General features: G+C 36.7%; 2 protein-coding genes across 3 annotated transcripts; one reads left to right on the top strand and one right to left on the bottom strand.

Moving 5' to 3' along the window:
* Nucleotides 1-11,916: 11,916 nt before the first annotated feature.
* On the bottom strand, nucleotides 11,917-25,146 carry LOC140169998 (coatomer subunit delta-like). The gene is given in 11 exon segments (XM_072193311.1): nucleotides 11,917-12,789; nucleotides 13,344-13,548; nucleotides 14,543-14,654; nucleotides 15,191-15,268; nucleotides 15,271-15,337; nucleotides 15,802-15,967; nucleotides 16,774-16,935; nucleotides 19,509-19,717; nucleotides 20,182-20,361; nucleotides 21,040-21,303; nucleotides 25,033-25,146. Coding segments are annotated over 11 exon segments (1,536 nt in total). The 5' UTR covers nucleotides 25,036-25,146; the 3' UTR covers nucleotides 11,917-12,699.
* A 461-nt stretch (nucleotides 25,147-25,607) lies between these two features.
* On the top strand, nucleotides 25,608-56,027 carry LOC140169997 (porphobilinogen deaminase-like). 2 transcript variants are annotated; one of them, XM_072193309.1, is made up of 10 exons: nucleotides 25,608-25,678; nucleotides 33,532-33,614; nucleotides 35,042-35,114; nucleotides 36,261-36,444; nucleotides 36,754-36,840; nucleotides 37,429-37,504; nucleotides 43,875-43,988; nucleotides 50,905-51,117; nucleotides 51,815-51,910; nucleotides 53,841-56,027. In XM_072193309.1, the coding sequence occupies exons 2-10, from the start codon at nucleotides 33,573-33,575 to the stop codon at nucleotides 54,027-54,029; spliced, it is 1,074 nt and encodes a 357-aa protein (XP_072049410.1). In that variant the 5' UTR covers nucleotides 25,608-25,678; nucleotides 33,532-33,572; the 3' UTR covers nucleotides 54,030-56,027. The 2 variants fall into 2 exon arrangements, with proteins under 2 accessions (XP_072049410.1, XP_072049411.1); XM_072193310.1 differs by having other exon boundaries at nucleotides 25,638-25,781.
* Nucleotides 56,028-62,820: the final 6,793 nt, after the last annotated feature.

Here is a 62,820-nt window from a genome sequence, read left to right as displayed (position 1 = left end):
ACCGACAAATTTGTGAATATGTGTGTATATTCTTATTGTGTAAGAGATCTATCCAAGTCATGCTTGACAATTGTATGTATCTTAGCATTGGACTATTCCAGTTGCATACATACACCCCCTGGAAGATATGACCTTAAACTCCTACACAGGGGTGTAGATTTCAGGTTCACACTCCTTGTGTGGAAGATTAAGGTCGTCCTTCATTTGGTTGTGTATAGATTTCAACTGTAATAGCCCATTTTAGTGGCATGGCAATATAGGGTGGCACTGCACAAAGTGGGTAGAATTTTGAATTTTAAGAGTTTTATCCACTTGAAATACTGCCCTCTGTCCCTCATTTCATGTATTTTCCATACATCGAGAAGGCTAATTATTAGATATATGCATGTCATATTAACTGCCTTACATATCCCCACTGCCAATGACAGAATTATCTGCTTCTAAGAACTATTTTGATTGGCTACAAAGAAGGCTATATCATGTATTGAGCCAATCAGAGATATGGTAAGAATAGCCAGTAGGGCTGAAGGGGATAAAGCTTAAAATTGCTCCATTTTGATTGGTCACTTATATGATAATATCATGTAATTAACCAATCAGAGGCTTGGTACAAAAGGCATTAGTGTTCATGGGGATATAACTTGTGCATGTCTGTGATATGGAGAGAGCCACAAATATTTATTTTTATTAACAGAGTGATCAAATAGTTCTTTTGAGAGCAAAATCTTTTGAGGTTTACCTATTGTTTTGTACAACAAGTATTACCCATGGAAAGGGTGATGTTTATTTTTTGAAAGGGAAAACAGCAGTTTATTTTCACCATTAAGGGCTGGGGTATCAACCTTTGGACAGTATTTATTTTGGGACATTCGAGCACATCAGACATATCGAATTGCATTCTGAATCTGAAGAATGTCATTCTGATATCAAATAATTTTGATTTTTGAAATTACATAATTTAATACACATTTTATGGCAAATCATTAAAATTGATATTTTTGATATTTAACAGTACTTGAAGTAAACTTTATAAATCTGATGATTTATACTTAAAGTGTATGTAGGTAGGATGAAAAGCCGACGATCAATTGAAAATTTTGACCTTTCATTATTGAAGATATGGATTTTTTTCCCAAAACACCAAAAAAAATTAGGTCTTTTTTCGGAAAAAATCCATATCTTCAATATGAAAGGTCAAAATTTTCAATTGACCGTCGGCTTTTCCTCCCTGCTACATACACTTTAAGAATATATCATTAGATTTATATAATTACTTTGGACTGTTATATATCAAAAATTTGAAAAATATCAAATTTTTATAATTTGTCATAAAATTTGTATTATATTGTGATTTTTAAAAATGAAAATTATTTGATATCAAAAGACATGCTTCAGTATTCAGAATGCAATTCGATAGGTCTGAGGTGCTCTCATGTCCCACAAAAAATACTGTCGAAACGCAATAAACGCTCATTTTGGATCCCTTAAGGTTACATTAAATAGGAAAACAGAGTGATGTACACGTTGTATTATGAGGTTCTGTATTTGAACAGACTTATGCTCTAATTACTGTACTAATGTAAACGCCTACCAAAAAGTAATTACTCCCCTTTATTACAATATAAAACTCAAAATCTATGCATCAAATTTTAAAACTCATAACAAAAAAAACCCCAGGTTAATTCTGCAAATTTTGATACCTCATTTGTCTGGATAGCTCAAAGTTTGTAGCCATGGTGACTCCTTGAATGAAAAATAGATGCATTTTCAAAAGTTGCACTAAAAAGCTACTCAAGTCAGTGTACCATTACATTCAAGGATGACCTGTGGTGACCAGTGGCAACCAGACACTTCTAGCAACAAAAGCAACATTTTCAATGGGTTTCGGTGTAACTTTTGAATGGGGGTCTAGCTTTTTCATTCAAAGGGTCACCATGGCAACAAATTTTGAGCTATTAAAACAAATGAGGCATCAAAATTTGCAAAACAAATCTGGGTTTCCATTTGCTATGTCAATTTTAAATTTTGATGCATAGATTTTGAGTTATTATCTCATGATAAAGGGGGTAATTACTTTTTGGTAGATGTAATAATAAAAGCCAGAAATACAGAAACAAGCTTACATCTTGCAATCAAATTCCCTCCAGTCAGTGATTGGTTAGTATCACGTAACTAACGAGGGCATCACTCTAGTTACGCAATGCATATGCTGGAGTATGAGTACACATAGTTATTGTACCTTCTCATGCATAAAATCCTCTAGCCGAGTACACCCAGTAGACTAGTAAGTATGCCCCATCATATTAATTTTGAGAGTTTTATAAATGTACATGAACGAGTGGTAAGCTTAGATTTGTGGGATACAGTCCTGACCCCTCCCCAGAAAAAAATATCCCCAAAATGCAAGTATACAAGTTGTATTTCATCAGTGCACAAACTTTTAATTATTGATGGAAAATGTAATATCCATCAAATATGTAACTTTATTTATTTATTTGTAGTCATGTATGGTCAAACTTTCTATTATTTAAATCTGTGTGTTGGATACATCTATATGCTTAATCACAGTTGAGTTGCAAACAGTGGCATACCGACCCAAGGGCGACTTAGCTCAAAATACCATAATATATTTGTCTAAATTTATGATGTCTATCTTCCTTTCTGGACCTGTTCTTGGTCAGAATTAACCCCATTTGGACCTGTTTTAGCATTAAAATGATTAAAAACTACAGATTTTTCATGCATCTAGCCAGGGAAGTTCCCATGGCTCAATATACCGTGTTGAAATTACCCAAATTTGGGATGTCCATCTTCCTGTTTGGCCAGAATTAACCTCATTTTTGAGTTTTGACTCCTTTTAGCATGCAATTTTTCACACACATCAGTCCTGGTAAATTCAAATTTGGTTACGAGATGATTTTGCAACTTTGCTCCCTCCCTGGAAATTTTGTGAGGTATACCACTAGTTACAAGATGTTTAGAGATGAACTAAAATGTTTTCTGTCTTGGGGTCTAAAATGAATGATTGTTGATATAGCTATGTGTGCTCAATGCCTTAACTTCAACTCACTAAATATGGACAGGTCTATTACTATATGTGACACAATCTGATCCATGGAGGCCAAAGGAGGCATTTATGAAAATTGAGTTACTATAACTATTACCTTATACAAACATTAGGCTATCATAAACTAAAAACACCAAAGGTCTAGCAAAGTTTTGTGATGTCTATTTTTTGTATTTCATTGTTTTTTTCTCCATATTTTTGCCTTTATCTTAATTTCAAATGTGTTGCCTTTGACCCCCCATGGACCAGATCATGTCACATATATGTGACACGATCTGGTCCATGGGGGCCAAAGGAGGCATTTTTGACAATTGAGTTACTGTAATTAATATATTATACAATGTATACATACAATAGGCTATCATTTACTGAAAACACCAAAGGTCTAGTATATTTGGTTCTAAAGTTATGAAGTTTTTTGATGTCTATTTTCTTATGTATTTTACTGTTTTTTACTCCATATTTTTACCGTTATCTCAGTTTCAAATTTGCCGACTTTGGCCCCCATGGACCAGATTGTGTCACATATAATCTCTAATAGAATAACGTAAGTCATTCACATAAAACTTCATAAATTTGAACATAAAATACAAGTCTATTTAATGCCTTCTCTTATTATATTGGAAATGAATAATTGATGTGATATTTTGTTAAATTTAAGGGGTACTACACCCCTTGATAAATTTATGACTATTTTTGCAGTTTTCTCAAAAACTAATAAAACTCTGGTAACAAAAATTATACATATTATATGGGCAAGGTATCCAGTTACTACACTGGAATTTCAGTTACTCAAGACAAGTAGTTATTGATTTATTGATCAAATATTGGTTTTCCCTCATTTTTGACTAACTCCACAACTGTTGTCTGTGCTGAAATAAATTTTTCAGTGCAGTAGTTGTAGTCCTTGGCCCTATAATATACCTATCTAATTTGTCACCAATGCGCTATATTTTTTGAGAAAAATGCAAAAATGGCTCAAAATTGGCCAGGGGTGTAGTACCCCCTTAAGTCCAGTTTGATACCTAAAATTGGCCATTCCATTTGCAATCTACACATCCCCTATGGAAGACTTTAGCTTCTTAGTCTTTTACACAGGGAGTATGTATTTCATATTGAGTTACCTGAATGGGCGACTACATTTGAAGTCTGCATCCCCTGTGCGAAAGATTAAGGCAAGTAGTGTATCTCCGGATTAATTTCACTATGCACCCAACAAACGTAGACTAAAAATGTGTTGTTTGCGCTGTACGCAAACCTTAATAATGCTTGAGCATCAAGACACAACTATCCTGCCAAAAAACACTGGAGGTACACTATTTGCGCTCCGTAAGCAACAAACCAAAATGGTGGAGTTCCCATAGCATTACACACAAAGTAATTGAGTTGATACTCTTTGGATATAATCTCTTTTATCAAGACTGTAATGGAAGCTTAGTATATAATAATTAAAGAACGTTTCAGTGAGGTGGTCCAATTTCTTATGGTCCAAGAGCATGCTTGTACTGTAGGTCAACATCTCATTGAATCAAGTTGACATGAAGATTTCCCAGGGAAGATTTAGTCAATTTGTTACCAGAAATTTTGCTAAAGCCCTTTCCTTTGGAGTTTGGATATGTGTATCTGCAAAGAAAAATATAGAACTTCCTAGCTCATTTGTGATATGTGTTAAGTTTATTGATCATGGTTTTATTTTCATTGAATGGCGTTTCTTTGTCCATTATGATAAGTTGTTTTTTAAATTTGTCATAGCCTTTTTATAGATTTCTGCTAATTAAAGAAAAACATACATTTTACAATACATTTGTTTTAGATCTAATGGTTGTGTTATTTGTACAAATATAAATCTAATTAATATTTTTTTGTCATAAAAATAAACATTTTTGTACCAACTAATAATAGTAAGTTCTGTTTTTGACAAGAAAGTAATTAATCAAAACTACCGTTTTTATTTTTAAATTTGATATGCTATCTACCAAACCAAGAGAGATGAATAAAACAGATCCACTTTTTAACAATATTTTTTCTTTGCTTGTGCAAGATTGTATTATTTTGCTTTGTGTAGAAACCAATGAAGTAAAGTAGACAGATGACCTGATTTGTCAAAATAAACTGAGCTCAAAAAGAAACTTATAATTTTTCACAAGGTCATATCTTGAAATCCTGTCCATCAAATTGAACCAAAATTACACACAGATTTACTTCAATACTCTACTCTTAACACATGTCAGTAACCAAGCAGTTATCCAACTGACATAACAGCAAAATGCACTGACATGGGACAGCTTCCTGGACCACATTCACAGCCTAGCCCTGTTTCATGAAAAAAGTGTATGAAAAGCAGAAAGCAGCACCGTTTTATCATCTGTGCAAGGATCTTATGTGCATTCTCACAGATTTTTTGTCCTGGGTGCCAAATGTTGGGCTGTGAAAGTGAAGGAAGTCCAGGAAGCTGTCCCATGACAGTGCATTTTGCTGTTGTGTCAGTTGGACAACTGCTTGGTTACTGACATGTGTTTTGAGTAGAGTATTAAGGTAATTTTGGTTCATTTTGATTGACAGTATTTTAAGATATGACCTTGTGATTCACAAGTTTCTTTTTGAGCTCAGTTTAGGTTTACGACTAAGAAACCATAAACTGGGGAGTGGAGACTGCAAACTTTGCATAGCGGCGTTGGATCACCCTCTTGACGGCATTTGTTTTTGAACACATTTTTAAAACAGTGGAGCGCACTGCTGCCGCAACGATGGGGTATTAGGCCACAGGCGCCGATAGTAAGTCACGCTATGGTGCACAACCAATTTCGCACAGGAATATTTTCATTAGTCCAACCTAATAAAATACATTTTTACATGTTGGTCTTTTTGGAAAACATTTTACCCACCCAGTAAATTCAACTTGCCCATTGCCCAAAAATGCCCACCCAGTTAATTATTTTGCCCACAAAAAATTGGGCACAATTATAATAATTATCATAAAATTATTAGCATGCATCTCTTGAAATCAACTTGCTTTTTGAAAGTGATGTTTATTTATCTAAAATCTTTTATGAAACTTCATGTATATATTCAATACAAAAGGTCAAAATTGTTAAATGATGGTAAGCTTTTTCGCCCATACATTTTAAGTACATTAGATTTATAAAGTTTACTTCAAGGACTGTTAAGTATCAAAAATAATAATTCGCCATGAAATTTGTTTCATATCATAAATTCAAAATTATACGATTTCAGGACATTTTTCATATTCAGAATGCAATTTGGCTGCTCTGAGGTCCCACAAAAATCTGTGCAAAGGTGATTGACCAAGCCCTTTTGAAATACTTTTTTACTTTCATACATTTTGAAGATTTTTCTTTATTTTGTTTTCAACCAATTCTTTATTGGGGGGTGCTCTCTTGCATTATTTTTCATGTTCCTCGTATTGTTCATACTTTTTATTAAGTCGCACTCGGCCATTTCGAGATACGGCGAGTCAAAGTTGGGAAAGGGTGAAAAACCTTGCAGATTTTGTATTTTATCATTTTTTGATAAAATATGTTTACTTTGACCTACCATTGAAAACAAAATATTCTTTTACGTCTCAAGTACCGGTACCCAAATCTAGCATTTTCTGAGCCAAACCAAGTCCTTAACATGTCATTTTACAACTTTCTTTATGTGTCGCTTCCCCCCTTCCCATTGAAAGACTGTAGAATGAGGACCACTTGTCTCAGAAACGTAATTTTGGTATCAAATGAAAGCTGAATACCTACACTAAATGATGGCATCAAATACTTGAAACTTATGTCTGGTTTTGTGGGCGTAGGTCACATATCATTATAGCATCCTCTACAAGTATATTTTGATATATTTTGGGGGCGATCTGGTATCGGGGTGAAATGTCTTAAAATGTATCCTGATTTAATTCCTTGGCGGCCCACAATTCCTAGGGCCATGGTAAACACAAATCAATGTTTTCATGATTTCTTCGGAAATCACCAATTTGGAGCATCAAATTTCAGGATGGTATAATGAGAAAAATATGTCCTATTTTATAGTTCCATCAACAAAACTCGTCAACAGTGAAAGAAATTGGGGGGGGATCATCCGGGGATGAGGCTGTCGATTGGCTAACGGACCTTTAACATTTTTATACGTCAAGGGTCGAGAACCAGAAAGCCGTAACTCACAAATGAAACCTTTGCGAGTAAAGGCTTTCTGGTCATCATTGCCCCTCAACCCCCGAAATATTTTCACTTAATTCTACCAACAAGTTCTTTGCATGCTTTTATAACATTTTTGGTAATTTTGTAAAACAATTGACAAATGCGCACCGCAAAACAAACATGCAGCAGCTTTGAGACACTTTTCTTTGCCCAGTTCATTGTGCCAATTACTAATTGCTCTAGATATGTACAAATTTTAAAGACCCATTCACTGATCCCAGTGTAAAGTGTAAAAAAAATAAAATTGTTTATAAATTGCTTAAAAGTGAAACATTTGGGAAAAAGAAGAAAACAGCAGTATTGACGAAGTTGAAGCCCCATTCAAATATATGTATAACTAATTCATATAATGTCAGTATATAAATTACAGATTCACGTAAATGCCTTGTTTTAAATACAGCAGGCTATGTTAGCACATCTATGATAATGACAAAGGTACCAAAATATGAATTTTGACGATTTTTAGCATCATCCGGATGATCAAATCACTGAATGGGCAAAGTCCAAAACTAGAAATTCTGTTCTGGGTATGACATATTTGAGGATAATGTGTGTGTGTGTGTGTGGGGGGGGGGGTAAGTAACCCATCGCATCAAAACAGCCATTGTCTAAAGTCTGCTTTTCAAGATAATGAAAATACAATTATATGATAACAATTCCAGACATTCTTTGTTGCATAAAATCACTAATTTACATCCAACATCAACATCCGATATCAATGAAAAATTATCTTAACCAGAGCCAACATCAATATTAAAATATAAATAACGTAGCTCTAAAATTTCAGCTTAAAATGTTATTTTTTTGGAAACGACTGTTTTGATGTGATGGGTGCTAAATGCTACTTGTTTATACATGAATGGCTACACAAAATAAAAACAAGGAGACAAGATTGAATGTGTCATCTTTCCTTTACTTTCTTGATGGTTGTTGTAGACACAGTGCATGTATACAACACTGTTATATATACACAATAATTTGGTCGTATACATGGCATTTATTTGTGTCATTAATTTACTATATAAAATTTATTCATTACGAAGACAATTATTGGACTACAGAAGCTGAAAAAGAAAAAAAATAATATCAATAAAATATGATGGACACTTCAGCTACTATAACCTTTATCCTAACCGAGAAAGATTTTAAGTTCCTTCCTCTAAGGCTGCGATCACATAGAAGTATACTATTCGGGTATACGGTGCAAGTTTTGCAGGTGCACGTGTATAGCTTAAATCGAGCAAGGTAATTTCATAGTACCGGATCACATAAGAGGGCACTATTCGAAAGGCCGTTTACAGTATAGTATAGTGTGAATCGTGCATGTTCGATTTTAGTGCAGCGTATACCGTCCTAATTTTAAAACTAAACCATATGTGGGTAACTTTTTTTTAATAGATGCACTATCTAATTCTGCACATTATGACACCTCATTGAATGCAATGTGACCTCAAGAAGTAAAGTTACAAGCATTTGATTAGACGAAGGTTCGGTTTTAAAATAAGCAAATTCACCTACATGTATACTCGCCTGATCGAATAGCGTATACCGTATACTTCTATGTGATAGCAGCCTAACAGGGCCTTTGCCAAATAGCAGAGCCACTCTCTATAGTCCAATTGGCATCCTTGCCGCAGTGAAGTCGGTACTTTATCGCAGTTACTTAGCGTGCGCCTCTGATCATAATGTGTAAACACCAGCATACAATTTAATACTGCGCCCACTTGAGCCTGCACGGACATCACTGCCTCAAGGCAGCAGCTAAATGGACTTTAGCAACTTACATTTGAGCACATTGTGAATGACACCACTAATGTGTTAATCTACACTAGCTTCCAGAGAAGAATGGCACTATATCGTCAGCTGAGTTCAAGAAGGTAATAAGGGCATAGTATAACAAAGCACTTGAGACCTTGCACTCAGTTGATCATACTGACTTTTCAGTTATCATTTTGTGATGCTGGAAAATCTTGGTGAAATAGCCAGCCAACCTTCATGTTAATGCTGGTTGCATTGCAAGAAAAAATAAAATCTTTTTTACCATGGTGACAAAAACAAGATAACTACAAAAGAGAAATTGTTATGTGCTAATTCAAAGTTGCATGTGCTTCACTTTTGGTATAACTGAATTCAAATCAGCAGGTTAAATAAATAAGACCAGGTGTTCACCTTCCAGACCACCTAAACCATTTTATTGCAACTCATAAAGTTACTGTATCATTAACTTGACTTAAAAGTTAGTCTTTACTCATTAACTGCACTGCTGAATTCAACATAATTATATCTATTCGCCAGCGAAGTGGTTATGTAACTCCCTGGTAACTGGATCACACACCTTTTGGTATTGGTAGTACATGTCATAGACTTTGTGTTGCGATAATTTCGATTGTGGTGTAGAACTCAAAAGCATGATCCAGTTGACATGGTGATAATCGGATTACACGTAACACTTTGCTGGTGAATAGTTAACCAATTATCTCTTGAATGTCAGGAATCATACAATTATAGATTATATTTGACAACCTGCTCATTCTTATAGCCAAGGATAATTTTATCATCCATAGCACTGGCAAGTTGCAATGCAACCTGTGAGTTTCTTTGGAATAGACAATGTATGATCTAAGGTTACTGTTTGAAATCCTGGTTATGATAGAATACATTGTCATGCATGTATGGCTTGCACTTACGATACACCAATATAATATGGAGTACAACATAGCGTCATCACTTCCTGTCAGTAATCTCAATACTAGTAAGTTTATGAGAAAGAATGAGAAATAGGAACTAAACAAACAGCAGTTAAACTCGACACAATGCTTTATATTTGAACCCATAAAACAAGCATTTTTTTTTATTTGCCACCCCATCCAAATAAAGAAATTCATATTCATGTATGTTATTAACAATAAACCTTGCTATTAACAATACTTTGGTTGCCCCAGGTTGTAATGTCCAAATGTGCTCCCTACACACAATCAAATGTTTGAAATACTGTGATACAAGTCTCATATCACATAGTTAAAATTCTGTCTCTCCCATCATATTTTGCCACCAGTTTTACTGGTGAAGTTTATAACCTGTTATTTACAGTAATTTTACAACATAATTATTATTCTAATAATTATTAGCCGATGTCTATCAGCATGCAGTATGGTGTGTTACTGACAATTTAACAGACAGATTTTCTCTGCAAAATATACAGCCACACTCATTTATCAAGTGACCAACTGTGTTTACTTTAAGTTCAAAAACAGCATAAACATGCATTAAAAACTATCACAGCTGGAGGAGCAAGACTGCATTTGGATGGCAAAAAAATAACTAGTCCACGACTCCACGGTAGGATATAAATAAAAATGTTTGTCGGTAACTTGGTAACTTTTGAAGTGCCAGTAACACACCTTAATACAAGTACTGATGTTCACCCAAATAATATTACAAAACAAAGACAGAAAATCAAATAACCTTTGCCAAATTCATACACTCACAATCACACAAAATATTATGAAATCATAACTGCTACAAACATAAGGAATCTGATGCAATACTGAATTACTGATAGTGACCCAATCTCTTTGGATGGGGTCCAAGGACAGTGCTACCAAAAGTTCATGGCTTTTAAAGATTATGAAGCACCCAGAACCACTCTGGAAGTTAATGTTACATTCTAAGTTTGTCATTCTTAATCATGATTTCTTAATCAGGAATATTATGAATGTATGAATTTGAAAAAGAAAATGAAAAAAAAAACATGTATTAGCCCTTTCTGCCATGGTCTAGTCTAATAGATCTGATATAGTACTGGCTCAGTGTCGTCTGATACCCTCTGAGCTGAGGGCGCTGCAGCACGATTGGACTGAGGCATTTACTTTGGCTGTAACAACTCATTCCATTTGATTACAGTTTGTGATATGTTTCACTGGGAATTTTACCCTTATTTTTATCCTGGCTCAAGGAATTTTACCCTCATTTCTTTCCTGGCTCTGGGAATTTTACCCTCATTTTCTTCCTGGCTCAAAAAACCCAACATAATAATAGATAGACATAGCAAAATATAAACTTTCTTCTTTTTATCTGTAGACAGCACTTCATAATACCACAAAAGAATTTGCTTTAACTTCACAAAAACTTCATCATCATCATCATACCATCTCCAAATCATCTCATTGGACAATATAAATAAATAAACTGAAACGTTGCATAAGCTGCAAATAATCTCAATTTATGCAATAAAACATGCCGGATTCACTTTCGACGTCTGCTATGTCAAAATGGGTTATTCCAGTTGAAATCCATACACCCCTATGGAATACATGGCTTTAATCTTCCACACAGGGAGTGATACCCCCTATGGAATACATGGCTTTAATCTTCCACACAGGGAGTGTAAATTTCAAATGGGATTACCTGAATGCAATGGGTGACTCCATATGGATTTCAACTGGAATAGCCCAATGCCTAAATTCTGTCTCTTTGCAACTATTACTCAGTTTTTCAATACATGTTGAAGATTGTGACATTCTTTCCCAATAAATCTTGATATTCATGCAATAGTCTTCAATACATCTTTCATACTGCAAATGTATTGATATTATGTGTCGAGTGTTGGTAGCAGACACCAAAGATTAAGAATGTTCTAAAATTATTCAGATAAAGTGTGAGTTCTGCTGACCAGTTTTTATCTATTTTGGTCTTTCATGGCAAAATGTCTGGATTGCATAACTTTCCCAAAGATCGGGGCAGGATTCACAATGTCACACATCTTCTTTGCATTTAGTATGCTGCCCAAAACATATCCTTCCATATTTGCTTGTGTAAACCAATAATTTTGCATGATTGGATAAATTGCTATCTGAACCAACAATGGCAGTATCAGTTGATGCATATCATGATAATAGTCCAGCATATGCACCATGTACTGAAAAATAACTTCTAACTCTCGCATGTGCAAAAGTGTTTCCTTGTTCCATATACAAGTGTATAGTTACCAGAGACCAAATGGGCTTTTCAATTTGAAATCCACATTTGGTTTAAGTCTTCCACAGAGGGAGTATGGGTTTCAAATGAAATGGACAATTTGGTAACTTACATTTGAAATACTTGCTCAGTTGTGGAAGATATAGGTAAAACCATAAATACTAGGGGAATATGGGTTTCAAAATAACTAACCCTTGCCAACTCCATTTGAAAAACATCCTTCCTCTGTGGAAGACTTTTCATAAATCTTTCACAGGGGTATGGGAAATTTTAAATGGAATAGTCAATTTGTGCCAAACATAGCTCCATTTACGTCCTCCATTTTGATCCCAGCAGCTTTGACTTGAAGATGGTATACGACTCTCCGCTGGAATGTGCCCTCGTACACAAGATAATCATATTAATAAAGTCTTTATGTTTTTGTGCAATGTGCATGAGATGACGTGGTTATACAATCTCGTATTTTTCAACAAGCAATGCTACATCTAATGTGTGCTTCACAGGCTGTTCCCCATCTACGCTGAGTACATCTGTGACCTGTAATTTAAATAAATAAAAAAAGAAATATAATATCATTAGAGCCTCTCTATAAACAAAGAATATGTTTGAGAATACTAAAGTTTCTGGCAGAGAAGAACGGCAGTTGTTTACATTTTGAGAGCGTGCAAACACGGAAAGTGTAAACACGGAAGTGGGGTTCTGATTGGCCGATTCAATCGTCTGATAATCATAACAACAAACTGATGATCATTTGCTTGGCAGATTATGTGTCAAAACGTTGGTCGGCGCGGAGCAGCGGTCTTGAAGGGAAAGCGTATGTTGCTCATTAACAGGGTGCTCACCTCAATCACCTCAATCAAAGCAAGGGACTGCCGTTCTTCTTTAAAACCAAGATACATTGACACATCTGACTTGGTTCTGGTACATCCTTCATGTAAAGAATAACCAAAATAGTACAGTTTCCCGTTTTGATTTCCTTGTTCTCCTTCCCGACCAAACATGATTGTAAAATTGCCTATCTGTATTTGTTGCAACAGATTATGCTCATAGCATTACAGTAAACACTGGCATTATCATGTAAACCGACTTACCTGAATATCGCAATAAGATTTACGAGAAATGAAGTTGACAGTAACTGGGAAGAAATCGTCTGGATGTCCAGCCACGCTAAATTCCATGCTTCCATTTTTGTTGCTGGCATCGATTACTGGCAAGGTCCACTCCAGCAGGCTGTGTCGGTGGTCATGATGGTAGCTGCCGTCTGCTTCGGATACTTTAGGTGCACCTACACCGGATCTGTACATGCAAGCAAAGGGTAAGACTTCAAAATAACGCTAAATGTTAGGGTTTATATACGGCATCTACTACTCTTTTTCACAGAAGTTGTATAACTATGGAGTGTAATGCTAGTGGAAGGCACATAAAGAGAAAATCTATACCACAAATGTGATGCGATCAAGCTAAATGAGTCTGATGGCGATCAAAATCAAAATTCAATTTCACGACATGAGCCATTCCCACAGCTTCATTTTGCTGAAAACCCCATCATAATTGAATACCCAAGTGGAAGGGCCCAACTCCACTATTTTACAGAAATGAGTTAGACCTAGCATGTTATTGCCAGTAGACTGTTCTTCCTTGTGTGTGAAAGAAGGGCCCAAATCCACTCTCTAGTCTTCCCAGTACATTTAATCATTGTTTTCATAGAAGAAAGGCCTAACTCCATGGACCCACAAATATTAGGTTAAAATGGAGTTTTGCTTATCCATGAAATCTGCTTTTCACTACAATAAACTTTCTTGTTAACATATTGCATGCTTCTACTTGTGCAATTAATAGATAATTAACAAATTTATGTAGCTTTTATAACACATCTGCTTACAGAACTAGCACTTGTAGTGTATTTGTGGAAGAAGGGCCCAACTCTGGCTCATATTAAGACCTGTACCGTTGCCATGGAAACATATATTCACATGTATGTAATAATATGTGTTTATGTATTAAAGGTCCCCTGATGATGAAAATATTATGTCTCTAAAACTTTTCCAAATATTAAGTTTTGTCTTAATCTCAAAAACAGTTTTGATGGAGTTGGGCCTTTTTTCCTCTCGGGTATTCAACTAGACTTGGAGTTACAAAGATATGGTACTGTTCAGAACAGTAATTACAAATGAAGTTGAATGCTATCATTGGCTATATCTCAAAATCAACATCCCTCCTATGGCAGCCAGGCAAAACCTTCCATTAATATATATGGAGAAAAGGGAAATATAGAAATTGATGTACTTACGGCACAGGGATGGTAATGGTGACATCTTGTAATTCCATGTCGTCTTGAAGGAGTTCATATTCAATGTTAACATCGCATCCACCTTGATTGTTTTCTGACGGCCAACAATTTACTGTACACAGGAAAAGAAAAATAGGCTAATATTAGTCAAAAGTACTACTCAAGATAGTGGTGCAAAATTTTTCAAAACTTTCTGGGGTTTCAAGGTTGATTTAAGTAATCTGGCATCTATCGACTATGGACTACAGAAAACTTCAATTATACCCCACTAAAATTTCAAAACGAGAGTTACAGGATGATTACAGGAGTAATCATTTTGATTACAAAATCTGTTTCAAGGTGGCTCCTTGAAAATGCAGTTTCCTTGCAGTTTGACCCTATCCAAACTTATTAGTTTACAAGATGACCCTAAATGCAAGTTTCTTGGTTTTAGGCGCTACATAAGTTTCAGGGATTGACAGACAACACTGGACAAATTTTGGAAGGGATGATTACAGAAAGATCAAACATCAAATCAACGGATCCGCACACATCCCGAGTGGCTACACCAACTGTATATGGCTTCATGTTTGTCCAGGAGGTTTACAATTCTTTAGGCACTTCTGTATGTATTAAAGTCTTTATGAAAATGACCAAAGAATGACTTACTTGATAATGGCATGAGACTGTCATCTTGTGTTCTTAGTCTCCATTTCAACACACCCACATCATTATTAATTGGAAACGCTTGGTTGGGTTCTTCATACCGATAAACGATTCACTGCTGAACAAGGCCTTGTCTACGTTAGGATGTGTCTGTTAAATAAAATATACAAGTTGATCATTCTGTCACCTATATCACATAGTCATGCATGATAGTGTAGCATCGAGAACAATAATGTATATTCATAGCCGGTGCCTGTGGATTAGTGCTGAATTACATTGGTTCCCGTTTGTCGTCTATCACATTTTGGAGGATCACATCATGGAATACATTTGTTGAGGCATGCAGTTAACGTGCAATAACGTAATGGTTATTTGTGCTCAATTGTCGTCAGCCTTTATTGTATTACTGGGACGTCATTGCACGCGACAATTTCGGCGCCCGGGAATTTTGAATATCGCGTGTTGAGAGACGGATGTTTTTATTCGTTTTTATGGTCACTATGAGATTGTTTTAAATAAAACCATGTGATACGTGCTTGATAATTATTTTTCTTACATATAAGGCATAATGTTGTGATTGCCGGAGCCTCCCTTTAACATCCCAGGCTACTCACTTGTAATTGTGCTCCTTTATCATCACTATTAGCTACGCCTAATTTGATGCGTCCAAACTTATCGTCTGATATTCTAAGTGTCAGCATACCAAGTAAGTCCAGACTCTGAAGTCCACCATCGCGACCTGCGGTCAATGTCAGTTTTTCCTCTGCTCGAATGTGTACACTGTGGAGGTGAAATCAGAAAGACAATAAACATTCAAAAATGTTTCAATTAATTCTGAAAAGACCTGCCTGAGCATGGACTTGTGCGTGTCCAATTTGACTAAGCATCACAATAACCAGGTTCTAAAATAACATAATTACAAAACCAGTGGCGGCACCATGGGGGGGGGGGCATGGGAGAGACCCCAGTCAGAACTCTTTCCCCCCTGTTGCCTCCCAGTAAAAACCCAAAACCATGAAAATTTCCACTTTTTGCAGCAATTTTGACAATTCCCCCCCCCCCCCCCATTCACTTTGCCCCCTCAATGTCCCCCGCCGTCACTGTACAAAACCCAAGCTGATTTACAATAGTGTGTTGGCACACTTTACGGAAATCGCTGATCACTATGGCACAAGACACACCATATTAAACAGGATGCTCAAGAAAACCTGCACTATCTAAATACTGTGACCAAATAGAGCACAGTAAGTAGAGTGCATAATAGCCTGGGTCCAGGGTGTGCTTTAGGCTCCCTGAAGCTCCTGGATTTGAGCTTTTCTGAGCTCTTTAGAAAGCCTCTATTACCTATAAGTTTAAATCTACCAAACGAAAAAATAAACAAACACAGTTTTGGGTGTTGCGCAAATAAACACAATTCCTGCAAAAACCGGAAAAGTGACATATCTAATTTTTACCATTCAGCATCATTCAGGAATGTTACATCAGCTTCAGAGACAGTAAAGAGTTACTCGCAATCTCAGCGAAACAATTAATTGTGGCAATCAATCAAGTTACCCACCGACCAAGATTCTACACCTTGCACATACCTTTCTGTTCTACTAGCAGGTGTGGTGGTCTTGGACACACTAGCAGACTGTCTTGATTTGGTTGACTGGCTGATTACATCCTGGCCCTCTGTGCGCAGTTTGTCCACAAAGGAGTCCACATCTTTGGCTTTGCTTCCAAGTTTCATGCCCTTTCCAGTTGACCTGTCAAGATAAAATCATAAAAAATAAAAGATTAGAAAAAACAACTACAAAGTTGAAGGGCTACAATATGAAAATCATGAAGGTGCTTTCCAGACATCTAGCTGAATCCAACATTTTTTTTTTATAAAACATAATTATTTCATGAAGGCAGGCCTAGAAGTTCATGACAAAGACAGATTTTTTGCAGGAGAATTTTGCGAGAATCCTTGATTCGCACAAATTTAGGATTACTGTGATTTACATATCTACCTCCTGCTGCCTACAATATTCCCTCTATCAGTCACCAAATCAAAGATTGTGATTGGAAATTTCCCATCTTTTTCTAGTCATTTTGCTGCTTTAAAAATGTCTAGACTATAATACGTCCCCACTTTGGGGGTTCGGTTGCTTCAGAAGTACATTTTTTCTTTTGTAAACTGTTGATGTTTCAATGGCAGACATGCCAACTTTGAAATCCAGATTCCCGTACTCAGAAGAACAAAAATCCGTATTTTGCACCCAAAAACCTTATTTTATAAATATGTACCTTTGCATACCTGCCAACCCCAGAAACCCCAAAAGTAGAACACATAATTGCGAGGGAGCACTTGTGCGACCGAGCACGTAACAGCCAGGGGCCCACCTCACAAATTTGCAATGAAATTTGGCAATACCTAAGAACCATTCCATCAAAGTAATAAATCAATACAGAAAGATGCTTCCTTTACGAGTTATCACTCATTGAAAGTGCTACTTTGCTATACTTTACATAGAAAGCGGCCATCTTAAAGTCGTCACATTTCCTTAATTACATGACTGATCAAGCTGATTTTCGAATATGTGATGCACGGTTGAAAATAAATTATTAAAAGATTTGGTGACCTCAGTCGACCTTTGACCTTCTATGTGACCTTTGACCTCACGGAATTGGATAAAGTATGTAGACCAAACAAATTGATATATTTCTGGAAACATTGGGTTTTGTTACTTCTAATGTTGTTAGAAGCATGCTTTGTTAAAACTTTCCAGAAAATAATTGATCATCATCATCATCATTATAGAATCAGTCGGTAGGCCTGCCTAACATCGGATTAATGTCAATGTCAATTAGAAGACTGTACTGGGTATAGCAGTTGTCTATGCATGGTTAAAGAAAAATATTAAAATATTACAAATATTAATGTGCCACTGAGTGCACCCTTGAGAAAACAAACTCGGAAAGCATCTTGCAGGCTTATTCTGACCTAAATAGTTAACTAAATATCTCCAGAAGACATAGCATGTGTAGCAGTTAGATGAAGATGCTTAATAAAAAATATTAATGTGCATGAAAAATACATGAAGTCAGGAGAAAATTATTTCAAAAATTCTTGTAGGCCTATAAATATTTCTTTAATGTGCATGCATCGTATGCGAAAGTCGGAAGTAAAAGGAGGTCGGAAACCTTCTTGTAGGCTTATTCTTTTGCACCAATAGAGCTAAATAGTTAACTAAATACCTTCAGAAGATAGCATTTAAGGTGGTTACTAAAAATATTAATGTGCATGAACAATCTGTAAGCCAGAAGAAAATTATTTCGGAAACCATCTTGTTGGCCTATTAAATATTTCTTTAATGTGCATGCATGGTGCGAAAGTCGGAAGTAAAAGGAGGTAGGAAACCTTCTTATATGCTTATTCTTTTGCACCAAAAGAGCTAAATAGTTAACTAAATACCTTCAGAAGACATAGCATTAGGTGGTTAATAAAAAATATTAATGTGCATGAAAAATCTGCAAGTCAGAAGAAAATTATTCTGGAAAGCATCTTGTAGGCCTATTAAATATTTCTTTAATGTGCATGCATGGTGCGAAAGTCGGAAGTAAAAGGAGGTCGGAAACCTTCTTATATGCTTATTCTTTTGCACCAAAAGAGCTAAATAGTTAACTAAATACCTTCAGAAGACATAGCATTAGGTGGTTAATAAAAAATATTAATGTGCATGAAAAATCTGCAAGTCAGAAGACAATTATTTCGGAAAGCATCTTGTAGGTCTATTTAAAAATAATAATTTTTAATGTGCATGCATCATGGAAAGTCGACAGAATAACGATGTAGGCAACCACTTTAACAGACCAAGAAAGTGGTCAAATGATACCAGTAATTCAGTCGGTAGACTAATCTTGCAGCTGTTTATCTTTTTAAGACACAACATTTTATTATTTTGGTCAAAATTCTGGAATTCCGTATTTTTTGGGGTTGACCGTACTACCGTATTTTTCACGTTTTACCGTACAAAATACGGTGAAACCGTACTAGTTGGCATGTCTGCAATGGATACGCCCCATTGATTTTTTTATGAAAATCTTTGCAAAAAGTTGAATGGATTCGCATCGGATTATTTATATTCACAGAACTCTATCTGAATCGGATGATTTTCTAGATTAAAATAAATAACTTCCCTGACAATTAATTTAACAAGACAACCTACAACATTATGCATAGTAGTGCAGCCAAACTAGATTTTTGACAAAACAACATTTTTTCCCTCTTTCTCCAATTGGGCACCACATTCCTTTTTAAAAGAATTTTTTATTTCCCCTCTTTCATGCTCACCTTGTAGGTGGTGCCGATCTTGACGATGGTTCTGGCATTGTATCTGAAACAACTGGTACTGAGTCTGAGCTTCGAGAAGAACTTGACGAGCCAAACCCACCGCCTCCGTACCCTACCGTGCGTTTGCCCTGACGCTCATTTTCTCTGCGCTGTCGCTGGAGTTCTTTGGCACGGCGTTGCATTTCTTGTTTGGCTTCACGTTCTTGGGTCTGTTATCAATGGGAGAAAACAATTGGTGGAATTACTATATGCTACACATTTTTTATTTATATCTCGAGGCAACAGGGCTTACACCACAGGAATCTGTTGAGAGGTCAAAGGTCACAAAAGCCTGTACTCAAGTGCAGGAACATCAGCAGGATTTGAAAAAGTGGGATTCTCCTGGAAGCTCTTTCCCCTCAAAATTTTTGCATTTGATGGGAAATTCTTCTTTTCAAAATAATGAAATCAATAGAGATTATCTTGTGGGAAATTAAGCTTACATTCTTAGGAAATGACCCGAAACATTTATTTCAAGGTCTGAATTTCAAGATTACAGAATATTATCATTTGAAAAGTGAACACCGAAGTCATCCAAACATGTCTCCAAATAATTTATGAATTCATAATAAGGGCTCATCCAAACATGTCTCCAAATAATTTATGAATATATAATAAGGGTTGAATTTCTGACCTGTCGCACGGCTTGGAATACACGCTCCTCGTGGGAGTCCATCTCTGTGAAGGTCCTGATCTGTGCAAGGTTGACATTCTCTCTGTACCCAAGTGCCACAATTTCATCAAAGGCAAAGATTAATTCAAACGAGTGGTCCAGAATTTCTTGTTCCTCCATAGCTCGACAGTATTCAGGAATCTACAAGTGGAAAAGAGTAAGTTGTCATTCAACTGGTATTGTCATCAGCATCATATGGTATAAAAGGCCTAGATATTTGTTTACCAATTTTTTCCATTTTCCATTTGATGAAATCCTTTACGTTGTGAAGGCCACTTATTTTACCAAACAATGAGCAGCTGAATTATTTATTGTAAACAGCACTTTGATTTGGTATTGAACTTCAGCAAAGTAGGCTTACATATGGGGGTCTATTCAGCAATTCCTAATAGAAATACATACACCCCCTATGGAATCCATGACATCGCATACACGGGGGAGGGGGGAGGTAGTGGGTTGGGGAGTTTTAAATAGAGTCACCATTCAGGTAAACTCCATTAGAAATTCAACCTCCCTGTGTGGCAGAAATAAGTTCATTTCTTCCGTAGCGGAATGTATGGATTTCAACTGGAATCCTCTCAGCATGTTTGATGAGAATTTTTGATTGATCAGAAAAAAAATCAAGGGTGTATTTATGATAATTTGCATCCAATGTCTTTATTCCTACCCTCTTGACCCTCTTTGTCCACCTTCACTTGTGTGCCAACAGGTGGCTGATTATGCATTTCAAAATGTAACACACCGGAGTGTGTATGTGTGTGAGGAGGCCAGGGGGATGCAAGTGACAATAAAAAGAGCCTATCCTTAGGCTCCACTTACCACTCTAGAAAATAACCTTAACGTTTCCAAATCTTCTAATATATTACTAGTCTTAGTAGTGATCAACAACATGTAGACCTTATCCAGTGGTTGGTACACGTATCGGACACTCTCTGTTTCTACAAATGTATGTTGTTTCCCAGTGTTCATCAGCTTTGGAAAGGCCGCTAGTAAACCCTCTATTCTGGCGCGAGTCATTTCTACAAACTGTCGCGACACAAGCGCCTTGCCGCTCTTGGTGCAGATTGCCGCAGCTAGAAGAACCTGTAAGAATGAGAATACATGACATGTAAGACAATTATCCTGTTGAACATTTCCATGGTGTTGTAGTATGAAGATTACAAGAAAATTTGGGCAAATTGGCAAAATGTGCGGTTGTGCCAATTGACTCTTGCAAGGTAGAAATTTCACTCACTTTTTTTCTCAAATATATTCTTTTGCATATAATCATATTTTTGACAATTTCTAAGTTACAAGATTTAATTTACTAAATTATTATGACACCTAATTTGTCTATGATGGCAAATTTTTACAGACCACACGATGGATGCGCGATGGGATAGTCGGTTTAACTGTTTGTTGTAAACCTGTTTATGGAACAGTTTGAGCGGTTGGCTCTTGCATCGTAACTTGCAACTGTAAGCATGCACCCCCATGCACTGGTTTCGATATGTCGATGACACTTGGGTGAAGATACGCAAGGATCAGTTAGCCCCTTTCTTCGATCACATAAATGGTGTCAACGAACTTATCAAGTTCACACAGGAAAACTCAAGGAAGGCAAACTTGCATTTTTGGACTGTTTAGTTACAGTGGAAAGGGCACACACACAGATCAGTACTTGTTATTTGATTCCCACCATCTGCTGATACATAAGCTGGGAGAAATACGAACGCTATTCCATAGAGCGGACACAATTCCGTCAAGCGAGGAGTCCCAAAGGAAAAGGAACGGGAACACCTTCAGAAGGCCTTGAACCTTTGCAGATATCGTGATTGGACTTTTCACAACCTGCTCTTTCAAACCAAATAAAAGTGGTGACTCTGCGGTTTACTCACACTTTGATAGCACCAATCATTCGTTTGACTACACCCATCAAATGTGTGTCATCAGCCCTCAGATCGGCCCTCAGACACACACATACAGGCATAGAGTTCTGCAGTAGCATGTTTTGTTGACATTTTGTGTAATGTTTACATCCATGACAGTTCTAATACCATCAACAGACAACTCAAATACAAAGGATGTCAGTTGGCAATCTTAATGTTATGCAATCAAGTTTACAACACTATCACTCTTACAATGAGCAGAAAGTCAATGAGACATGCAATTCAAGTACCAATATTGATTACCTGAAGTGGCCTACTGCAAATGACCAGATATAACCTTTCTGATTTTCTTGTTATTTTGCAATAACAAAACCATGTTTTCCTTGATTTTGGTATGAAATTGAGCAAATAGAATTAATTGTCATGTCAATTTGGAGTTATTAGAGGCAACTAAAACTGATATGAGGTAAGTTTTATATGTTTGGAATCTGTATTGCCTATTCTGAAGGAATGATTGCCATGTAAACAAACCATCCCTTAGCCCATATGGACATGGTGTACTACTTTTCAGTACCCTGTTTTCCATGGGGGACTGTAGGAACCCATGGATTCGATCCATGTATCGTTTGACAAAGAATGTCAAGATATTAGATCGCGAAAGCAGATGGTTTGAGAGAGGAGTCAAGGAAGCGATTTAATGTCAAACGAGAGGAGCCTTCCCTTAACAAGAGAGGTGGGCTTCTTCACAACTTGGCAGGGGCCTATTGTTCAGCGATAAAGAAGATCCTTCAGAGGTTTGGCTCATCTTTGACCTGTGATGCAACATCCTCTTCACAGGTCAACAAACTTTTGCCGCTTGACACTTTAACATCAGTTGGCCTAAAGACAAGCTAAACTTAGATCATCGAAATCACATGATCCTTTCATGAGCAGCGTTCGAAATAAGTGGTTGTCCGGGACAACCACAAAGAACGTCGGACAACCCAAAATGCTGACGGCAGTTGTCCGAGGGACAACCATAAAAATGTGTACCAATGTTATAGAGTAAGCTTACCATAAAATGCATTGCATAAATCTTGAAATGTTCAGAAGAAATCAGAAAAATGTTGTTTTCCCATAAATTTGTAGCAAGTATTTTATAAACATCATGATAACCTTGGCCTTTACCAGGTGTGCAATATCAATCGGTGCACGGTATCGGTACACAAGCTAGCTAGCACATGGCCGGGCCCCTGGTAAAACCTCATGACCTGACCAGAGTGACCTGACCTCTGACACCAGTCTCTGACATCAGGCTTTCAAGACCTCCCTAACAAGACCCCCCTGACATGCATAGAAAATTAGAAACCCATAGAAACCCAATGAGCTCATGAATAATTAATGAGATACTTTATCAATGGAGATGTTTACGTGAATTACATCTTTTGACTTCTTGAAAAGAATGAATTCTGCCCGGGGGAATTCTGATGCTTTTAAGCATAAAATCCAGCACAAATATGAATTTATTGATGATAAATATGATGGACATTAAACCTGTATTTTCTTGGATATATTTTGATGTTTTATAATAGCAACAAGGTGAGTTTGGGAAAGGTGTGTGACATGTGAATACTGACGGCAGTGTATGTTTTTTTAAACTTGCAACTTAATTTTGTACGGCACAAAAAGTTCATATAAATTTCGGACAACCAAAAATATTTTCGGACAACCAAATATCTTTTTGAGGTTGTCCGGCGGACAACCTCAAAAAAAATTCTTAATTCGAACGCTGTTCATGAGGAACGTCAGTTAGTCATTGCCACTCAACCTTACAAGAAGATTGATCAGTGATTTCTCTGTTGATCATGTTGATATCAGCAATAAAACTACAAAAATAAAATAATCTCAAACTGAATTCAACATGAAGGCAAAATCAAATAGGTCATCAAACCACATCATTTTATATCGAATTAAAGCCCTTGAGTAAAGAAAGCTAAAACTGAAAACCGTTTTGTCATAGCACTTTCCATAACAAAGTTACATCTTGTCAAAGATTTCATCCAAAACATTCCTGAGGCTGAGCCAACATAAATTTGATGAATCAATTGCAAAACAAAACGGCATAGTCTCATGATAGAGCAGCTTTTCTATATAGAACTGCTATTAAAATCCCTCTAAAATTCCATGTGCGATTATCTCATCTCAAAAATAAATTATATATTTGGGTCAAGTGTAGACAACATATTATGCAGGTTTCCTTGAAAAATCTTTTTTTTTAATTTTCTATAAAATTTGTATCGTCTTTTTGGACCAATTTGGCTGACAAGCAAATGCGTTAACTAAGGTCTGCCTGTTAATTATACCTACAACATGTAAACCAAGTTCCAGGCATGACGACCTTTACGCAAAGCGTAACGCGTATGCGCGCTTAGTTCCGGTAACTTGCCATACTTGGTTGTGTTCGTGTCATGCACACGCGACTAGAAAAGTGTGAATCCATGATCCATCACGGATTAACAACGTTTGGCTCATGTATAAAAGGTATAAGAAGAGTTGTTGAAATTGCGGATTTACAATGCATGAATTCATGAATTGAATGTTTACGATTTTCCCGAACTGAAATGAACATGATTCATGAATGAAGGAAGCAGAGCTTTTTTTTTTATTGTGAATTTCATAAACATGGTCACAGATAATATCATTGATAATTGGTATTACTCGTCACATTACAGCAACTGTCGTATGCATAACTATAAACCGTTGTCAATAACAAATTAACATGTTAAGAAAGAAAAATTAGGCAAACACACCCACTCGATCAGTGTGCAAAATTCGACAACCAACAACAACATCATCACTGCTGGCAAACATTTTCAGCGTTTTCCTGTTGCATACCAATTTTTTACAGATAAACTACGATTTACATATTCTAAAATAAACAACGAATCCCTACGTTGGTACATACCATCTCGCTTTTTAAAATTCTACGGCCAAATCAGCAAGAATCTGGCAGTTTATTGTCACTTCTCGATACAATTTTCCAGAGCCACGTACACATGAATGACAAGAAGGACGTGGATTAGCCGTATCACTCGTACGACCGGCAAATAAATCAATGCGCTATGTAATTAATTTTCATCCAAATTTAGATCTTTAATAAATTTTAAACAAATAAATATTGACTATGTATTTTAATGTATTCAAATATTCCAATAAAAGAGAAAATCAAACTCCCTTTTGACATTTAAAGAACTATTTTTCACAGTGGATTCGGGATTTGTAATGTTAGTGCGATGTGGCAGTCATTACTGTAGGAAATAACTTAAATTTGAGAACAAATGAACATTAATTTCCCTAATTCATCAAAATTATATTCAGTTTCTTTTCTACTTATTTTTATATCTTAAGGAAGATGGTATTAGTATTTTGTGGTTATTTCTGGTAGTTGTTTAGGATAGCAACTATCTGTCATACTGGTAAGTGGTGTCTTTTTTAGGCTTCCAAACTTTGCCTTGTAGAGTTTCTATTTACTAACTTTTATGCTCAGGGTTGACATTCCTACAAATCAGCTGATTTCAAAAGCATGAAATTTGAAAGATGAGTTTATGAAGGTATTTTGATTGAAAAGATTGTTTACATGTGTGTAGATACAACTATATGTATGTAGCTGTAGCCAAGTTAATTTCTACTTTCCAGTCAAGGACATGAAGGAAGGTGAATTAAAATTGTTCAATTCAAAATTTTGATATTAAAAGCTTTATAATAAAAAAATTGAAAATGAAATTGAAAATATGTACTTCATGACTTGTTTTAAAGGGGCATTTCGTGATCCACAGCCTCATCCCCCACTTTTCTCAAAAAAAGTTGAGATTTTTATATCACTGGAATACTCTGGCTACATAATGTTTATGTACAAAATATTTCTTGCAGATTAATTCGTTTAGCAAAGATATCGCGAAATTTGAATTTCGTTCTGGTGCACCAGAACTAGCTCGTTCACGTAGCGTTTTCGTTGTCCCACTGGCCTGGCGATCGGAGTGTTATCGTCAGAGCACCTCGGACTACACCAGAACGAAATTACAACGTATTGTCTATGGAGCAGTGTAAAACACATAATCATGCATAACTCGCAAACGCAAAATCGGAATCAACTGAAATTTTGGGAATATGCTTTTTTCGTGGATATGTACTGAAAAATGTCATAAAAAGGGGATGCTAGGATCACGAAATACTCCTTTAAGTTTAAATATAGGCAGAGAAGATGTAAGAAAGAGGAGGTTGATCCAGCTATCCTCAAATAAAATATGTGTGAGACCGCCCATTCAAAGTGAGTGATGAATCACCCTATTTAGCTGCTTAACAAAGAATACCACAATGGGGTTTGAACCCTTAACGTGTGTGATACACAAGTTACAGATAACTACTTTTAGGGATAGGTCAGTGCTTGCATTTCATTATGCCATGTCATTCAGCCAGATTTCAGATAAAATATGACTGAAGTTCCATGGCAAATTACACTTTTTGCTACTTGTTGTCACTTTCAGCTTCTATTATTTATGATAGAGAAGATTTTCAATTATCAGAATATCTTTATTAGGTTTACAGGAAATGACAGGAAAATACATAAAAAAATAAAACAGAAATGATCAACAATCACCACTTCTCTAAAAAAATCCTAAAAATGTCTTCTATTGAAATTCATATATCGCTATTTCTACAAAATCCGGTGCCAATAGCCTTTTTTCCATTCTTTGGTCCACAAACACTTTGTCGAGCATTTAGGGCATCAAATATGTTGTTTTTCTGGTAGAACTCAACGAGATCTACACAGACATATATAGTTTTCCATATTTTAAATGCTTTCTTCAGCCTGATTAAACCTTGCAAAGGCCCAAAAATCGTTAAAAATGCGTTTCCACTGCTCAAGTGTCACATCTAACCCTGAATATTTTCTTTGAATAAATGCGATTTCTTTACATATTTGTTGTTTTTTAATTAGATAACGCACCATCATATTGTTTATCAACATTTTTTTTAGTGATTAAAAGCGTCTTTGTGTAATTCTAAAAAAAAAAGCACTTTCCACCAAAATGCTGTGAGCTACGTTACCCTTTTTAACACACGTTATTGGAAAGAAGTAAAGAGAGGTATCAATGTTAGAATTTGCGGTTTTTGAAAGGAAACACTCATAGGTTTTTAAAAATCACAGTAAAAATTGTGATGCTGTAGCATTTTTGGCATAGAAATGTTGTAAACATTGATATTTCGACCGACCATGTTAAGATTGGTGAGCTACGTTACCAGGATTCTATAGTATGCACTTGTATTACATGTACTTCCTAATAATATGTGAAAGCTACCAGTGGTCGAACCCCATTTATATTAGAATTAACCGACATAACGTTCTAACGTTCGCAAATCACATTAAAACATTAAAACCAGTGAACTACGTTACTGTGAGCTACGTTACACACTCATTTACGCATCTTCAAAACTTCTATGAAATGGTGAAATCTGTTTTACATTTCACTCAAGTGACCTTTAGTTTGCTTTTTATGACCTTGGATTGAGTAAAACCAGCCCATTTTGTAGTCGGTAACGTAGCTCACATTACATTGAGTTTCAGTGTTAAAAAACATCATGACTTCCTGAAAGAAAAATATGTAAGTGGTGTTGGCAATTTTTTACATTTGAAAGTAGTGATACATTTACTCTTAAAAAACACAAAAAGCAGGTCTTTTTGAACAACTTTTATTTTTTTTATTTTTATAGTGGATTGGCACCGGATTTTGTAGAATGAGCGATATCTACTAAAAAGGGCGGATTTTGAGGGAAATTTTACAACACTTGATTTCTTTCTTGTATTGTCCACTTGTGGTATCCCATCCAAGAAGCAGGTCCTTAACACACCCGTTTCATACTTTTCAACTAATTCTCTATAGAAACATTGGAAATATTTCCAATTCTGGAGTGTAGATCAGTCAACCGTGGGCGGTCACACACATAACATCACTGGATATTTCAAGTGGATGTCTAACTACTTGAGAATAAAGGACTATGAATAGATACGACATGATAACCTATGGGATTATCTCAAGTACCGGTATATAATTTTGTTCTCTCTCCTTTTCTTACATCTTCTCTGACTCTGATATAGGCTACTTTGACTTCATGACATGACTTTGCTCGAGAAGTCTAGCCACAGATTTGCTCACCGGTGAGCTTCAAATTTGAGGTTAGAGACCATTGCATTAGAAATCTAGTCGTATTTGCTGAAGCACGACAGTCAATGGAAGGTGATTTGCTCGAGAAGTCTAGCCAAGAATTTGCTCACCGTGACACCGATAGCTTCACTAAGCACATTCTAGGCTAGGGACCATTGCATTCAAAATCTAGTCAGATTCGCTGAAGCATGAGATATGACACTGTGTAAAGCAATGGAAGTTCAGAAGTAAATACAACCAATCACGACAGGCGATTGCATCAAAAATGTTGCTAATTAAAATTACACTTCAGCAAAATTTTAAACTGTCCAAAATAGGCAAATCTTGGTCAAAAGATACAGTTGACTCATCGAATAAACTTTCATCCAAATTTCAACATTATAATATGATTAACAGAATAAGTAATCTCCGGTGCAAAAAAGTGCACCGCTGTCCGACCGAAAAATGATAGCAACGTACTCTAGCATCAAATGCTTAACTATCGTGTGCAAATTTGAAGCTAGAGTTCTTGAGTAAAAGGCAATCAAATTGCTCGAGAAGTCTAGCCAAGAATTTGCTCACCGATAGTTTCACATTCTAGGCTACATGTAGAGATGCATTGCATTCAAAATCTAGTCGGATTCGCTGAAGCATGACACCGTGTAAACTGTAAAGAATGGAGGTTCAGAAGTAAACACAGCTGATCACAACAGGCGATTGCATCAAAAATGTTGCTAAATTTACACTTCAGCTAAATTTTAGACTGTCCAGATTTGGTAAATCTTGCTCAAAAGATACAGTTGACTCATCGAAATATAACTTTATTTATTTATTAGCTCATTGTGTTAGCACAATGAACTCTAGGCATGATCCATTTTTCTGTATGTTTTTTTCTTTCTCTTGCTACATCGTTTGAGCAATGGATCTGGTAATTTGAGGCGGCGATCTTTGCATGATGGTTCATGATTGTTACTTATTTAGCTAAAAAAATTCGGACGGAAAGTATCATTTTTGGAGCATTTTCTTACGAAAAGTTCTACCAAATTTCATGGAATAGTCTCCTATGTAGACTGTTTGTGGTGCTTTTCATATTACAAACACTGTACAAACTCCTTGATCGTGCGAATTTGTAAAAGAGATGGTTGAACTTTACTGTTTCAGTGCGGCTACAATGTCTGCTTTTCAGTGTTGCTTTTAGCACCAATTGGGCTTGTGCTGTCTATAGGCCCTTACTTCTGTGCACAAGCCATGAGCAAAAATTGTGTCTCAAATTCTCCCAAATCAGAACTAATTGGGCTACCAAATTGTTGGTTAGCAACCCTGGCTATGAACAAACATCTCACTCATTTACACTTTATATCACACATCTTGACCCAATTAGTTATGTAAACATTTACTCAAGGTGAAATGTCCTTTTGAGTGGCCTTTCCCTGTTCTGAAGATTGAAGGGAGCACTTGTTTGAAATATGAAGTCAGGAAAATTAGATGTGTGTGCAAAATGTTATTTATTTATTTATTTCATTTACCATGAAAGTGTTGTAGTTTTTAAGTTTCAAGTTTTTATTTGGAAATTGCTTTTACATCAGTGGCACTCATCTATCCGATGGTGCATCCAAGATATTAAATATACAAACAAAACTGTATTAAACAAAATAAAATCAAAGGATACTCGACAAGCAAAACGTACAAATAAATAAATGCCTTGAATAAATAAATATCTTGAGAACCGCAAGTATATTTTCAAAATGCTGATTTGTGCTTGATCACAGCACTATGGTGATTTTGAGGTTTGAGAATACTGAAATGTGTTTTTCAAAGTTGGCAGCCCTGTATACATAGTTATACATGGCTATACATGGCTATACATAACTATATATGGCTATACATGGCTATGACATGGTTACATATGGCTATACATAGCTATGCATGGCTATACATGGCCATACATAGCTATCCATGGCTATACATAGCTATGCATGGCTATACATAGCTATGCATGGCTATACATAGCTATGCATGGCTATACATAGCTATGCATGGCTATACATAGCTATGAATGGCCATACATAGCTATGCATGGCTATACATAGCTATGCATGGCTATACATAGCTATGCATGGCTATACATAACTATGCATGGCTATACATAGCTATGCCTGCCATTTACCATGAAAGTGTTGTAGTTTTTAAGTTTCAAGTTTTTATTTGGAAATTGCTTTTACATCAGTGGCACTCATCTATCCGATGGTGCATCCAAGACATTAAATATACAAACAAAACTGTATTAAACAAAATAAAATCAAAGGATACTCGACAAGCAAAAGGTACAAATAAATAAATGCCTTGAATAAATAAATATCTTGAGAACCGTAAGTATATTTTCAAAATGCTGATTTGTGCTTGATCACAGCACTATGGTGATTTTGAGAATACTGAAATGTGTTTTTCAAAGTTGGCAGCCCTGTATACATAGCTATACATGGCTATACATGGCCATGACATGGTTACATATGGCTATACATGGCCATACATAGCTATCCATGGCTATACATAGCTATGCATGGCTATACATAGCTATGCATGGCTATACATAGCTATGCATGGCTATACATAGCTATGCATGGCTATACATAACTATGCATGGCTATACTATGCATGGCTATACATAGCTATGCATGGCTATACATTAGCTATGCATGGCTATACATATCTATGCATGGCTATACATATCTATGCATGGCTATACATAGCTACGCATGGTATTCCTGACCATAACCCATAACAAATGAGCTACAGCACCAGTGGTGCTCTTGTTTATTTATTTATTACACTTTTATCACTGGCACAGAATTACACAAAAATATATAATATTGCACATAAGTTACATCAAAAATTACACAATATTATGAAAGGAACAATATTTTTAAAAGTCCAGTGAATGGCTGGGGCTAACAGGTGCCAGGCACCTCTAAGACCGCCCACCAAATCCAAAAAAGAAGGGAAGGGAAAAATCAATTGAGGGGGGAATGCAGGTTAAGTTACATTTGCCTGCAATTTGGTGTGAGCAAATTTGGACTGGTAAAACTCCAAAACTTGTTGCTTAAATGAAGCAACAGAATTTGTAGATCTGAGACTGATAATACTAGGGAGCTGGTTCCAAATGGGCACCATACGCTGCAAAAAGCCCATCTTGTGGCACTCAGTTTTAGAAAGCTGATTTACCAGCAACAAATAATCATCCAAATTTCAACATTAACAGAATAAATAACCTCCGGTGCAAAGAATTGCACCGCGGTCCTACCGTAAAACCATAGCAACGTACTTTAGCATCGAATGCGTAACTATTGTGTGCAAATTCGAAGCTACAATTCTCGAGCAATGATCAAATCAAGAATATTGCTAAAAAAAGTAAAATTGCACTTCAACAAAATTTTGGACTGTTCAAAATAGGCAATCTTTACTCAAAAGATAGAGTTGTCGCATCAAAATAACTTAATCCAAATTTCAACATTTTAACAGAACTTAATGCATGAATGTGTGATTTGCTCTACAGCATGCAACGGCCAACGCCCTCAATTTTTTTCGAACAAACTGCATGCATATCGCTATTCGTGACATTATATTGGATGGTGATTACCCAAATAAAATAAGCATTGGTAAAAGGCCACATATAATGAAACCTTGAAAGTAATGAATAATGAAATGGTTAAATATGAGCTAGAAAAAAAGGAAGCTAAACTCGATATCAAGTTTCAAGTGCCTTATTGCTTTAACATCCATTGCAAAAAAATTGAGCACTGACCAACCGAAAAACTAGAGCAACATTTTAGCAGTAGCATCAAATGCGTAACTATCGACCATGTGCGAATTATTATTTACTGAATGTAATAATGCTGAATTAGTATTTTGAATGCATGGAAAAAATGCCTCGTTCACATATTTCAGAACGTCTGGATGAAATATGAGAACCCGCATGGACCATCAGTACCTCTAAGATGAAACGGCCAACCCTGGGTGTGGAGGCGTCAGTCGAGGCACGGTGCTAGTAGAGTTAAAACTAGTTTCTGTGAGTGCGTGTTTGTCTGCTGAACAAGGTAGACCTATTTTATTTTCCTAACTTGCATTTTGATAGAAAAATGGGTTGATGAGGTAATAGACCTAGACATTTGTAATACCCTGGATCAAATATATGCTGAACGAGGCATTATGCATTCAAATATACACCAGGCACAAAAAGAAACTCGTCAGTTATATTCATCCTTGCTATTCAATAACTTGATAATTTTGGATTATTCTGAAATATACATTTTGTTAATTGGACTTTTCTTTCTCATTTGACACCCTGTTCGTGAACATTGAGCAAGAATTGACCAAGATATGCGCCTCAAACTCTCAAACCCCAAAATGAAAAGTTGCAATTTTAACGATTCAGTTATGCCTGTTACACTGTGTGCTTTATTGATTGGCCTGTGGTGCTTGTGTGCAATACAACAATGCGTTCCCATTGAAAAATTGTTAAAAATGCAACTTTTGATTTTGGGGGTTGAGGCTTTGGAGGCGCATATCTTGGTCATTTCTTGTTCGTTTTTCACGAACAGGGTGTCAAATGAGAAAGCAAAGTCCAATTAACAAAATGTATATTTCAGAATATTAAATCCAAAATTATCAAGTTATTGAACAGCAAGGATGAATATAACTGACGAGTTTCTTTTTGTGCCTGGTGTATATACTAATTGTACGGTAATTCAGTATTATTAGGGGCTGTGCAATGATTATGAGCCGTCCCAGGGGGGTAAAATTTCCAAATGACTCGCCAAAAATTGCTTGCCCACCCCTCGGCCTGCCAAAAATTGCTTGCCCCCCTCGGCCCGCCAAAAAATCTTTCCCCCCCCCTTTGAACATGCCAAATTTTTGGGATCCCAATTTGCAAACCTTAAATGGTCTAGATATATGTTACAAGCGCAGCGAGCAGAAAATTTGCATATTAAAGCGTCCGTACTATTTTCCCAAGCGTTTTTAAATCCTTTAATTAAAAGGGCACCCCATAAATGTGTGCCAAAAATTGCTTGCCCCCACCCTTTCGGCTTGCCAAAAATTTCTGGAATTTTACCCTCCCCCAGGGCTCATAATTATTGCACAAGTACCGTACCTGTAGCAGTCTTGCTCTGATGAGCGTGTTGTTAATGCAATTTCTCAGATCACCGTTAAAGCAAAATTTCTGTTGTTGTAAAGTTCTGTTTTTTTGTTGTTGTTTTTTTTAGTGCTGCGTGCTTGATCTATTATTGTGATTTCTATCTATACCATGGACTCAAAAACAATTAAAGTTGGCTCGAGAAAGAGTCAGGTAAGTGCATGTGTGTCCTCATACAGGGACTACAGGGTGTCTCTGGAAGAACTGTACCATCAGAAAATGTTTTACTTTTACTGCCAGAATCAAATGTGACTATATACTTCATAATATATAGTAAAACAGCTTTCATCTTCTTTCTGAGTTTTAAAAATTGGCCGTTTCATTCTTGATGTTTAAGAGTTTTACAAAATTCCTCCAGAGATTCAAATATCAATACAATTAATGATCTGTATCAAGCGCTAAACATGGTAAAACAATCAAACTTGAAAATTGCTGTTTCGAAAAAAAAAGAACTTGACTTTTTTTTCATCAAACAAATTAATAAACACATTTAATATCTTAGAAAATTTTATTATTTGCAAAAAATTGGCAAATTCAGTTGAGCAATTTTGAAAAAACATCTGTTTTTAGGAAGTTAGATGTTTTACATTGATTTACTAAACAAAAACAAACACATGGTAAAATTATTTATCTTGAGATAGATTGTTTGAATGTGGCAGGGCTTGTCTGGCACCCTCTATTAGCTAATGAGGTAAAATATTCTATCTCTGAGATACCTCATTTTGCTACATTATAAAATACCGTACACTGAAAGTGACCAAAAGTGTCAAGTCCTGCTATCTTCAAAACAAAGTATGGTGGTGATTTGAGGACACCACCAACAGATAGAGCACCCCCACATTTATACCCACGATAGGAATTTATTTCAAAATGTCCAAATTTCAAGTTTGATCATTTTACCAAATCAGGGCCACTGATTGTCATGATTGTTAAATAAACACATGTACATATTTTATGTGTGACTATTGGGCATGGATAAAAAATGAGGTGTGATTTTCAACAAAAAAAATAATAATAATACAACAAAAAAAAATTACGGTAATAAAAAAAAATTGTTATAATTCAGCTATTTTATTCCTTTTATTTCTGTCAGAAGAATGAAAGTTTTCAAAGGTATAGTTCTCTCAGGGACACCCTGTATTAGGCTTTGTGGTTGTCCTAAAAAGGTTAAGACTATAATAGAAGCCAATGAGATAGAGAAACTAGTTGGTATATGAGGTCACCTGTCAATCAAACTCCAAAATGATATGTTTATAATTTGTTGTGATAATTGAAATTTCTGAATCTGAATGCAGCGATATAACTGAGTGTCCTATAGTTTTACAATTTCAAACATACATACAGTGTCAAAATTTAGGTCTTAGTAATTTCTTTCCTGAAGGCACCATGTCAACAATGCCAAAATTGAATTTATGTCACTTTCTTCTTTTGAAGTTGAAAACAACAATGTATCTTTCATTTTCCCTATAAAAATTTGAATAGTCAATTAAGGAAATACCGCTAGCGCCCAATTACCCAGCGTGCAATCATGTGATAATTATTTCAAACTTGACCTTTTTGTATTTTGTGTGGACTTACAGTTGGCCATGATTCAGACAGAGGCCGTTATCGCAAAGTTAAAGGAACTTGATCCAGCAGCAACATTTGACATTTGTAAGTAGAATCTATATCCTTGCAGCAGTAATGTGTTAGGAGTCAGTTGTCAGAGGGTGGCAAAGATAACACAAATTCCCACTGCACATCATTTTGGCCTATATGCTTGCAGTGGCATGAACACTCCAGGAATGGCCCCTTACCATGGACTTTTCATATCAGGATATTTACCCTTGGTCCATGAGCATGCAGGGTCTTAGCTAGGATTTGACAAGTGCCCATCATTTTCACCAAAACTGCCTTTCCAAAATTTGAAACATAAACCAGACCTGTGCCCTTGCTGTTGGTTCAACTAGCTAATATTGCGATAGCCATGATTTATTAGTTTGGTCTTGTTTTGAGTTCACAGAACATATTCAATCATTATTTTCAGAATTTAGCGTCTGCCAGAGGCATTGATCTTGCCTGTCCCATCCTGTCCATCCAAAATGACAGGTGGATGGGTGGCTGGCTAACACACAATGTGATCAGGGGGCATTTCAATGTCTTCCCCCTCCATGCCTGCTGATATGAATTACTACCCGGTACCAGGTGTCAACATTTATTATTTTTTCCTGTTTATTACTGAAAAGGTTGCGCACCTAAATGCCATTATTAAAAATGACAAGGACCTTTAATATCAAGGATGCGCTCCAATTACTGAACTTTAGAGCTGCATCCTAGGGGTATCATTAGAGGTATCCTACCTGTGGATAGCATCCCCAAATGGGATGGAGGGTATAAACTTTGCATGAATGATAAATTTTAAAAAAATAAAGAAGGAAATTACCTTGGCATGGGGTCCTGAGTGGTCTTACTGTCAAGAAATGGAGTCATGTTCTGGAAAAATGGTTGAAACCTCTGTTCATGTTGGACCAAAATCATAAAAACTAAAACGATATGTTGCTTAGCTCCAAGGTTTAAAATTGAAAACTGAGGTTAAAGCACCGTCAATAGCCACTATCTGCGATTCTGTATTGCCCATTCTGTATTATCACCCCCTGTTCTGTAGCAAAATTAGGGCTAGATGACAGATCTTAAGGAACCCCCAGCGTACGGTTTCTAATTTGCATGGAAAGACTCAACATTTAAATAATAATTTCATGATAAAAGCACCATAAACTTCTGCTGTTGTTGTTTTAATTTGGATATATTTTTATTTTGCAGTAACCATGGAAACCATAGGGGACCAGATTCAAAATGTGGCCTTATCTCAAATTGGGGAGAGCAACTTGTTTACTAAAGAGTTAGAGGTGGCTTTAGCAGATGGCAGGATAGATATGATAGTACACTCATTGAAAGACTTGCCTAGTACCTTGCCACCAGAGATGGCAATTACAGCAGTGTGTGAGTAAGTACTGGTCGATTTTTAAACCCATAATGTACAATCTTTTAAAATGAGAAAGTCGCATCGTGTCGAATGAGGTATCAAAATATGTAGAACAGTACTCCATGACTCCATCTATCGACCACTTTATATTTTTGTCATTTAGGCTTAGTGTCTTTAAGAAATTGTTTTTTGTTTTAAGTTTATAGATACTTTTTGTGTGCAGTATAATTGTTTCTTAGACCTTGCTGGAGTTCTAGACATGAAATGCCCCACCCAGCACTGAATGATTAATCCAGGTGAAATAAGGAGTTAACATATTTTATCTTTCAGGAGAGAAGATCCACATGATGCAATGGTTCTGCACCCAAAGCATGCTGGGAATCCTTCAGCTACATTAGAAAGTCTTCCCCCAGGCAGGTATGATATGGACCAGTTATTTTTCAATATCCCATGAATGATGCATGTCAATATCCCATGATGCATATAGACTCTGTCATCTGCATACATTTGAGTAGCATATCCAATGAAGGCAGTTTGACATCAAATCAATCGCCCATATAATCAGTTCATATTATAAATGGTAAAAAAAGTTATGTAAACTATGCAGTACTTGTAAAATTGGTTGATCATCATCATCATCATCATCATCATCATCATCATCATCATCATCATCATCATCATCATCATCATCATCATCATCATCATCATCATCATCATCATCATCATCATCATCATCATCAGTCTGCTGCAGAGAAGGCGACTACAAGTTTTCTCCAACTGTTGCGATCTTGGGCTAGCAAAACAATTTTGTTTGACTGCAGCATCCCTTCAGTATCTCCCAGGACCAATTACTATTGGGCATAAAACATCAAATTTTACCATTATTTTTTTTGAACCAATATTTTCACACACATGGATTCATGAAAACATAATAATGGAAATAATCCTACAGAGTGGCATCCTGATGAGCCTCAGATGATGATAATTATTCTTATATGTTCACAGTGTCATTGGTACAAGCTCTGTCAGGAGGGTTGCACAACTCAAACGGAAATATCCACATCTTCAATTCCAAGATATTGTATCCTTTTGTTTTACTGTTGTAACAAAGACATCTGTGTGTATAGCCAAGTGTAGGTAGTGACATCAAAGCATTGATCAGTAGTTTCACCTGCATTTATGTGGCAGGATGCTATAGAGGCCCAGCATGCTTTTATCGATTGGTCCCAAACAAAGGATTTGAACCGGTGTCCTTCACCGTAATCATGGCGCAGTGGAGTCCATTCAATCAAGTGTTTCATCAACCTATTTGGTCGTAGTGCATTTGTGCAATCATGCTTTTGTTGAATGCATTTGAGTAGTCGGCCATATTTACGGGATGATACGTCATATGCACAACCTCTTAGTGCATATAGCCAGGTGTAGTAAGTGACATCAAGACATTGATCAGTCGTTTCTCCTGCATTTATGTGGCATTTTTTAAAGTGTGTGTATGTGGGGATGACTGCAGTGCAGGGTGTGTACGTGTACACGGTGCTTGCATGAAGTTTCACTGTTTGAAAGCTTTTGAAGCTGAACCCATAGCAATGCACACGGACTAAACTTGTTGATGTCTAATCATGGACGAAAGAGATAACAGACCGCGTACCACCAGTCAAAGTCTCCGCCTCATCCGATAATGAGGGCCGATTGTTCCATGAAATGCGACAGGCGAGACTGATTCAGATTCAGATTCAGATTAAATTTATTTCAATTTGTGGCCCGGAGGCCAAATTACATGAAATATTACAATTATAATGACATAAAAACATAAAAAATTACATTGAAAAACTCAATAGGATTATTAAAAGAAATTAATTGCACTTACTGAAGCACTTGAATACATCAAACATATATTAAATTTACATTGAATTATAAATCAAAATTCACAAAACTCAATTATATCCACGCGTCCCTGCAAACACTCCAAATATAAGCTCTCTCATGTGCATACATAGACTCACCCTACACACACACACACACCCGCACAACCCATCGAATTTCTACAACGCTCATATACTCTAACATTCAGATTATCAGCCCTCACACACAAATAAACACAGGCATTAAGAATTTCATTCAATGAAGTTACATTCAATTCAATGAAAAACAAGATATTGCACATAGATTGGACCAGCCAAATTGTAGTAAAACTAGGTAAAAATGCTGCTACATAATCATGATTAAAACACACCGCCAATGAAAAACACTAATGCACAACCCCCCACCTCACAGAAAAATTAAAGCAACTTAGTCAACACACATCAGAAAAACCAAGAGAAGATCAGATGATTTAAACATTGATTACTGATGGTTAAGAAGCCTTGTGAGGTAAGGAATGGGACTGTTACCATATCTATTGGTCCTGTACCTTGGGACATGGTAAGTGCTGGATCTTCTAAGACACATACCATGGGAACTCTTGTTGAAAGGAACAGGTGAGTATATTTCTCAGAGGTGGTACAATTCTTTGCAAATTGACAGTAAAGGTGGTGGCGCCTTTCTTCAAGCGATTGGAGACCCGTGAGGGACAATGCATCTGTGTACGAGGTATATGTTGAACCAAGAATGATGCGGCAGGCCCTTTTTTGGATTCTTTCAATCCGTTGAGTTTGCTGGATGGTGATACTGCCGTGCCATACAGGCGAAGCATACTCAACAGTGGGACGAACATATCCCACGTACACAGAAACAAGGTCCTCCACGGGTACTCCAAAACGCTTCAGTCTGCTTAGCATGTAAATTCTGCGACTGCTTTTAGAAATCATACTGTTGACTTGTAAGTCCCAGCATAGGTCTGACTGAACAGTAAGGCCTAGAATCTTGGTTTCATTCACCAACTCAAGCTTTTTCCAGCAATAACAAGATCAGGTGGGTTGGGCGGCTGCCTTTTGAAGCAGATTTGCATAACCTTACATTTGGAGGGATTAAGCTTGAGGTGGTTCATGTTGGCCCAATCATCCAGGTTCTGGACATCCAAATCTATCTGAGAAGGCTGGTTGGCAGGACGGACTTCCGCAAGGCTCAGGTCGTCGACATACTTGAAGCTGCAAGCTTTGGCATTTTCAGAAGCATCATTGATAAGAGCAATAAAAATAATGGGACCCAGTAAGGTGCCTTGTGGCATGCCACATGAAAGAGTCTCCCACTCAGATAGTGCAGATTGATATTGCACTCTATGACGCCGGGATGTGAGGAAATTGGCAATCCATGGGATGAGCTCACTTCTAACACCAAGGTTATACAGCTTCTGTATGGCCAGGGTGTGGTCGACGCAGTCGAAAGCCTTGGAGAAGTCCGTCACCACCAACGTACCGACTGTGTTAGCTTTATCAGTACCCTTGTAGAGCACATCGAGAAGTTCTATCATACAGTGAGTAGTTGAGGATCCTTTAATGCTCCCATACTGATTACGATCAATTGAGCTGGAAATATCCTCAACTATCCATCTGGATACAAAACTTTCACTGACCTTAGCCAGAAGAGCAGTTAGGGAGATAGGCCTGAGCTTAGCACTTGTTGCTGGCATTTCTTTAGGGATAGGCACAATAGTGGCATCCTTCCATATTTGGGGGACATAACTCTCAGCAAAGGATGCATTAAGTATGTCAGCAACGGGGTACTAAACTCACATGCAAACTCCTTTAAAAGTTTACCTGGCAGTCCATCAGGACCGGCTGATTTCTTAGCATTCAATTTTCTCAATTCTCTATACATCTCCCAGACATGAATTTGAGGCGGAGGTTTGGAAGGCAAGAAAGCAGGTAATTCGCCATGATTGACAGGGGGCCTACTTTGCGAAACGGAAGCAAAGTTCAGGTTAATTGCTTCAGCAATTGCTTTCTCGTCATTCTGGGGAATGCCAGGAGCAGAGATAATAGGGCGCTGCCTGTTCTTGTTGCAGATCATTTGGATGCCCTTGTGCCAACCTGATGGATCACTGTTTTTGAGGTTCTGACGGTCTCTATAATAGAACTTTTTGGCTTGGCTAATGGTACGAATCACTTTGTTGCGAAGAAAACGCCATAAGTAAGTTTTGCCCTCTGTAAAAGCAGCTTGACGTTTTTTTAATGAGGTTTTTGATCTCAGGAGTGATCCATGGTTTATCACTAGAGTGGAGTTTGACCACTTTAGATGGAAAATGGGTATCAATGGCTGAACTAACAGTGGAGTAAAAAGCATCAGTCTTGTCCTGAGTGCTTTTAGCATTAAGAACCTCCTTCCAGGTGTGATCAGTGATCCATCTCCCAAATTCATGCATACAAGATTTGAGCAAAGGTCTAACATTTCTTTTTTTGCACTCTACCTCCTATCACTCTACTATTTCTAGGAGACCAGTAGATGGTGTTATGGTCACTAAGACCTACAGGAGAACTTACAGTAGGGATTTTGTACAAGTTCTTAACATTGGTAATTATCAAGTCTAAGATTGCATTCTTACGAGTTGGTTTGTTTACAACCTGACTCAGAGAGTGGGCTCGACAAATGGGGTTAATGTCAGTCCTATTGAAGTCACCTAGGAGGGCAATGCCCATGTCAGGATGGTTAATTTTGAGTTCATCTAGAGTTGTAATTATGTGGTCGACCAACATATCACGATGTTCTGATTCAGGAGGGATGTAGACTGCAAAACCGCTATTCCAGATACTTGATGTGGTAATCGATAAGGGCGAACCCACAACCAAATACACTCTAGCTCATCAGGAACTTTGATATCAGTTAAAACAGTTACTGGGATATTGTCTCTTGTGTAAACTGCGACTCCACCTCCACGTTTGACAGCTCTTGTTCTGGTGAAGAGATTAAAACCATCCAGTGCTAGGAATTCATCTGGGATCATGCCAGACTGCCAGGTTTCTGTTAACACAGCAATGTCAATCTGGTCGAAATCTGTCTGATGGAGAAGAATATCCAGTTCATCTGTTTTGTTCAATGCTGATCGGGTGTTGGTTAGGAAGAATCCAGGTAGGGTAGAATAATCATAAGTTTTCTGAGTCAGTAATGGATTTGTCAGTTCTGGACGAACTGGGGTCAGCACAGAAGGGGGGCGTGGCATATGGTGAGTTTTAGAGGGTCTGTGTCCCTCAATGATAGTGATTTGTTTCTGGCGAAAGCGTCCTCCACGACAACCACATTTAGTTCTTTTCAGATATTTCTGGATGTCATCACATTGTTCTTGGATATCGGGCTTGGGATTAGACTGGAATTGTTCAGGCTTTTCAGGAAACTGGGTGTGTATGATAACCTGGCCATATTAAGTCATGTATTGAAAGTACGTATACACAATGTTAAGCATGTAGGCGAGGGCTACGACGTTCTGCACAGGGCTGACATTATTGCCACTATAGATGAACGTGGATTCCAATTAATAGATACGGAAATAGTAATTGTCACCCTTATGTTAAATAATACGCTACAACACAGTCAGATATGTGTACACGGTAAAGCTTACGAGTTCTGTAGTAGAGCGGCAAGATTATCAGCAAAATTACACAATTGATGCAGTTCTATAGTTACTATGACGGTGCAAGATGAGGCACAAACACATAAAAACAGCAGCCACAACACGATGAATAGAAAATAATGGTGTAAAATGATGTAAAATAACTCAATAATGCAGGAACCAAATTTCCTACGTCTTGGCAGATGATTGTAGCGCCTCTTCAACTGCTAGGCAATAACCGCGTATTTTCACGGTCTATCGCATAATCACGAAAAGCACGCAACGCTCGATTGCGTGATACTGCTGAAGGCTTCATGAGCGCTGGCGTGATTGTTAGACACGCAAGATCGAACAATCGGCCCTCATGAATATCGAGAACTGGTAGCATACAATACACTGGTACTTTCTCTGTTATATCTTACTCCTCTGTGTGTCTAATGCACAACACACTATATACTATATTGTAGGCCTACTAATTTTTTGAGAATTTGATTCTGTGGTTGAAAAATTAAAAATCCCTTAGTTAAATTCTTGCACAAAGTTTGAGTTACATATGCATGTTGTAAAGAAATAATAGGTATTTGGTGTATGAACTGATTGTGTGATGGATGATTGTTCTACCGCATGTCTAACAAGTCCCACACGTGGTTGTGTGTCTCTGCGTCATTTACTCAATCAATATCAAAACTTGTAGAATATGCTGTTGCAGATGCAAATTGGGTATAGCAATTTTGTCTCCTTTTGCATTTCATGGAATGATTGGTCCTCATTAACAGATGATGATGTTTGTGTGGGATCTATTATTGTTGTTTGTCTCCTACTTCAATGACTCAATCTTTCTGATTTTACTCGAAACCACATCATTTTTATGGCATAAAATGTTCATGATTGGGAGAGGAATCCGATTTGAGCAGCCCAAATTTTTGTGACCTTTGTCATTTCTTTAAAGGAAAAAAGTTAATGCAAACTTAAAATTTGCCAAATCCATGCCACATGTAAAATGCACAAAATGTTCTTGTACATTGTATCAGGGCCGTGACACTCGTATTCAATCCCTGTTTAAAAATGAAGTCACTTACCGGCAGTTTGAGTGACGGTTGCTATGCTGGTTGCTATGCATCGAGGTGGTAAGCCTAAAACTTACGTACTTGTGAACGGCTATGATGCTGCGTTACTGCTTTATTGGTCAAAAGGACTTATCCTGTATTTGATTGACAGTTGCTAGGGCATCGAGGTGATAAATTAGTCTTAGTTTCAGACCTGCAAGTACAGGTACGATTGTAACACAATTTGAAAGTATGTTTATTTGTTTTAAGAAAGAAATACCATTTTCATCAAATTTATATTAGTAGAGATAATATTAGACCCATATTTTACTTGTTTTATTGAATTTCGAGCTAATTTTATGTATGAAATGTGCACATTTAGACCGATACAGTGCAAACGACACTCCGTCTTGATCAAGTCTAACATCGTCAGGCTAAAATCTCCTCAATCTTGAACGACTGTCGAGGAAGTCTATTTCGAGCTATTTTTCCAAGATGGCGCACATCGACTGCCAATTATTCGACCCTTTCCGCAAAAATACAGCTTATTTAGCCAGTCTCGTCATGGGGTCATCGAAGAAAATATTTTCCAAGCATATTGAGGTAACTCTTGAGCTACTTGGTTTTTCAAAATATGATAGTAATGGAAAGAAACGACCAATTGTTCGCCGTTTTTCGCCATTTAATTTTTTTTGAAACGATGACGTAAACATGCAGCATCTCTTCCACAGGTAATACACTCCTACACAGCCATGCCATCACATGCATGAAGGCGCATAGGCTGAATGACTGACTTCATTTGCGCAAACGAGTGGCTTATCCTATAGTATATTAGTACTCGAGAATCCTTGATTGTATGCAAATATTTCCTAGTCTCTGTTACCATTGAATACTCTTGTAAACCTTAACACACCTTGTGCCAGAGAGGTAATCTGAACACACGATTACGTAAACTAGATGAAGCTGATACCTACAGCGCCATCATACTTGCAGTAGCAGGACTAAAACGTATGGGATGGGGTGATAGAATAAGTCAGGTAAGTGCTCAAGTGGTATTTTGTGCCCTTAAGGGGGTACTACAGCCCTGTGGTAAATTCATGAATCATGACTATTTTTGCACTTTTCTCAAAAAATAATTACACACTGGTAACAAAAGTTATGTATATTATTGGGGCAAGGAATCCAATTACTACACTGAAATTTCAGTGATTCAAGACAAGCGGTTCAGTATATTGTGACGGGGATCCGAAATGTCCTAGCAAACCGCGTTCGGTCTCCCCTGTATGTGCTATTGGCGGCGCGCTTCCTAATTGCATGAGAAATGACGTAATCCGGAAAAAGCAGTGACCAGCGATTTCATGAATTTGTGTGTAAACAACCCGGAACGAGTGATATTTATCACTAAAACAGTGCTGGGGATTCAGGTATTTATATAAAATCCTTTAAGATTTGAGTAAACAAACATCTATAGCACATATTGAGCCCGCTGGCGTGTGTTTAAGTGCTCTCAAATGATAGAAATTAATGTTTTCTGGTGCGTGTTTTGCATTCAGATCTGCATTCAAATTGCATGTAAACAAAACATGGTCGCCAAGATTTATGTATTTTTGACATGACAATCTCGAATTTGGGTTCGAAATCCTCTTTGTTGACATAATGTCAGGTGCTAAATAGCGTGCAAGGGTCATCACTAATGTGTATTTAGCATGATGTTAACTTCGTTAGAGTAAGACATGAGTGATTGGCCGTAAACTTTGTAATTTTCTAGATCATCTTCATTTTGGAAATTGATATTTTACAATTTGTCGCGTAAGCAATAGGGTCATAGGACAAGGTACATGCTTGCCGCGGTACACGTACAAGTACGATTTGCCATACAAAGCATTGTGTAGGGTGTATAAAGTAGATTGAATGTTGTACTTTGTTTATATTATGTCAGATGCTCCTAATTAAGTGATTGCTCGCCCATTGTTGTGATTTTGACTCATGTACCAAAATAATAGACCAAAATATTGTTTGGCATGGATTATTTGGATGTTCATAATTAATTGATTAATTGCTTTTCTGGTTGTTATGATGTCAGCTCAGAGGACCAAAATTGCCAAAAGAAATGTGTGTTTAATAATGTTATCTTTAGATTAAAAGAAATCAATCTTTCATATCAGTGGTGTTTATACATTTCAATCATGTGAAGTTCAAGTGAATAGGTGATAACGCTGTGTCTTCATATTATGCATTTATCATGTTTACATAAACTTGTGTGTAGGCGTATAAATGTCAGTTATGCAAAATGGCATCAGGTTTGAGCAGAAGTGCCATTATTTATTGTAGCTCATTGCAATGCAAAATGGAACTATAGTCATGGTCCAGAGATTATTCATGTGCCAAGTAAATATTATTGTTTCATTAGGTTGTAGGTGGGCGTGAATGAAACAGAATTAAAAATCATTCCATTTTAGATTACCGTATTCTATTGCAACTGTTTGAGTGTAATAAGTGGCGGAAGTAAATAAGTGGTAAAAATCAACATTTGTTTATTTAGTGTAAAGGCGAGCGAGTTAAGGACAAATGTGAACCAAAGGGTTGCAAAAGAAATATTGGTGCTTTTTCTGTAAGGCCTAGTTAACATGTACGTATAGGCCTATAGTTATGTGGTGCTACAGAAATGTGCTAGAAATTAAGGTGGCACCTTACTCGAGTGTCATATTTTTATATGGTGCTGATTATGCAAATTTTATTGTGTATCATAATTATGTGTGTCTATGCGTCATATTTTTTTATATTGAAACCCGCCCATTTTATATGCTAAATGTGTGACTGGTTACATAAAGTTACCAGCTTTTTATATATATAATCATGTGTGCAACAACTGATCACATAAAGTGAGTCAGATTTAAAATATGTGTTCTTAATAATGTGTGCTACCAATCTGTGTACCTAATTCAGGACCAAATTCATAGGTACAATTTTATATTGTGATTTCTTGTTTCTTGCCAAAAATATTATTCCAAGATATGAGTTTTTGAAGTCGAGGTATCAGGCGAGTTCAGGCGAGTTACCCTTTATTCCTTTTATTTTCAACCAAATATGTAGGTCCTCTATTTGGAAGTTATTAAAGTATTATTTATTTTGTGAGCCCAGTAGGCCTTCACTAGTTAGTAGTACATTCCAAAAGAAAGGTAACTCATTAACAATGTTTTGATATATTATACAGGTAGCACCAAATACTTTTATATGCTTTGTTGAAATTGTGTGTTATAAAAATGAATCCTTGCTATAAAATAATGTGCACTTATGTCAATTGTTGCAAATTGCTCTATTTCAAAATTCTCACATGCCAAGAGAGTCGTGTGTTGGCGAGTTTTGATTTTCCTTGTAGAGTTGTTGAGCGAGTTGGTTGTAGACTATATCATGTTGTGGGGAAATACACATGAACCCAAATTAACTCCTTTTATTATTTCTTTGTGAAGTGACTAATGATAGCCAATGTTTAAATATCATTGTACTTCTCACATGGTGCACAATTAGCAGGTACTCAAAGTAATTGTCTATGTTTCTTAGTAATAAAAATATTTGTAATATTGCAACATAATGTATAATGCTCAATAGTGACCATGGGTGCGCCTTGTACTGGACAGTCATTACTAAGGAGAGTTATTATTATTATTATTTATTCTTTCTTTATTGAGGGTTATACTGCTTCAGTGACAAGCACTGCTTTTCAAGCAGGCCCTCATTGTTACATGTAAATATAGCAACAAAATATATTACGATACACAATATTTACAAAGTATCATACAGTATTTACAATATATTACAAATAAGTATAATGGTATCATCAACTACAAGATAATTATAAATACCATGATTCAAAATACAGAAATACAATAATTATATTTATATACAAAAATCAAGCAAGTAAATGAATAAAATATAGATAAAGACAGGCCTAAATTTCTTTAATTTTTGATTGAAATTGACCTAAAGTCATATTTTCCATCTGAGCTCTTACTGTCGGTGGCAAAGAATTCCATGCATAGGCTGCCCTGACATGAAAAGTACGTTGACCTGAATTTGATTTAAATTTTGGTACAATCAATGCATTAGAAGTATGATTTCTAGTTATATGATTATGGTTATCATGAACAAAATCAAATTGAGAAGATAAGTATGATGGATATTCATTCTTTAAACATTTGAAAACAGTCATTAATAGAGTATTATGCCATCTTTGATCAAGTTTAACCCACTGCAATGTATTCATTAAATCATTAGTTGGTGTCCTTATATCTGCTGAGAGAATTATTCTAGCTAAATTATTATGAAGTACCTGAAGCCTATTATGGTACTCTACACTAAAATTTGACCAGACCATGCTTCCATAATCAAAGTGGGGAATAACAAGAGCATTGGATAACATTACAGTGGTTTTGTATGGAAGGAAATATTTTATACGTTTTATTATGCCAGTTCTTTTGGAAATAGTTTTACTAACATTATCGACATGAGCTGACCAAGACAGCTTGCTATCAAATTTCACACCTAGATATTTAAACTCATCTACTCTTTCAATATCATTGTTGTTATATATTAAATGTACATTGTTGAACTTTTCAAGCATTTTGTTTGTACCAAAGATCATAAACTTAGTCTTTTCAACATTTAAAGTGAGTTTGTTTACTTTGAACCATTCAGCTACCCTACTTAGACATGACTCCATTTGAATTTTAAGATCAGATTCATTTTTAGCTTTACACATTAAAGAGGTATCATCTGCATACATTACAGTTTTACATTCAGACACAGCATTAGGTAAACAGTTAACAAAAATTATAAACAGTAAAGGACCTAAAATTGAGCCCTGAGGAATACCAATATCGATTGGCCTAAAGTCAGAAAAAGTTGAGTTAACATTAACAGTTTGTTCTCTGTTGTTTAAGTATGATTTAAACCATAATAATTCATCCCCACATACCCCATATTGTTTAAGTTTCCTAATCAGAATATCATGATTTACAGTATCAAATGCTTTCTTTAAGTCTATAAATAAAACGCCTGTAGCATAACCTGTATCCATATTCTTTAAAATGTAATCTTGAACATCTAGAAGGGTTGTTGTTGTGGAATGATTTGGACGAAATCCTGATTGAGCATTTGATAATAGTCCTACATTACTCATATATTCATATAATTGATCATGAACAGCTCTTTCAATGATCTTTGATACAATTGGTAATACAGAGATAGGTCTATAGTTACTAACATTAGTTTTATCACCCGATTTAAATATTGGAGTTACTTTAGCCTTCTTCCATGCATCAGGAAAAGTAGACCCATTCAAAGACAGGTTGCAAATATGAACAAGGCATTTTGAGATGAAAGGCGCAGCCAACTTTAATAACCTTACATTGAATGGATCTAATCCTGATGATTTACAATTTTGCATTTTACTTATTTGTTTAAGAACAAATTCATTAGATATTGCTCTAAAACTAAATTTGTTTACACTATGATTTTGATGAGAACATACAGTATTACAAGTGCATACATAATTATCATTGTTATTATTAAATTTACTCCCAAGTTCATTACCTATAGAAGTGAAAAACTCATTGAACTCATTTGCCATATCCTTTTTGTTACCTGAGTAATTACCATTCTTTTTAACAACTGCTGTAGGTATACTTGATGTTTTGTTTGGTATAATTTTCTTAATTGCTTTCCAAAGATTTTTACTATTATTTATGTTGTTATTTATAGCCTCGTTACAATAACTCTTTTTCAGTGAATATTTCATATTGTTTACTTTATTTCTAAGAGACTTTGCTTTACTCCAATCTTCAGCATTATTTGTCTTATGTGCTTTTGAAAAATAGTAGTCCCTATCTTTACTGAGTCTCAAAAACTAATACATGGAGAGTTCCCAAAAATCAGAGTTCTACATGGGGAGTTAACAAAAGGTTCAGCAAGGAGTTACACACTTGATTGTTCAGTCAAGTCATTAAGGTCACTCGTGTTGCAATGTTATATTATAGTATGTGTAGATATTAAGTAGTTAATTATATTAAATAGTTTTTCTTATTTCTCCTTATATCAACAGCCTGTATATTGTTATCGCTCGCCTGCTGTTCTGTAACTGTTCTGCAACAGCCTGTTATTGTTCTGTTATTGCTCGCCTGTTGTGGATCTAGCTGTTATAGGATAAGAGGCATAGGCCAAAACGCTCCTTAGATGTGGTTACAATCTTAGCAGTTTCAAGTAGCAAATTTGGAAATAGCGAGTTCACGTGATGTGCCTTTCAGTTGGGACCAGTAGAGCTTTAAGTCCCAAATTCAAGTGCAGAAATGAAATAGTAGACCTTTCAGATTTCAGTGTGTTAGACCGTAGTGATAAGAAGTAAAGAGTTGTTAAGTATGTAGTCGACTTCCTCCTGTATAAGTGAAGTATTGAGTCGAAGCCAGAGTTATCCGTATTGTTGATCTGACAAACTGTAGTAATAAATAAGTTTCAAGAAAGTAGAACAAAGTGTCGCCGCAGTCGTCCTTTTGTGGTCCATCATAACTCTTCCAGTGCGTAGCGGATTCCAGCTTCGCAAACCCACCAATTAAACCACTTGCTAAGTACCTAGCCGCTCGGTCCCGTCACAATATGATAGGAAATGAGGTACATTCTAGCGGTACCTCTTTTCTTATCATAAATAATGAACCGCTTGCCTTGGGTCACTGAAATTCCAGTGTAGTGATTGGATTCCTTGCCCCTATAATATACATCAATTTTGTTACCACTGTGTTATTAGTTTTTGAGAAAAATGCAAAATAGACAAAAATTTATTGAGGGGTGTAGTACCCCCTTAAAAGATTAAAATGTATTACTATTAGTGAGTCACTCAGAGTCAGTGATGTTAGTGTGCAACTTCACATCATGAGCGTTCGCTCGAAGCAACCTACCAGAGATGCAATTTACATTTTAGTTAATGTTAGAAGGTTTTAAATTTTCCATCAATACTTTTAAGCTATTCCTTCAAATTTCAAGTAATATACCATAGAGTTCCTTCTGCAGGCATATATGCCTCTAAACGAGGATTTTTTTGAAGAAAGAGACAAAAGCCAAATACCTTCCACAAATACATTACAATTGATTGGTCTTACAATAATATGTGTTTGTACAGCCACCTGTATTAGTAATATAGTTGCCAAACTCAAAATAATGTTTTGGTGGAGGGTGTCTGCCTCTCATCTCTTTCGTCAAAAAAAAACCCCTCGTTTAGAGGCATATATGTGATGCGATCAAGCAAAATCAGTCGGAACTCAGAAATATTGATTTCAAGATATAGCCAAACAAAGGAAATATTTCCTTTTGTTTCCTTTTGTTTTGGAAACTCTTTAAATTGCTCATATCTTGGGAACTGGTTGTTCAATTTCAATGGGGTTTTCTGCAAAACGCAGCTTTGTAAATGCTTTTTTACTATCCTGGAAGAAACTGAAAATTTAATATTTCTGAGTTCCGACTGATTTTGCTTGATCGCATCACATATACTTGTAGACGGAATTCTATGGTATTCATAGATCACGAATAGTTTACGTCTTTAACATGTGCTATGTGCAACTCAGAATATTTCAAGTTGGGCAAAATCACACTCCCAGTCGCAATATTGTGCATAGGACAATGGCGGCCATCTTGGATATGAGGGTAAAAGGAAAACATACTACAATTACTTCATAAACATTGATGATTATTCCTTATTATAAACAGGTTTGAAAGTCACCCAAAACTTGTGAATGATTCAATACCATTCCCATGCCATAAAGGCATCATGGATGTACATTGTACAGGAAATAGAAGGAAATCCATAGATGTGGGCTGTGTGCAGGAAGGATATGTTTAGAGCACGAGATAAACTATTTCTTGTGTTTTTAAGTAAAATCATTTGTTAAATTCCTTATCTCATCCCAGATATTGACCCCGGATATCAGTCTCTATGCTGTCAGCCAAGGAGCCCTTGCTGTAGAAACTAAAACAAACAATCAACAACTCATCAAATTCATCTCACAGTTGCATCATCCAGAGACACTCCTACGATGCGTGGCAGAGAGGGCGCTTTTGAGAGCCCTTTCTGGAGGATGCAGCGCTCCAGTTGGTACACATTCAATACTGGAAAATAATCAGGTGTGTAGTATTAATATGCCTATGTGAAGCATTAATGGGGGCTGTCATTTTCTTCAAAAATATGTCAGTGACCAGAGTAAATTTTGTATGACACCCCTATCTGGGGTTGAAAATTACAACCCCTCTCCTAATTTTTTGGTGTAAAAATTATAACCCCCTGTTTTTTTTTTTGTAAACAATTATGACCCCAACTTTTTGGTATGAAAAAATTATGAGTTTGTGATCCCTAGTATGATCAGCTCCCTCAAAAGAAAACAACAGCCCCTTGTTTTAGCTAATGAAGTGAATGCCAGCAGTACAACAGTGTACAATGTACTATTCCCTATTCCAGAAAAATACATCACTAATTTTTTGGAATAAACAATTTGTTATGAACAATTCCATCTAAAAACAAAGGTGATTTACTCACGTTTTAGTGATGTTTCACCACTATGCTAGTGGTTTCACCAGACTGGCAATGCATCACATCAAACTGTTTTTCCTGTTATGGACAACCAAGAAGCACCATAGAGAGCGTGATGAGTTGGTCAAAGATGTTGTTGAGTGCGTAGGCCCCCTCCTCCTTGTTTAGAGTGTCATGTCCTTTTCTGCAGATCCAAATGGCTTCCTTCAGTCACCTAGTAGTCTTATCGGCTTCACGATCAAAATAAAAATTTCATTCCAGTCCATTTGTCCTTATCTTGATTTTTCTTTTCAGCTTAGTTTAACCGGAGCAGTACTTAGTTTAGACGGATCGCAGTACCTAACAGAAACACAGACTGTTACTTTATCAACACCAATAGTATTACCAAAGGTATGACAAATCAGAATTAAAGGTACTATTATTATATCAAGGATTTGTTAAATTAGAAGAATCATCAAAAAAGGTGTGTTAAGTCAATTTAAGGGTGCTTAGTTTGAATCTGCTGTAAAAGTTTAAATTCTAGGGAAAGTGGTCAATTCTTATTCTAAATGGACACTACAGGATGGTGAAATGTCATAAATGCTCAAATTTGTTGAAAACTGCTCCAATGCATTCCTCTAGCCATGAAGATTTAGAAAAAGTATAGTTCAGCCTATCTGTGTCACACCATTCTTATTATATAAGCGAAAAGGACAAATGTCATATTTAATTCGTTAATTAATTTAATTCTTCATACACTTCTAGTGCCCGTTTCTATTCATCGTTATGTATTCTTCTCCCGTGCATTATTTTCGCGAACTACCCTTCACAGCCCAAATTATATAAACCTGCACGCTAAACAATGCATTATCTAAAACCTGCACGCTAAACAATAGATTCTAGATAATACGTGCACGCCCAAATACTAGAAATACTACTTTCACATAACCATATAGTAGAGTTAGGTGACGCTTTCGACACAGAGGTCACACAACTATATAATTGTCTGTTCGATATATATACCATCAAAAAAGTACGAATATACATTCTGTGGTGTTAAAATGGTATAGTTACAAACGGTGTTCTATAATAGGGTACAATTACCGAATAGGGTGCAACTCGCTAGACTTGAGTCCAGTCCTCGTTCACGGAGTTTAGGGTTAGGGTTTAGGGTTGGGGTAGGGCAGTCTTGTAATAAGACTAGTAGAGTTGCACCCTATTCGCAATCGCTCGTGCAAAGGGTAAGATCATTGTCATAAATTATGATTAATGACCTCAAATAAATCAAACATCAAATGAGAATAATCGAGCTTGTATTAATTAAAAAGGGCCAAAAACAGGTGGATCATAATTATACAAGATGACACCATTGCAAAATATTCAGCATTTTACAAATGAAATACATGTAGGCCTATATCTAAAATAACATAGCCGGGCCGGAAACACACACTAGCGCATAATATCATGATCATGCTTTATAATACCATAGGCCTTCAAACACATGTGTTTGAAGGCCTATGATAATACTGAACAAATTGTTAAATCCCAATGTCGTGTGTTTTAATATAAGTAGATTTTAAAGTTCAAATTATAGAGCTATAAAGTCCAGTTGATATTCACCGTAGTACTAGTCGGACATTTAAATCGATCGTTTCCAGATGAACTGGTTCAGTGCTCTCTGTGTTCGAAACCACGATATTAAATGATCACAACATAAAGTCAATTGGTTACAAACCATGCTTGCGAAGTTACTAAAGTATGACGTATGGCATAATCGATACCATTGATAGCTAACTTATACAGGGATTGATTTTCTTTACCAGTTAAATGCTACGTAGCTGGTCAATGTCCTGACGGTGTTTTTAAAATGTAAGATATTTTCCTAATATTAAAACTAATATAATGAATGCAGCAATTAATATTGCCTATTGTTTTAATAGGCCTACACTCAAAGTGTATGACGGATAATGTATCGTGCAAATGCATTAAATCAAGATAATTGCACTTGCCATGGAGTTATTGCATTTAGCTCTTGAGCCTATCGGCTCTCGAGCTAAATGCAATAACTCCACGGCGCGTGCAATTATCTTGACGAATGCATTGCACTCAGTTCATTATCCTTATCATAACCACCTGTAGATTTGGCAACTAAATGCTGAGATATATGTCGAATGAAGCAGTGCAAAGCCCAGGACAAGGCTAATTGTATCGGAGAGCTAAAAAAAATGTTGCAGGGAACCAAAAACACAAAGTTTATCACAACAGAAAAACACCTGTAAAAATGTAAGACTAATCATGTATACTGGCCTTAGAAGTTCTTTTCTATGTTTTTTTTTCACAGGAATCAATGGACCAAAGCACCAGTTATCAGATGTATTCAAGTATTATAGCTCCAAATATTTCCCAGGATGCTTTAAAAGCAGCAGAGGATCTTGGGATATCCGTTGCTACAAAGTTACACGAAAATGGCGCAACAGAAATCCTGGCCAAAGCCAAAGAAGAAAATGACAGCAAGGCAGAAAAGAAATAAATTCAGACTTTCTTTCAGAAACTTTAAAAATGTTTCCAAGGGGTGAAGACTTATCACAGGGTGGCAGCTGCACTGCACCTCTTTGCCTCCTTGGCTATACTACTGGATGGAGCCTGTCACCCAAACAACAGTCTTATTCCAAGTTTTGGGTTAAATTGCTTCAATTGGATATTTATAGAAGAAAAAACATGCCTCACAATATGTTTGTTTTATTTTTCTATTACCTGGGTTACTCATTCAGTGGATAACCAATAATCTTCTGTTCTTCCATGAGGCTCAGGGAACACCCGGGGGGTCACTCACTACTTGACTTGCTACGCACCCATGTCCAAGAAAAACGTCTAAAAGGGTATGTTTTTCACCACACAGCGTCGTCAACGTCTTTTTGAAAAAGGGGTACTTTTTCAGAAGGCATCGCCATTTAGGGGTCCTTTTTCAGCCAAATCCTTAGACGTTTAGGGTGGGTTAGTAATATTATTGTTTGAGTGAGTTTGCACAAATTTGATTCTTGTTACTTTTGAGCATGTTTTCTTCAGTATCTATATGTCTGCAACATTAAAAAGACACCTTGGTATCAAATCAGTTGACGCCATTTAGGGTAGGATTTTGCATGTGTTTCGCCATTAAGGGGTGCAATTTGGTTATGTGAAAATTCACCATTAAGGGTGCATTTCAGAGGTGTTCGGATGCGGGTGTGAGGCACTTTTGTGTCAAAGTGACCCCCGAGGGAACATTCCATGCTGACTAAGAACATTCACTCATTCCATGCTGGTTGTATAACACCATGCTACCACATTTTGTTTGTTTGTCTTATTTCTTCTTTAACCTGGGACACTCAATCAGTTGAAAATACAATTAATCATCTGTTCTTCCTTGAGGCTTCATATAGAATGAAGTAGGGCAGTACACAGTTTACAACAGTGGCGTAGCTGGGGCTTGTGGTGCCCAGGGCTAAGGATACATAATGATGCCCCCACCCATTATTGAAAAATTTGCACAAATAGGGCCTACCACTAATTAATTTTGGTTATAATGAAGTTGAATATCTGTAAATTGATCTTTCAAATGATTTTGTGCTGCAAATTTTGACTTTCATTGCTTGGAGGTGGCGCAGAATTGGCTGAATTGGGCATGTGCCCCCCCACCCCCCCATCGCCACGCCACTGGTTTACAATCCACAGACAGGAGTTAAAAAGTTATGGTCCTATTTTCCATGTTCTGTTTTCTATCTTAGAATGAGGCCTACCATTAAAACAATGTGTTTCAAAATAGAGTTGTATTGCTCCAGTGATTTTGATATGAGAAGCAAAAACATGCATATCATATCCCCATAGGATACTACATACACTTTGGGTGTCGTTACCACAAATCACTATGTTTTCGTTCACACCATTGCAATATCTCAGGCGTTAAAATGGGGTAATGAGAATAATACGAGCTTTCTTCTCAGTTTTGATGAAGAAAAATGGGGGATGAGGGTGTCGATCAGGTCAAGGATCTTTAAGATAAAATGACTGTCTTGCCCAGGGTGCCTGGACAAAGCAGATTATTGACATTTGGTAATGAATTATGGTATAAATAAAAGTGAGCAAATGTGGCAAAAACGTTTATGGGCACTGATCATGATGGGTGATAAAATGATGAAATTTTCTGTAAAAAATATGTTGTCTATAATCTGCACCACCCAATGATCAACAAGTATATAGCCTATATACTGTGGTTCGCTTCAAGTTCTATAGGGACGTAGATGCATATTTTATTGTGTGCAGTATCGAAACAGACGCGTAAAGTTAATTGCACAGAGCATACATACGCAAGCACATTCAGTACAAGGGTAGTTTGGCCTCACACTTGCGGCGCAACCGCTTAAAAGCATTGGCGTCAGTTCCAAACTTGATGTGAACCATGGTATAGGCCGATTTGATCAAAATATATGATGTCTATTGCAAAAAAACATGTAAATAAACCCGCTCTAAAAAGTGTAAATTACTATCCTTAGCATTGTGCCATGTTGTATTCGGCAGCCTTACTTGCATGAAGAGAAAAAAATGGAAGTAATAAAAATACAAACACTGCATTTTTATTCTATCTTCATTTTTTTGTCTGATTTTATATTTATCAGATGGATTTCACATTTGCCATATGCTACTTCAGTAGCACATTCTACACATATTTCTTGAAATAAACAATGGCCTATTCTAGTTGAAATCCATACACCCCCTATGGAAGGCATGACTTTAATCTTTCATACAAGGAGTGTGTGTTAATGGTTTACCTGATTGGGTGACTCTCATTTGAAATCTACTTGCCCTTTGTGGGTGATTATGGTACTGTAAAAGTCAATATTTTCGCGCTTTTGAAGATTTTGTCAATTGCGCGAGAATTAAATTTCGCGGTTTTGATATTGATACAATAGAAACCTAATAGAAACCTATTTTCGTGAGTTTTTATTTTCGCGATTTTATATCCACTCGCGAAATTCGCGAAAATAAAAATATCGCGAAAATTTCTACTTTTACAGTAATGTCTTGTTTGTCTTCTACAGGGGGTGTATGGATTTCATCTGGAATAGCTAAATGTCTGTTCTAATAGGAAGTTTTCAGCCGTTTGGCCTGAATATATAATGTATTTACTTTGTATTTTTTGAGTAATCATATTAATGGAATATACTTTTGTGTACACATGAAATATCAATAAATGTCTGCAGAAAGATTTTAATTTATTTAAAAATAAATTGTGTGATCTGTGGACTGTGTATCAGACGCTATGTGCAACAACAGGTCAAGCAGAGGTGGTGTTGTGTGTGTGTGGGGGGGGGGGAGCAAAGGGGCCTCCAGACATCTTGCTCCCCTGTGGAATACTGACCCATACCATTTTAAAGTTAAGACTAAGTCCAATATCTATTTAGGACACATAACTTTTACAGGGTTTCATCACATTGCATATCCAAAAATATGAATTTGATCCGATTTAGATTATTGACCTACGCATCTTTGTCACTGTAGCACATCAACCAGACATTAGGAGATGTTGGAGATGAACAATTTGCTACAACTTAAAACCAAAATTGGGGCAACTTTAATTTTTGACCCCTGTACAAATTGGGAATTGACCCTTGACCTGTTGCGGCATATAATTTCTGAAAAATAGGTTGTATTGAGAAAAAAATAGGCCTACATATTTTGGATCCTTGAGCCAGACAGATAAATATGATATACTTTGTAAAGTGATATTTGAACACTTCCAATTTTTGACCCCAGTATAACCCTGGGTCATTTTGGGGTCATTCATTTTAAAATGACGAAGTGTGCCATAGTGGCACCCACCAGATTCTAAATCAGTAGGTGTGAAATATATACATGACACCAATAAACATCCTGTGGATGCTACGTCCGGGTTATGGCTTAGGCAACAGACTATTCTGCATGTTCTGTGTGATCCATCTTGCTACCTATCACCTGTATTAGATATTCTGAATATGAGGAATGTCCTGATATAAAATAATTTAGATACAATACAAATTTTATGGCAAATTTTTGTCATTTAACAGTCCTTGAAGTAAGATTTACAAGTCTAATGATATGTACTTAAAGTGTATGTAACTGGGTTGAAAAGCTGACCATCAATTGAAATATTCAATTTCAGGTTATTTTGTATTTTGACACCTCCTTCTATGTGACCCTCTGTTCATACACCCAAAACTTTTTAACCACCCTATTCAGCACTCCAAAAATTGTATGACCCCCTATTCCAGCCCCTCCCCCCCCACCAAGGTATTTCTGTACGCTCCCTTAGGGGCGGTGCAATAATTATGTGTACCCCCATTATGGTGAATTCTCAAAATGGTCTGCCAAAAATTACTTGGCCCCCCCCCCCTTTGGCGGTGCCAAAAAAACTTCCCGCACCCCGGTGGTACCCCCGTTTCACATAGTCCCATTTTATGCACAAATGCTCATAAAAAAAATGCAAAAGAAGTCCAGCACCGCATTGAATGCTACTTGAACAAGTACAAATATAATTAAATACTCTTGGAGAGGGGGCTAGGGCCGATAGGTAAAACAAAAAAAAAGTCCTATACCGGATTACCAGGGCCCCGCGGGGTCCTATAGTCTATAGACCCTACCTTATAAGTGGTTATAAAACAAACTGGGCAGAGGCTCCGAAAGATTTTGAATATTGGGGGGCCAAATTTTTTGGCCTGCTCCAAGGCGCGAAACGCTGAAGGGGATGGTTCGCGCAAAAGCTTAAGAAATGCATACATTTTTACATGAATTGTACCTTGCATTTTGAACTATACCCTAAAATTATGAATTTTACCTTAAAATTATGAATCTGATCCTAAAATTATACATTTTACCCTAAAATTATGAATTTTACCTCAGATTATTGGGGGGGGGGGGGGCTCTAGGGTACTTGGGCCCCCTCATCAAAATTATTGAGGGGACCGGACCCCCTTCGGTTCCGGAGCCACAGCGGTGCCCACCCTGCTGAAAGCACCACAGACCACAGTACCTTCCTTATTGTTAGGGTTAGGGTAATAATAGGTTAGGGTTTAGGATTAGGGGCAAGGTTAAGGTGAGGCAAGGTTCATTATTGATCAGAGATTATACACATAGTTATTAGTACTAATATACTAGTAATAGTATTGCATGTATGCACTTTGATTCCGTAATCAATAAGTATGATAAACACCTTTCTGGCACAACGACTCATAGCACCGTGGTGTAGGCATTGGACTATGGATCCATATTTATTTATCTTGGGCCTATTTATTTATTTATTTATGTATCTGATTTATTTATATTTTATTTATTTATTTATTTTTATTTATTTATTTTTATTTATTTATTCATTTATTTATTAATATATTTACTGCTTTTGGTGCTATAATTGTTGTTTGTTGAATAACTTAGACCCGTTTCCATCAATTTTGGACCCATTCCTGTTTTCTTTCACCCATTTCGACCTGTTTCGATACGTTCCGACCCGTTTCGATGCATTACATCTTTTTTATAATAAATCATGCATAACTCGCAAACGCAAAATCGGAATCAACTGAAATTTTGGAAATAAGCTTTTTTTGTGGATATCTATTGAAAAATGTCATAAAAAGAGGATGTTAGGATCACGAAATATACATGTAGTTTAAAATAATTATTGTGTTTGTTTGATTATTTTGTATCATTTGTTGTCATTGGGGCCTATATTGTACTTTTTTTTATTATTATTTAAAATCAAACAGTGTATTTGTGTTGTGAGTTCGGGCAAAAGGTGATTTTGGCCTTGAGTCAAGTACGACTCGTAAGATTATTTTATACGCGCGTACAGTTTACTAGTATTCTATCTACACGCTTCAAACAGATATGACTTTTCACAGGTGCACAGTGTATTGAACGGAAGTACATAAGTAGGGAATTCCCCACTATCGCTACCAATCACTGTTGCCAGATTGGTAGCAGGCCTTAGACGTATCAATTTAGGGATTGTTATTATACAGTTGGCCCGCCTATTGGATTTGGTATGGATTCGTATTCGTACTGTGAGAATGAGAAATACCCGGAGAACATTGAGTTGGCAACACGATGGTTAAAATCTGGTCTTATTATATCAACCAGCAAGCAGAGAGAGTGAAGTGATTAAATGCCAAGATCAAAAGGTGTGCTTTTTTAAACTTGATGAAAATAAAATTTCATCTAACATTTACGATTTGTTGAAGAACTTATTAAGCAGGTGGACTGAAGAAGAAGAAGATCGAGTCGACTGCAGATAAAGCCCGGAGAAAAGGTAAGTAAAATGGTGGCCCCTAGCAATGCTAGTCGGGATTATGCACTTTCAGTTTCTCACGCGTTTGAACGGGAATTGGATTGCGTACTTTTTCGATGTCTAGTGAGCAAATTTCTTCAATATTTTGAGAAAATGATGTCAAATTTTCTATTCTATATTGTTTGGTAATAATGTCTTTTGCCAATAGTATGTTTAAAGTTGTAATTTTGTGTTTTTGATCACAAAGATCGGATATTTTCGTTCCCGATTCGAATTCTGAACCCTTCGCAAGGGTGCCGATTTCGGCAGAACTTTGACGATAATTTTGCCTTTTTTTTTTTTTTTATGCATTCGATCCTTAATTTTGTTTCAACCGAGTCTTAAATTAGCAAGCACAATAAGGTTGGTACCACTTTTATATACATTGATAAAATTTTAAAGATTTTTTTTTTAGTTTCTAACCGGCGCAAATCGTTAAGTGTGTATTTCCCATTGACATCCAAAATGGGAAATACGAGTCTGATGGACATAGGAACGGCGTCCATGAGACTCAGCGAGTCTAGTGGCCCCAAAATCATTTATGCCAACGTCATGAACGTGGGCACTGTTCGCATCGCATGCACTTGACTTTACATTATGGTATGTGCGTCTTATTGTAACTCTCTTATACCAAATGTTTTGGTGGCATAGAGACAAATTAAACTTGTAAACTTGTAAACTTGTAACTTGCGTATGTCATAGTACGAGGGGGGCGAGGTGGTCGAGCGGTCTAAGGCGCTGTGATCTCGACCAGGAAAAATACGATCGGCGTGGGTTCGAGCCTTGGGCTGGCCCCTGGGCAAGAATTTACCCCATTCCCAAAATGCTCTCCCATGTGGTCAGAAATCGTGCAATATATATGTGTGGAATAGGGAGACATGAAGTCCATGTACAAAGACCAGAAATTACATTTCAAATGTACACCAAGCAGGCCCGTTGGAACCGCTACGGCCGGTACGGCCATGGCCGTACCACTTTTCAGCCTAAAAAAATACAAAAAAAAACAACTTAGGCCTACACAGGCGCGGATTCGGGCCCCCCCCCCCAAAAAAAAACTTGAGGAAAGGAGAGCTAGAAGAGAAGAGAAAGGGGAAAAAGGAGAAAAAAAGAAGAGAAAAGGGAGAAAAGGTTAAATTGCACGTATAGTAGGCCCATGCCTAAATCGCAGTCGGGTCAATCTATAGCCTATAGCCTAGGCCTATGATTATTTTGCTTGAAGGTGGGTCCTCTGCCCAAAAGCATGTGAAAATTACGGCGGGCTCGCCGATATGCAGGGCCCGTCTCATTGTCACCAAAGTCAGTATATAGGCCTATTAAGACGGACTCCGTGCTAACTTCAATTCAACATCGATCCATGCATGCTTTAATTGCAAATCTCAAGTCTTGGGCCTATAATAAAGTGTCAATGTAACATTTATAATTTTACAAATTGAGTTCGGGCCCTTTTTTGTTTTAAAAAGCAATGATAGTGTAAAATGATGCACCAAATGGCTTCAATTGGACCTTCATTTTGCAAAATTTCCAAAACTTCTCAGGGGGTATCCCCCTCAGACACCCCATGCGTATACAAACAACTGCCCATTTTCGTGTCTGTATTTAACACCCACCACTTGATATTTAAACCAATAATTCATAAAATAACAGTGAAAAAATGGCTTTCAATTGGCCTATCATTTCGTAAATTTGATATTTTCGGCTTTTTCAAACTAATACACAATAATAGTGCCAAAATGGTCCACCAATTAGTCTACTGTAGTAGACCAGTTTAATTTATCATTCCCTAAATTATCTCTCTGACCTGACCATGGAAAAGTCATCATTCCTGTTCTGATTCAACAGCTCAGATATCCATGAGAAAACTGGTCTACTGTATTTCGAATATACAATGAACTATGCACTCTATAGTGGGTATGATGTTACCTCATTAAAAATGCAGTCTTGGCTGTTTATGCACATATCCTGTGGTTTTTACCAATTAAGCTGTTTGAATAGCCGTCCAGCGCGTATTATTTGCACAAGGTCCAATACAATGTATGAAATACGCTTGACGTCAAGCGCACGTATACTGCCGATGGTTAAGCTGTCAAATGAAATCTGAATAGAGCTACCCCACGTGGGTTGGGTTCAGTGAACACAGTGGGTTGGGCTAATGCATAAACATGTATGCTTGCCTATTTGTTATTGGTTAAGATTTACCACCCACATTGATTTTTACTTCATTAACATTCATCTCAGATTCGAGATGAAAGAGGTTGAGTCTATGTGTTAAGATATGGTGGGTCACACAGGTCATATCCAACTACCGCAGTCCTTTTTTCTCTGGGCAGGGCAGTCACTAGAGATGTGATGTGTTTCGTCATAGATTTTTTTTAAATGGTTTCATGCATGGAAAAGTATGAATTGTTTATCAAAAAAAAAAAAAAAAAAAAAAAAAAGGAATGCAGCGAGTCTATCCACCAATTGGCTTCAATTGGGTCTTCATTTTCCTAAAGTTTCTAACTTCTGAAGGGGGAACATCCCCCTCAGCGCGATACTTGCATTATTTTTTTGACTGCTCTGGATCCGCCACTAGACTCAAATTACTATCATGTGTACTGCAATCTTATCATGAATTGGTAGCATGTTTTATGGTTGATCATTTTTTATTTTGAATGTCCTAGTTTTGAAGTTTAGCATGTTTAGTCCTATTAACTTATCGTTGAAATTCTATTTTTCATTTTCAAAAGTGCTTGAGCTTCCAGGGGGCTTCGCCCCCTAACCCACCTTTAAGGGGCTCTGACCCTTCAAACCCTTTTGGGGGTTTCACCCCCCGACCCCCAAAGTGGGCCGTACCACTTTTAATTTGCTTCCGACGGGCCTGACACCAAGGTATTCTTCCCTAACTATTTCACTTACCATATGTCACTGTTGCCCTAGCCATCTTTGAAGTAAGCTTCCTTGGTTGTATTATGTCTCTGGAAATTTATTGGTCCAAATTTGTAGTCAATAT

This window comes from Amphiura filiformis, chromosome 14 (assembly GCF_039555335.1).
Source record: "Amphiura filiformis chromosome 14, Afil_fr2py, whole genome shotgun sequence".
NCBI lineage: Eukaryota > Metazoa > Echinodermata > Ophiuroidea > Amphilepidida > Amphiuridae > Amphiura > Amphiura filiformis.
This window is presented reverse-complemented; position numbering and strand designations above follow the sequence as displayed.

Coding starts and splice junctions, on each gene's coding strand:
- LOC140169997 (XM_072193309.1), top strand. CDS start 33,573: ATGGACTCAAAAACAATTAAAGTTGGCTCGAGAAAGAGTCAG. Junction 35,115..36,260: donor AGCAGCAACATTTGACATTT/GTAAGTAGAATC, acceptor TTTATTTTGCAG/TAACCATGGAAACCATAGGG. Junction 36,445..36,753: donor GCAATTACAGCAGTGTGTGA/GTAAGTACTGGT, acceptor TTTATCTTTCAG/GAGAGAAGATCCACATGATG.